The sequence below is a fragment of the Castanea sativa genome, chromosome 10 (genome assembly GCF_040712315.1).
Source record: "Castanea sativa cultivar Marrone di Chiusa Pesio chromosome 10, ASM4071231v1".
In the NCBI taxonomy this organism is placed as follows: Eukaryota; Viridiplantae; Streptophyta; class Magnoliopsida; order Fagales; family Fagaceae; genus Castanea; species Castanea sativa.
In genome coordinates, this window is record NC_134022.1 from 2,013,245 (window position 1) to 2,068,224 (window position 54,980).

Sequence of the window (54,980 nt, forward strand, 5' to 3'; positions counted from 1 at the left end):
AGTCACCTTTATCCTCAAACTTCTGGATCTAACCTTTAGATCTGAAGCACAAGTATACAACTATGGGATAGACACCTGATCTGTGAACTCCTTTCCGCCGAACTCTCCTCCAATAATGGGGACCACCCTAACACGCCTTCTCTCGGCTTCAACGGGCTGACCAAACCAAACCTAGGAAGATTTTCGGCCTCTTTATAGAACAGAGCACACCACAGACTTTGGTAACAAATCTCACAGGCATATAAATTTGCAACAAACTTTTAGGGCTAAACACAAAAATAGAAAGAATCGGGATAACAAAGGAGCAAAGGTTAATCTGAACAAATAATCACAGAATAACAAATAGAATGGTTAGAAGGAGGCTCAGCCTACCATTTGCAGATGTAATAGAAGATGATGAAATAATAGCAGACGAAGAAATAAATAAATGGAAATGGAAGAGTTATCATGAAATGATATATATATATATATATATATATATATATCCTCGGCCCGTCGCTGAAGCACAGGGCAACTCCCCCAATTAATAACAATGTGTTAGGGAAGAGACAAATTAAGCAGCAATAAAGTGCAACAATCTTGACAAAGACATCAGTAAAAATAAATCAAATAACACAATTTTTACCGGCAATCGTTCAAACAATTCAAACCAGAAGTCAATGTCCTAATTAAGGACGAAATCCTTACTTTTTATATTGCCAAAAAATGCACTCCCTCTGTCTTGTTGGCCTTGTATTCCATTTGGTAGGCCATAAAATATTTTTCATTTGAAAAGAAAATCAACACGATTTTAAAAAAATTTCCAGACCTAACCTTTAATTTATTTGAAAAGTCATTTACGTACCCTTTTTCATTTGCTTTATTTGAGTTTAAATTATGGGTGGTATTGAAATTCCTACCTTTTTATTAGAAAGACAATGCAAAGAATAAGAACTCATAAAAACTCGAATCATGTAAGCTAAACCAACATGGTCACAAAGCGAGTACATTACAGGTTATAAAAGACACATAACAGCTTACCAAAAGAAATACATCCTCCAGCCACTATATTAACATAAGCCTGGACAACTGCTTTTGTACCCATATAATCAATATCACTGGAATCATCCTGAGGCCTTTGACACTACTTTGGACCATGATTCACCATAACCGTTCAATAATCATAAATTTGCATATTAATAAGTCTAACAAAAACACACAAATTATTTCCTAACTTATATTAATGAAATAACAATTTAATGTTTTTCAAAAAACATCTCAAATCATTTTCTTTCATTTTCAAATCAACCATATAAAAACTTTCTAATTTTTCAGCCAAGAACAAAGGTATCAACAACCTAAAAATAACACCCATGTATTATAGATGCACTCTAACTTATTAAAAAAAGTATTATAGATGCACTTTCAAGTACTATTTACTCATCTTAATCATAGTTCATGAATTATAAATCGAAATTTATTTTCTCATACAATTGGGTGTAGATTCGAAATAGTATGCAACTTGTTAGTGATGTCGCGGAAGGCTGAAAAAAGCACACATGATGCTTTCTTTGATGAACAGAAACTAAGCTGTAAGCTTCGCATGTTTGGTAAATTGGAATCTACCAAAGAAAAGTTTGAGAAAAACTTTGCAATTTTATTAATAATAATCTGTTCTGTCTTTGACGGCTACAAAATATATAAATACTGAGAAAGTAAAACCTATGACAATTAAGAAACATTTGAAACCCTAATTCACGCTAATTACGTGATTAGGTGACAAAATACCAAAATTAACCAAAAATGGCAAAATTGTGTTTAATGAAAAATCATAAACTTCTGATTTTAAGAATCATCCTAAAACAAGAAGGACTTTATTATGACTTTTGAGTAAAAAGTTATTAAGGAAACAAAAATTACTATAAACGGCAAAATCGCAGTTTTCGGAGCCTAAATGGAGGAATTCACCAATTTCAAGGGTACTTTGTAGCAAAGCAACAACTATTACCTAGAAGGCTGTTTCGCTTCAACTTGCCAAATTTTATGCACTATAATTTCTAGCACATGTGAGAATCTCAAAAGAGCATGACGGTCTGTTCGACATCAAAGCTAGACCTCTTATTTTGTACAAAAACTTGACACAAAGGTGTAACATTTTCATGTGAAATGAGCCTGACTTCTTTTTGCACGAAAGTTATCCCAATAATGTGTTGGGACCAAAATTGCACCAAGCTCGTTTTGCACCAAAACTCCGACATCTTATTTTGCATAAAAAGCTTGACATGAAAGCTATCCCAAAGGTGTAGTATTTTCGTGCTAAATTAGCATGAATTGTTTTCACACAAAAGCTATCCCTAGGGTGTTTTCCAAAAGCCTTGCGCCAAGTTCATTTTCTCACCAAGACTCCAACCTCTTATTTCATGCGAAAAGTACGTTTGACCCGGAGGTGTGGTGTTTTCATATGAAATAAGCCCGACTTGCCTTCATATGAAAGCTATCCCAAGGCTGTTTTGGGCCCAAAAGCTTTGCACCAAGGCCATTTTCATTCCAAAACTCCAACCTTTTATTTCATGCAAAAATCTTTACTCGAAAGCGTGGTATTATCACACGAAAGCTATCCCCCAAGGTCTGTTGGGCCCAAAAGCTTTGAAACAAACACATTTTTGCACCAAAACTTCGACTACTCAGGGTATGTTTAGATATCACTTATTTTGCTAAAAACTAAAAATTTATTGCTGAAAATACTGTAACAAAATATTTTTTAAATAGCAAAATACTGTTCACACTGTGTTGTGAGTCTACGTTTTTCTTCATTTGTTTGCAACAGTTTCGTGAGTCCCACGCTTAAAACGCATGAACAGTGCCTAACGCAGCAAAACGCGTTACCCAAACCCACACTTAGTGTGCAATGGGGTTAGAATTTAAAATTAAAATTATTTCATTATTCAACTTATTTTTGCTACTATTCATGGGCCCACTGTATTTTTTTGGACTATTCATGAGCCCACTGTACTATTTCAATTAATTTTTACCTTTATTTTCAGTACTTTCAGTAATAATTTTTCAGTTTTAGTAAAATAAGTGGTATTCAAACACACCTTTATTTTGAACGAAAAGCTTGATCTTAATAATGTATGGTACTTTTGTGCAAAATAAGCCCACTTATTTTCGCACGAAAGCAACCCTTAGGCCATAAAATATTTTCATTAGTGAAGTTGAAATTAATCACCTGAAAAACCCATTTCCTAAAATCAAATTGCTAACTCCTATTTCACTATACATGAGTGTTAAAGTTCCTTTTTTTTGCCATGCACTATGTGTACATCCCTATACTCTTATTACATACGCTACCAAATTGGCTGTCCACAAATTGTGTCCACTGGATATGTGAATTCGGTGATTAATGATGGGTCCAAATACCAAATTATGGTATACAACAGTGAGGTGGCTTATTAAGGCCCAACATCATACTGTAAGTAGTTTAGCCTCTAAACGATTGAATCATCACACCCAATAAATCAGCTTTAATCATGGATTCAGAATACACATTTGATAAGTAACACCAAATTATGTCTACTTAACTGCCTCATGTACAGTACGAGGGAAGCTATCCAGCATATGCATATCCTTGAGGTGTACGGCTGGCTACTAGTACTGTATGCACGATCATCTATTCTGTAGGCTGAGTAATTTTTAAGTATTCTCAGAGCATAGAAAATGATACTCCCTCTTTTTACATTCATAGCGTCCGCTCCTGATGATAGTCTTTTATTATCAGACCAAGACACCAATGTAATCAGTTTTTTATGTAAGCGGAGATTGAACCCCAGATCTGTTATATAACCGTCAGAAACTTTACCAGTTGAGCTAACTGGAACCCATATAAATTGCCCCATCTAAGTGCCATATCTATAAAGGTCAAAAAGGAATTCAATCAAGAATTGAACAATGAATTTCACCATCTATATTGATTCGCAGTCTAACATGACTAAGAAAAAAATCTTAAAAGAGACTCTTTATGGATCTTAAGTAACGGCAAGTAGTGACCACGTCCTCCACTCTTTCTAAGATCTATATTCTTGGCCATTACTCAATTGCATTTGAAAATTTGAACCAATATTGTTAATTCTTTTTTCGTAACTATTTCCATTTATTTATTGAAACAAAATATTTCGGTATGAGTCTATTTTGACATTTTTTCTCAAAATTACTGCTATATATATACACCTAAAGTCTTCATCACATAGTATTGTGCCATATCAAGTTATTAATTCAAAATCAATTAATATACATTTTTAATTTTATAATCATTACATAATATGTAATATTCAAGATTATATGAGTAAATTGGAAAATAAAAGCATATTCTTAATAATTACAAAAACATGTCATATGTGAGTGAAGTAAACCAAAAAAAAAAAAAACAATCTTAATAAAAAATAATAAATACCGCATGTAAGTAAAGAAACAAAAAAAAAGGTTTAAAAACAACATAATGATTTATTTACATACCAGTCAAGATCATAATACTTGTAGAAAACCAATGGAGTGGACCAAAACGTGTGGAATGGATTGAAATTTAAGAGACGGAATAGAGGGATGATTCTAACCGGTTCACAAATTCAAATGGAATTTTTCAACCATTCCAGACAGAACAAAATGATATTGATAACATTAACTTAAACTAAATTTGAAAAGAAGGGGTTATTAGTTACTAATATTTCAACATAGTTGGTTGCTCTTGCTTTCTCTCTTCTCTCATTTATTCTCTTTTAACGTTGAGAAAACTCATTACTGCGCACCTTCAACGTGATGATTACTTCACAAGTACAAGTGCTTGTGAGGTAAAAAGTAAAAGACTATAATTCAAGTATTCAAGAATGAGGTCTAGACACATACATTTGAATTAGCTTAGAGTAGGATTCCTATTTAAGATATATAAAAATAAAATAAAATAAAAACGTTGAGAAAACCCCAATTCTCTCCTTTAGCTTTTATCATTGTCATTTCGCTTTTTTATTCGGCTGAATATTTTACTCCACTATAACACTTACTTCAGTAGCCCCTTAAATAATTCACAAGGCCCTTAACCTTAGAAGTTTTCTAAACAATAGAATGTCACCTAATTTTATTTTCGTAGTGACTAATATGGCAAAATTATTTAACCTTGCAAATAAATCACATTATCCCCTCATATATATATATATATATATATATATATATATATATATATATATATATATATATATAAAAAGCCAAAGTCAAGAGAAAATTGAATTAGATTTCAATTGAGCTCTAATTTATATAATGTGTATTAATTCAATTTCTTAATTTTGGTGAAGGTATTTACTATTCATTGCAATAATTAAGGAGCTTGTTAATTTTATATTATAAATAACACCACATTCCTACATTCAATGAGAATTATTTCTTAAATATTCTTACAAGGTTTTTTTTTAAGAGTTAACAAAATACAAGAATGATCATCAATAATATTTAACTTACGTAGAAAAGGATATGGATAACTTCAACGAGGCTAAGAGAGGTAGACCATAGGGCAAAGGTCAAACAAAAGACAAAAAGTTCACGTAACAATTAATGGAAAAAAATCATCATAGCCTGAGCAACTTTGTTAGCCTCCATTTCTTTACGGACTCAAAGTCCAGGTTCTCCAAATCAACCTCGGGCCATGCTTCATCAAGTACCTCCTCAGCAGTTTAAAGCCTTTGTAGTAATAGCTGAACAAAACAGTATTGTATTCTTCAATGAGCTAGAACGCTTGGACGGCTTTGGTAGCCAAGGTCTTGATCTTCTGATTGGTTGACTAGAGCCGCTCGTCCTTCTACACCGTCAACAACTTCTTGGTCAGAGCTTTAACTTTCTCCTTCCACAAAATGCAATCACTCAACGAACAACAACGGAAAACATTAAGTCTTCTCTATAGCCTCATTGTTAAAACAAAAAATGTCACAGCCAAGGTAAAAATTCTTCACACAAGAATATAAATCTTGGAAGAATAATATCAAAATTCTTTAAGCTACAAAAGAATTATCAAGGAATGCAAAGAGGACACTAAAACTTCACACATGTCGTCCAAAGAAACAGCTCACTTTCAAGCTACGATCCCTCGAACGTCCAAAAAGACCTTCAAAAAGCAGATACTAAGAGGTCGTCATAAAAATACTAACATTCCTGAAGAAGAAAATAGTTCAAAATAAAGAAGCTTGAATCTAAACAGGTCAAAAACATTCCCTAAGCTTAACCAGCATAAAGCAAAATCAGACAAAGAACGTTGCAATCAAGGTAACAATTAATCTAATTATGTAGAACAGCTATGATACCTATAAAAGGGATAATCTGTCTCACTAGCTAAGGTACATAAAAACTACTACAAAATACTATATATATGTATATATATATATATATGTATATATATATATACACGAAAAATATGGACTGATACTAACTTAAGCATCGGAGGCACTCTCACTGAACACAACCCGGTGGTCTCTTCGATTTATCTCTCTTTTATCTTGCAGGTTCTACAAGATCGTCTAATGTTCTGGATTGAATGAGTGACCAAACCGACGATTTTAGCATCATCATCCAGCATTAAGATTAAAACCCATGAAAGTAGGACCACGTAGAAGTAAAACGAAGACAATTGAGAAGCCCATGCTTGTTCATACAGGACGTCAACCTCAAGTGAGTGTAGAATCGATACAAAGAATTTCAGGAACACCACAACAATTTCTTAAGCCCTGCAAATACAAAGAATCAACATGAAAACACGTGGCTAGCAGAGAGTGAAGGCAGAGTGCTTAAGTACCATTACGTCACAACTTGGAGACCAAGGAGCAACGATAGTTGCAAGGCGAAGATGAATGCACGGACGAAGCTCACACGCCAAGGGTCGTTGCAAGATGATTTGAGATGTCTATGCCGACGAAAGCTTACATGCTAGTAGTTGCAAGACGAAAGCAGTGAGATGGGCTCAAGGACGAAGCTTCCCGTAGTTCAGAGAGTACCGCATGCTAAAATCGGTTGGACGCTAAAAAAGAAGAGCTGGACACCGTGACTTGTTTTGGAGCCTAGCGCTGAAGCGGAGATGTCACTGCGGTAGCACCAACAGCTGCGAGGTGGAGACGATGGATGTGGGAACAAAGCTACACACCTATGGTTGTGGAACGAGGGTAGTAAGTGCAATCCTTTGGATACTAAGATGAAGAGCAGTACACGATGACTTACTCTGGACTTAGCGCCTACCCAAGAAGGTTGTTTGAAGACGAAGCCGCCAATGATCGAATCCGTTGGACTCTAAGGCAAGAAGATCATAACACAAAGACTTGTTTTGGACATTGACGCAATGGAGGATTAAAGCGACGTTGATTATGCCACCACCATGAGAAGACCATCATGGTTCAAAGAAGATGCACGGGCCAGTGCCGGCTCAAGGCCTAGGCAACTTAGGCCTAGGCCTAAGGCCCCACAACCAAAAAAAAAATTCCCTACTAAAAAAGGCCCCATTTCCATTTGTAAATGCCCAAAATTTTATAAAAATATAACATTTTTTAAATAATTAGTACTTTTTTTAAAAGTGATGTTCAAGATACTACAAATTTTACTATAGGTTTAAGTTTAAATTTAACTAACATGTCACCAATCACATAAAAAATTAATTCAAACACAAATAAATTAAGTTGTTGAATTTTATCAATTACAGTCATTATCACATTATATTGTGAACATTTTTAAAACCAATTGTTCATTTCTAACAAGGCTTCCAAAATAGGAGACCAATAGAAATTAAAACCAATTGAAACCCTAAAATGTTTCAAAAAAAAATGCTGCAAATGTGATAGAACATCAATGATGACTAATCTCCTCTAATAGTTTGTGATCTTAATTTTTGTAAACTAATATCTTACAAAACCACGCACCAAATAATATTTATCTATCTCTTTCTCTTAAAAAGAATATATAAATTAAAATTTAGGTTACAACTGTACTTAACTATGCATAGTTATATATCCAAGTTATAGTAAGTTTCTTTTTTTTAAAAATAATATTTTTTCTAGTTCTCTTTGTTTAAATTTATGGTTTAACTATGATATTCAATCCTTTGTATGAAATTAACCTTAGTTTAATTATTATTATTCATCAATTTCTGTATTTACATCAAATTAGTCTTAATTTAATTTGTATTATATATATTTATTTAATTAATGTTTATATATAAAAAAGCCTCATATAAAATTTTCGCCTTAGGCCCCAAATTTTGTTGGGCCGGCCCTGGCACGGGCATTGTCTATGAGACTACGATAATAATCACAAGGAGTTTGGTGGGATCTCAAAGCACCGGTGGAGTAGATATGGCAACACCAAATGTCGCATGTCGCTGGGAGTGGATAGAATTCTCTAGATAGGATGAGACAACAGTGTAATGTCAATGATCTAGCCCACAAGAAGCTGAGATGAGAAGAGTACACCTACGAAGCTCTCGCACTAATGGCCGCAAGACGAAGGCAGTCAGAAGGATGCACCAACGAAGCTCTTGCATTGATGGAAGGATGCACCGACAAAGCTCTCGCACTGATAGCCGCAAGACAAAGGCAGTGAGAAGGATGCGCAGATGAGCGTTGATGGTTGCTAGACGAAGGCAGTGGCAAAGGTGGTGAGAAGGATGTGCGGTCGAAGCTATCGCACCAATGGCCACAAGACAAAGGCAGTGAGAAGAGTGTGCAGGCGGAGCTCTTGCGCTAATGGCTGCAAGACGAAGGCAGTGACAGGCGGTGAGAACGTTGCGCAGACGAAGCACTCACACCAATGGTCGTGAGACAAAGGGCAGTGGGATGGATACGCTGATGAAGCTTACAATCCTGGAGTCCAGAGAGGACAAAAGGACCGCCGTTGCTCTAATCCATTGGACGCCGGGACAAGAAGGACAGGATGCTAACTCGCATGAAATTGATGCTTGACCCACACCGTGCCAACTTCTATGTCCTGCACACCAAGCCAAAAAAAAAATGTAAATAAAGAATGCTCAGAAGAAAGGAAAAAAAATGATAAGCATAAACTTCTTGCTATAGTAAAGAAGGGTTGATTCCAAGAGAGGCACTCAAGGTTTACTCTCAATCGTTGAAGCATCAAGTCCTTTTATAGAGAAATGCTGGCAATAAACCTAGTCAATCCATGAAAGCTGCGGCAGAGAAAAAAAGTTTTTTGCGCCGCCTCTTGAATCCAAGCTTAAGAAGGGTTCTTCACTTCTTGCACAGTTGCACGCCAATCATGCCCTCAGTGATTATGCCAATTTTGTGGCCCACACAATTCATTTTTGGAGGGCTCTTAAAAGGCCCATAGAACATATTCATTGAGAACAGAAGCCCATTCTTCACATTGAGATGGGTGAAGGCCTTGTCTACCCATAGACCATGTCCAATAAAAAAAAAAACATCAAGCCTCGTCTTCCTTACATCAGAAAGACGCAAAGTTGAATCTTGAAGTAGGGGCATTTGTAGACATCAAAATTTTATGATGTATTTACAACCGTTCGATTATTCATGATAAAATATTTGTGATTAAATTAATCTTCAATTGATGAGGTGGACGATCAACAAATGAAATCAAGCCACGTGGAAACATCAAATAAGAAAGCCATATGACAATGTCAGAAGAAAAGACCTATATGAAAAGTTCTTATTAAATGGAAGACCAAATTAAATTCATTATTAACTCTCAATAAATGCTGAGAGAAAATTCCAAATTAGATACGATTGATTTGCCTATAAATAGAGGCTTCTCATATAAGAAAGAGGGGAGAAATAAAGAGAGAAAAGCCCTATTGACGCTCTGCCAAAATAGAGAGTCATCACTAAGTCCAAAAGAGCACCCTTGCTCCCTCAAAATCAAGCTCATTCCTACTTCTTCAAATCAAAGTAGCTAGGGATTTTCCTTTAATTTATTTCGAGATCTAGACAATGGCCCTCGACTCCAAATCAAATACATCCAATTGCACATCCAACTTGGAGACATCAAGGCACGATTCAAGATCAAGTTTCTTTAGATCGTAAAATTACTTGGAGTTCGAATCAGAGGAGTTTTATTGTATTCTTTCATTGTAAAGAGTCATATAAAGGATTGTACTCACATATATACAAATTAATACAATTGATAATTTGTTACACCACTTCGTGATTGTTTGATTCTTCTTTTATGAATTTTGTGTGTACAAATTTCAGAAATTTGAAATTTAATTAGATTTTCTCTCTGCTTTATCTATAATTATATATATAGATTATTAAAAAAAAAATCCCGTAGTTTGTTTTCTATTCTTCACTTAGAAATCTTAGGTTTAATTTATTTTTATTGCTCATTCTTTTTGTTCCTAGTATAGAAGTAGTTGCATGTTAAGATAGAGGAGATATAGAAATTAGAGTTACAAATGCATACACGTAGCCCTATTTGTGTATGCATCTTGAAGCATTGTGTACACAGCTCTAGTCTAGTCCCTACGTAAGCATATGCCTTCGAGAAACCCTAATTTCTGCTTTTTGTCATTGGTTTTCTTTCAATAAAAATGATTCACATGTGGTGCTAGTCTAAGGTATATCTTCCCTTCTTTTAATTCCAAATTGTCAATGTTTTACATGGTGTGATGTCTGAGCAACTTTGAAAATTTCCGATTAGGGTTCTATAAATGAAGCCCTAAAACTAGGACACCCACCTCCAAGTGATTGATCTTTGAGCCTGTGGTTTATCTATTTAATCCCATATATATATATATATATATATATATATGTGTGTGTGTGTGTGTGTGTGTGCATATATATATATATATATATATATGTGAATTTTGCATGCTTCGGAGGGAACCAACTTAGTGGGACCTTGTTAGAAAATGGCCAAGTAGTACAAGTGGAGGCTAATCTCACCTAGAACCTTGTTGCTAGCAAATGAAAGAGCTGATTTTCTTATCAATGCAGAACATGGACGCTGGAGAGCTGATTTGGTAAGGGAATTGTTTATTAATTTTGAAGCAAAAATTATCCTAGGCATCCCTCTAAGTATTAGTATGCCTCCAGAGATAAATTGGTTTGGGCAGCTCCACCAAATGGTAAGTTCATTGTCAAAAGTGGCTATTGGATAGCTATGGATATGAAAAATGTAGAGCAAGAAGGAACCAGTGGACAGCGGCAACTATGGAAGTCAGTTTGGGGTGCTGTTTTGCCAAATAAAATAAAAAAAATTTGTTTAGCAAGCTTGTCAGAACATCCTCCCTACAGAATTCAACCTTTATCGCAAACAAGTGATTAATTCTGAAGTTTTTGAGCTATGTGATAAGAGTTGTGAGTTGTGAGACAACAAGCCATGTTCTTCTTCACTAGGATTTTTCTTTATCGATTTGGGAGGCTTGTGGTCTGGTAATAGACAGGAAGTGTACTTTTGAAGATATGTTTTGGAAATTAAGTAATGGCTCAGGCCCATTAGTTATGGACCTTACTCATTTCATGGCAGTTTCGTGGAATATTTGGAATAGCATAAATGGAATTCGACATGGTGAAAAGCCTAAAACTGTGGCCACTCTAATCCTAGAAGCAACCAGATTGGTTGCTGATTACTAATCCATCCAAGACTACCCCATCCCATCAACAAACTCACTCCCTACTAGATGGACTCCCCCTACAACAGGTGTGTATAAAGCTAATGTTGATGGTGCTGTCTTCGGAGATTAGTCTACTGCTGGCATGGGTGTGCTTCTTCGAGATGATAAAGGACAGGTAGTTGGAGCCTTGAGTCAGCAGATTTATGCTCCCTTGGGCCCTTTTGAGGCTGAGGCAAAAGCTATGAAAGCTGTTATTATTTTTGCAAGGGACATTGGAATTCAAGATGTTATTTTTGAAGGGGACTCTCTACAAGTTTGCAATGCTATGAATCGTTGCTCGCTAGCTCCCCCTGCTGTTGCTAATGTTTTAGAGGGCATCTTTCTTTAGCTTCAATCTTTTCGTTCTTTTCTTTTTTCTCACATTAAAAGGGAAGACAATAAGACTACACATCTGTTAGCTCAACATGCTAAGTTTGTTCATGATTTTGAGGCATGAGTTGATGAAACCACCAGGTTTTTAGAAGCCGTTGTTGCCTTTGATGTTGTAGTTTGTAATTGACTTCTATTAATATTATGCAGTAGTATTTTCCTATTAAAAAAAAAAAGGTACAAGTGGAGGCTAGTCCTTTAAGTTAGGTGCGCATAGTTACCTAACACAGTCCCAAGATCATATGCTAACTTCAAAATACTTAAAAGTTTGGTGAATTAACCTCTACACCAGCGTCAAAAGAACAGTTCTTGGACCCAATTCAAGTAACGGCTCCCATCTTTGCCCTAACCATGATCTAGTGACATATTATCGGATTTATGTGTAGCCGTATTCACATCAAGTAGCACTCAAGAGAGTCATCCCATGGTAGACATTGTGGAATTCACAAAACATTTGAAATCATTCAAAAAAAAAATCCTTTACATTCTTTGTAATATGAAAATTGAAGCACTTCTAGAAACATAATACAATGTAACAAGGTTTTTTGGAGGAATGCAACCATTCAATGCTCACACAACACAAATAGTGAAATACTTTAACCGCTGTACATTATTCCTTCTGCTAACAGCTTCCCAATTAGATATTGGTTTAATCTAAAAATGTTTGTACTCCACACAATGCAGTGACATTAGATAAGGATGAGTGAACCTAGATCCTTATTTAGGACCAAAAATTGCTACACCAGAAATTAGCGCCAGATCACATACATGGGAGCCCACAACGTGACAACAACACCTTCCTTACGGATGGGTGCTACAAATCCTTGTGAGAGGCCTACTTCATTGAACTAGCATGTAGACCAAATGACACTTTCTCCTTGCAAAACTAACTTGTTTTTCATTGCTTTGTTTACTTAAAATATAGGTTGAACTTGAATAAAGTTTAAATTCTACCTATACAAGATAAATAAGTAAATATATATATATATATATATATATATATATATATATATATATATTGGGTTAAAAAATCTGTTCATTTTCTTTTAGGATGATATAAAGAAATTCTTTCAAGAAATTCAACCTGTTAGTGGTTCAGACCTAAAAAATTTGATAATAGAAAGCTCCTCTCAGGTAAGTTAACTTGTGATTGGTTCAGACCTAAATTTTTTCAGTTGATGTGAGTAGAATCAGCGTATTTATAAATCTTGTGTACTTGGTAAATGTTAGTCAAGCAGAAGTTGAGGCTGCATGGAGAGGGCCTGGCTTGATATCTCTACTCCGCATGTATGTCAAAAACTGTCCAGGTAGCTCTTCCAATAGAGACTGAACCACAGAAATCTGCCCACCTGTACAGACCACATTTAATTTGTTAGATGAAACACAATGAAGAAGCTCAGGCCAAATAAAGAATAAATACAAGAAGTTAAAAAATAAGGATAAAATCAATTCCAATTGATAAAATAGATAATAGACTCAAAACAGATGATAAAAAAATCAAGAGGGAAGATCACAGAAATGGTTTTAAGGTTTTAATGGAGCCAAGCAGTTTTAGAATTTGTAGGGCTTGGTCAAGCTTGGTCCGGTCAGGTTCAGCAAATCAGCTTACTGAGCACACATTCACACTAGATTAAAACCATGATTTCATTTTCTACCTATACCATGTCTAATGTGTACTGACAATCTAGCCAAAGACTGGATCAAAACAACAGTGGCAACAGCAATCCATGCAACGTTTTTCTTAAACACAGTTTAAAAGTTCACACACGCCCTTTTGTCCTTTCATCACTCCACCCATCAATAGTTATCTGACTGGCAGAACTAACCAAATGTTCATTCCATTTTTTCTAGAATGATTATCTAACCGGAATAGTTGTGTATGCAAGATTACACTTAGTGGATTCTTTTAGATGTAACCACAAAAATTTTGTACAGACAAGTGCCATTATGTACTCACTATGCACTTCTCGCATTGGAACAAACTGCACGATGTCACGTGTAGCCACACGACCCGTAGAGCTCTCTAACCGTCTTCCATTGTCAGCATCAAGAACCTGCCCAAAAATTAAGATGCATTATACAGTCATTCAAGAGAAAATTCTAAAAGCTAAAATTCCACCACTTTTACTGAATAATTAAAATAAAGTGTAAAATGGTATAAAAGACATCAAATTAGGAAAACATTATACCTCCATTTCTCTAAAATCCGCACCTCCCACTCCAACAATAAGGATAGATAGAGGCAAATCGGATGCCTTGACCAGAGCGTCTTTTGTTTCTTGCAGGTCTGTAATGACTCCGTCCTAGAAAGATGACAATTTTTATTGAATGATTAATTGAAGAATTGATTTACAGAGACATCAAATAAAGACAAAATTCTCTTTAGGAGAGCTTTGCGTATAAATCCTATGTACATAAAGTGTCATCTATTTCAATAAAAGTAGTAATATATCACAAACAAAATAAATTTAATTCGACATTCTCTTTACCGTAATAATGAGCAAGACAAAGTATTTGTTTCTGTTGTACGAGATGGACTGGCCAGCAATTTGTGCAGCTGTGTTAATCACTGGGCCAAATAAAGTGGGTCCTGCCAGGGCAACATTATGTAGAGCCCTTGCATAAGCAGCCATGATGCCTTCAACTCCTTCAACCTATTAAAAAATAATATAATTTGATTAATTCATCCATTAAAAAGAAAGAAACAAAGGAAGAAACTGGATGTTAAATAAGAGTATGAAATGCAGCGTTCATAAATATATGAACAACTTATACTCAATAACTATGAACTTACAAAGAATAATATGAATCCTATGGTACCATTTACTTGTAATCTTTTACAATAGACATATAATCTTATGACACAAAACATATAATGTTCCAAATTTTATTAGGTGAGATAACTCAATCTATTTAATTTGCACTGTTCTCATGGACTTCTTTTTAAGGGCATCTGAGACTTTCTCAAACCTTTTGATGATAAAATTAATGTATTTGAGGATTTTGAATATATTTTTGTTTGTTGTAAATAGGGTTTAGAACTCTTCGTGTTTGGTTGTAAATGTTTGTGATTTAGAGGTAATAGAAGAAGGTAAAACATCAATGGTGACAGAGCCAGGTTTCAAATTAAATACTATTCAATAGAATTATAAATAAATAAAATATTATATTCGAGAAAAAGAAAGGAAATATGAGATAATAACAGTAAGAATAAGAAGACATGAATAAGCATAGATTTCACTTTTGTAAAAATTAAGGGGTTTCCAATAAAAATTGCAAGAGGATTACAGAGAAAGAGAGAGAGTTGTGTGAAAACAACTAGGCAATATGCCAGCCAGGTCAGATTCTTCAAAGATTAAGCAAACAAAAAATTACAAAGTCAGCTCCTCTCACCTCAAAGGCACCTGTACTTCCATTCAAGTTAAAACAATGCGATGTGGTACCATCAATTGTTCTTCCTCCAAAGCCCCAAGCAGGAAAGCGCCTATCGGAATCATAAAACTGAATGACCTCCCCAACCTCCATTATAGCCTGCAAGTTTTCTTAATTAAGTATAAAATGACTTCATCAATCAATAAAGATTTATTTTAAGTATATGCAAATAGAAGAACCCTAACAAAAATTTCAAAACAAAGGAACTTTTTTTACACAATCCAAAATCTCAAACATGTTCTACATATGCGTTCTCTCTCTCTCTCTCTCTCTCTCTCTCTCTCTCTCTAACATGTTCTGTGTTTAATTGAGAGTAAAAGAACCTGCAACCTTGATATGAAAAACAAGCTGCTTGATCATATTGAGTCATGACAGACAAAACATAGCAATTTATAGACATTGCTATCGACAAATTCAATGTAAAAGTTATTTTCTCTCCCAGGTTGTTTTTGTGCACCTTTTTTTGGACCAATTCAATGTAAAAGCTATTTTTTCTTATTCTACAAGCAATTTCCAGGTTAGTTTGTGTCTTTTCTTCTTTTGGCGTGTGTTAGGAAAATACAACTAACGAACCCATACAGAATTAAAACTGTATTTTGGGGGGGGGGGGGGGGGGAGGGAGGGGAGGATGTTGTATCTAATGTTTAGAAAAAAAACACACACAAGTGCCAAAGAAATGCAACTACCCTATTGGGAGCACCAGAGGATGCACAGTCTTACCTGTTGATAAGAATTCAACTGGCCAGAAGGATCGATGTAGTGTAAGGAATCTGGATTCTGAGGATTTCCATTTGAGGCTAAAGAAAGAGATATTGAATATTCAAAGCATAAATCAGTCATCAGCCAAAACAGTTTGAACTAGGAAAAAGAGAACCCAAAAATAAAATTAAAAACTATATAACTCCCCTAGAATGTGATATATTTTACCTGTAAAGTCAACAGCAACCATAAAGTTAAGCTCAAATCCACTGGAAATGTAATCCAAAAAGCTGTATTGTTGCTTTTCACAAAATCGATCCACAAACAGCTGTCCCTTCAAAACCTATTGTGATAAATTAGTAAGCAATGTTAAAATTTAAACATAAAGATTAACATGAAGTATTTTTTAAAAATATAACTGCAAGTATGAATAAGTACCTTCTCATGACCATGATGAGGAGATGGTAAGGTGAGATTTGCACCACTTCTTTCTATATGAAGTTTTTCCATGTCTGCCACTGACTTCTGGAGCTTACTGATGAGGTAAATTTTAAAATAAATACCTTCTTTTAGTACCAGAGACTAAATTGTGAAAACTAAAAATTGAAAATAAACAAAAACTAAAACTAATCCGGACAACAATAAATTTTAGCTTACCCAATAAGCACATGATTGCCACTGCTATTGAAATCAAAGCACTCAATAATTAATGGGTTATCCTGTAGCAAGTGAAATTGCATATGCCATGTGAGTCTTCATTAATTATCAAAATTACAAAACATCCTATAACCATAATCTAATAGGAAACCAAGAATCAAAAATCGACAAGCATACCTTACTTCCAAACTGCTGTATGCTCAAGCATAGGGGTTTCCAAATTGGATTCAAATTGTCCTTCACCACTTCAGTTTTGCATATTGGAACAAAGCCTCCACTCTCAACAATTCTAGATATTCTTAAGAAAGGATCCTAAAATAAATGAAGAAGCTTAAGAAACAAACACAATCAAGAATATGTATGCTTAAGGAACATGAAATTTTAAGGTATTTAGCTTTGTGAATACATACACTTTTAGAGAATAGGTCCTTGTTATCCAAGTGGGAACAATGGACTACCATCTCAACACAACTCCTCGAAGAAACTGTTTCCTCTACATGGATAGTGAGTGCACCTAAGTTCCTCAAGCTCGTATGCCCATTTTTGTTATTGAGATTTAGGGTTAAACTCCGAGTTTGTTTAGTCACTATCTGCCATGAAAATAGAAAAAGAGAAAATAGAGGAAAAACAAATACCAAAGTTTAGTAAATGTTGACCAAATCATTCTAAAAGAATTTAAGCTACTAGTTACATTTGCAACATAATTTTTAACTGTATCAGTGGTAATCTAAACTATGATGCTCAAAATCTTAAAATAACATTATAGTGAAGTGGCTCTCACAATTGTCTTTCTACCCTTGAAATTTCTAAGAATAAAACACTCAAAATTAACACAAATTTTTAGTCAAATTGCACTAGCATGATATATATGCTTCATATAATTTCAATGAGCCCAACTGAACCCAAGGTGATATACCTCAGATAGAACACAAGTAGCCTCTCCAAGAAATTCTTGATCATTCAATTTTAGCGTCTGCAAGGCAACAGAAATAAAATTTTAAAATAAACTTCATCATCAACTAAAGTTGTTAGATTATTCTAGATGAAATGATAAAAGATCAAAAATATAATCCTTATAAGTTGCCTTCTTTGCTTTCATCTGAATATGGTTTAAATTGTCACAATCTTTCAAACGTATCAATTAATTCATAATTGATACGGATAACCTATCAATTTTGGTTTTTTGTCAAAAAAATTTGCATTCCATGCTTTGTACAATTACCAAAATTACAACCATGGAGTAAAAGATTATTAAGAAAATTATAAACATCACCAATATTACATGGAGGGCTTTAGAGTTTAAACTAAATTGCCCTTTACTTTCATTTCTTATTTGTTATATAACTTCTTTCCTGTATCATGGCCAAATTGACAAAAGCAACAAATCCAGTTTAATTATTTTTGAAAGAGCTAAATGCAGCACACTGAAAAAAAAAAAAAAGTTTCATAATAATTTACAGCAAGTTATTTCCCATACAATTACACCATGCACAATCACATGTATAGCTACTATCAAAATAATTTTTTCCTGAGATTATCTGAGACATATCACACAATTGGTATCAAACATTTGTTTATAATTGTTCACTAATTACTTTTGTTTCCACTTCAATGTTTTTGACAATGTATTAACAAATTTAGTGCTTAGCATACCTGCAATTTATAGCGTGATCTAGTCAATACACATTTCATATATTACAAATGTTGATAACAGTTTTATCTTGCGAAGTGCAATATTCAGAACTTAAAGATTGGCATAAATGCAACAAGAACACTGAGCATGTACACTTTTTTGTGTAATTTATTAACAGTGCAAATAATTGAACATGACCTACAAAACATGAATTAAAATAATAAATACTTAAAAGAGCTAAAATTGATATATACCTTCACAGGTACATTATAATATTTTGAATCCACATCATATACATGAAATCTGGTACAAAGAAAAATAAAGGCAAACACAAGCCATCCAGTCAAATTAGAAAATCACTTATAGTAAAACAGGATTAACTACACAAAGATAAGCATTTAAAGAAATTTGTAAAGCTTACACCAATGGCTGCACAATCTCGAATTGAAATGCAACTGTAACTTTTTCTATCCATGCAGGATTCAAACTATTCAATACAACCTCAGTGCGACCTAACTCCTCTAATTTTCCATCTCTTTTCTTTGCATACACCACAACCATTGGATCACTCTGAATGAAATAAAGTATCTTTTAGCAAAAAGCATAGTAAGATAAGCCTAATCACGACAAGCATGCACGTCATACAAGCACATAAATTAGCTATTGTGGATTGACAAATTCAAGACCCTCAAATAGATGAGAAACTTCATCAGAAACAGCCAACATAATAGTTCAGCTTGCTACATATCCAAGAGTATACAAAGAAGTGTTTGTCTAACATAAACACTACTTATCGCACATTTAATTTTGACATACCCCAAGTAGGAACAAAGGACTACAAGTCATACCCATAGCACAACTCACCCATTTCTATAGTGTTTGAGAGAGGTAATTGGTAAGCAGCCTTATCCCCATTGTTTTGGAGAGGTCGATTACCTGACTCAAACCCATGAATGGTAGTAAGTTTACATCTGTTATTTAGTGATAGGCAACTGTACCCAACATTATACTCCCACCCTAGCAATAGGCTGATGATTTGTTTTAAAGCATTTGGAATGTGGTATATTTACTAAGCTTGCATATCCTTACTTGCTTAGTTTGATTGGTAAACTAAAAATATGAAGGAGAAAATTTCTCATTTTAGTAGGTGAGTTGTTGTCTTTGACTATTGATGTAACAAGTTTAGCTTGAAACAAGTATGTAATGTGTCTTTCTTTTACTTTTAGGTAATAGGTTATTATTGCTTGTCTCGTTTTGTTTTAGAATGTAGTGTGTAATTTTAGTCTTTCATGTATGCTATATAAGGCTTGTCATTGATTGCAGGAGTATGAAAATGCAAGTGAAATAATAAGCAAGAGTAGAAGTGAAGAGTGATGCGGTGTGTGTAGCAAAGGATATGTAATGTTTTAGTTATCAATAAAACTCCTCTTTCATTGAGAACTCCATTGTGTATTTTTCTTGAGTGTGGTGAGACTTATTATGAAGTACTTGATAAGATACTTTCTTCCTAAGTGCAAAATTTATATTCTGACAAACTTCCCCAACAAGAAATCTCATATAGATAATAACTTCCCAAACCATATCACATATTAGAAATTTGAAGGGAAGATGAAAACAAAGAAACTCAAATTTCATACTAAAACAAAAGGAGGTTGGATAGTGTTTGGATGATATTTTCATTGGCATATTTTTGTTTATAAAATAAGCTAAAATTTTAAGCTAAAACAAACAGAGCCATAGTAAATTACCAAATATTAGCAGATTGGAAAATTATAGTATACCCTTAATAAACTCACTATCAAATGTGGTTATGTATAGAGAGGAATACCTTTGAAGTGATGTCACGGTCAAGCAAGTTAGATGCAGATAGAGATAACTGCAACATAAAATTGAAACACAAGAATGCATGAATACATAATGAGAATCCAAAAACGGGCAAAACACATAGAATAATATGAAAAGTCATGAAAAAACAGAAGAGCCATTAATGTAGATCGAATAACAAATCCAATGGCAAAGTACACAAGACTAATGTCCTATCTTGAGTTAAATTATATAAGACAGTATTACTGCTTCGGAGCTTTATAAAATGCCACCCATATATAGTGAAAGGGTGAACCAACAAACTCCACAATACCCATCCATTAGAGATGAAAAAAAGGTAGGACAACTCATCCTTTTCAAAAATAGAGGCACTTCAATTACTTAAACCTAAATTAAGATAAAATTTCTTTTGATTGATAAGTTACACATGCACCCAATAGGTCCTAAACTGACAACCTCATCCTCTATTCCATTCTTATGAAAGAAGGAAATGCAATTTGAGCCAAAACTCATTGGACTAAAATGAGATTAATATTTTTACTCTTGTACGTTAAAATGCAAAATAGTTGCTTCACAGTGCTTCTTCAGTGTCCAAGTTTACTAATATTTCATTAATATATAGCTTGATTACCAATTTTGCACCACAACATCAAATTTATGAGGTTAGTTACTGAAGTAGATAATTAAAGGGCCATCACAAATCGCTTTTAGGTTTCATGACTTGGCTAGCAATTTCGACATGATAATTATATATACAAGGAAAATTCCATACTGTTGACCCCAATAGGACTTGCAACAAAGTACACGTCAATAAGAAAATCAAATAAAAGCATCTAGTGGTCCTGAATATAAGCAAATCAATATAGATATGCATTTTTCTACACCACAATAAACAGAATTTTTGAATCAATGGTTTTGTCTGATGTTCCATTGTTTAATTGGAACCAACAAATGGGAATCTTGCTAATGTTCCCCTTGAAAGAGCATTTTGTAGTGCAACTTTTAGGAGGAGGTCAGGTGGGCTCATTGATGTGGACCTTGGTGGCAACAAAACTAATAACCATACAAAGCATGCAGACACCTACATTTTCGAAAAGCCTAACATGCATAGAGAAAAGGTTCGTTGCTGTGAAGCATTGGAACTTGGTGGAAGCCCTAACAACACGATCTATTCTCAAATTCTGAGAAATTGTTCATTGGCCAAACAGTGCAATACATATTGGTCAACATATTAAGAACAGAAAACGAAGTCAACATTGCCCTGCATGCCCTACATGGTCCACTTATTAAGATAAACTAAGAGCTTGAAAAGAACTAAGGGAAATGAAACTTTAACACCATTGAAATTGTACAAATCTCCTCCACTATGCAATGGTAATTAATTTATCAAATATGTCTTTGTACACAAAACAGTCAAATGAATAATAAAAAACTGTCATTTTGTTTTAAGTCCAACATCAAAGATTCCAAAAATCTTTTAAGCAGCAACTATAGCAACAAAAGTAGCATCACTAATGAACTTTTCCTGAACAATAAATATTTTACTTATAATAAAGATTAACCATATTTATCTTATTATTGTTCCCACTACTATTGTTTTCAAAGCAACATCGATTGTAATAATCAGGTAACATAACATATATATTTATATATATATATATATATATATATATATATATATATATATATAATTCTTGAAACAAATAATTCTTGTCATGAAATTAGAGACCAAGATCTAGAGCTAGAATCCACTGTAGTTGCTCCCAAAGAATTGTCACACTCCTTCAGTATGAGACTTTCATCCTAAGTAATCCCCAGGATGCATCTTTCACGACATGCCAAAACAACGTCTCATGCTCTGATTCACTGTGGAATCAACCATTATTCATGATACTTGTATCTAAAGTTCTACTTGTGTGCCTTGTTTTATTCATTGTATTACCTCACTTATTTTTCTTTGAAGTTATTTACTTATCAAAAAATAAAAAACATAATTGTATCAAAAGTATAGACTGTATAGTATATCAAAATTTCAGTCCACCTACAATTTGTAGGAAATTAAAAACAATCTCAAGCCCAGTAATTTTTTTTTCAGCATCCAAAGTCCCTCAGATAGATGAGAATCTTCATCAGAAACAGCCAACATAATAGTTCAGCTTGCTACATATCCAAGAGTATACAAAGAAGTGTTTGTCTGACATAAACACTACTTATGGCACATTTAATTTTGACATACCCCAAGTAGGAACCAAGGACTACAAGTCATACCCATAGCACAACTCACCCATTTTTATAGTGTTTGAGAGAGGTGATTGGTGGGCAGCATTCCCATTAAAAATAATTACAACATCATACTATAATAATTGGTCCCATTAATTTCTTTTTCTTCAAAAACAAGTACAATTGTTACCTTCACGCCCATAACTTTTTCTCAACAACCAAACCAAACAATAAGGAATCTTAAAAAATAATTATAATAAGCCATATATGTAAAATATGTACTTGAAAAGGAGGAATAGATAATGCCCAAATCGACAAAGCAATAGATTCATATATATAAAAGCAGTACCAGCAAGCACTAATACAGTAAACATTAAACTCGACAAAGTTACAAACATAAGGCACACTAAAATCTTTTAAAAAAAAATTCTGGGAGTTTGACCCCCAATGTGGGGAACAGAATATAAGAAAATACGAGTAATTCTTAGATACTCCAAAAGTACAGTGAATAATGATCTTTTCTCTCACAATCATAGTGGAGTCCGCTCATTAAATTTATAATAGAGTTCATCATAAATGTTAGAGGAGAAAGCATCACTTCACTATACTCTGAATTGCCTAAGTATTTTCTGGAAAACAACCCATGCACATACAGGCAGTACCACCATTAGCACTACAGTGAACATTAAAATTGACACAGTTTATATACAAAACAAAACAAAATGACCCAAAATTTTTGAATGACTATAGGAATTGACTGCATTGGACTGACTTTGACCCAGTGTGGGGTACAGAAAAAAGAGTAACACAACCCGTACACATACAAAATATGGATGTGTATTTATGTAATGAGATTTTCAGTTATACATATAAAAACATAAGGATCTATTAAATCGCTTTATTTTGTTGAAAATTGAAAATAATTTTAAAAAATTATTGTTCACGCGTGATACTGTGCCTAATATTACTGTTCATGAATAATAACACTACTAAAGGTGCTGTACAGAAACCAAAAAAAAAAAAAAAAAAAAGGCAAAACCCAAACGCCACCTTAATGTTGAAAAAGTTTCTGGCACTGTCTTTTTTGTACTTTTTATTTGACATATATTACCTCGATTTGCGTGAAGAGAGGTTGAATGCCACGAGACCTGAAGAAGAACTCAACGGCATCGTTGTGTCCGCCATTGTTGTTGTTGGCGGTGGCAATACTATTGGGCCTTTGTTGGGCCCCACCCACTGCTTGCTTGCCTCCCTCTACATCGGAAAAACAGTTCCCCATTCTCTCTTTCTCTCTGCAACTGATTGAAGGAAATCTTATTATGCGTTTGGATGTAACAGACGTAACAGATAATTTCTCTGACTCAGATTCTGAATTGTAGATTGTTATGTAATCTCGATATATATATATAGTATAGGGAAGACGAACTGTTTTGAAGAGAATTTAACGAAGAAGTTTCGTTGCAAAAGCCTAATTGGCTTGACACGGTTGTGAAACTTTGAAGTTTCTTTTATGTTGAATACAACTTGACTCGTTATCCCGAACTATGGTCACACCATGGAATCGAATTCCATAGAAAAGATTTTTTAAACAGGAAATAGGAGAACTTGTTAAGAACAATCCTGTTACAAACACGTTTTCTCACACACTTTATCCCTTTTTTTTTTTTTGCAGCGTTTAATCCTTGTTTTGAAAAACGCATTCTGTTTTAATCTCTACTTTCATCTCAGTAGCAAAAATGTTCTACGTGGCAAAAAGATTGCCGTGTTGGCACACTAAATGATAACGTGGACAATAATATAATGGAAAAATTAATTAAGATTTAAATAAATCTATGTCAGCATTTAAATATTAAAAAAGCCACATGATTTTTAAAATAAAATCAAAATCCAAAACCAAATAAAATATACATAACATAAATTACCCATTTGGTTAGTGAAAAAGTTGAGCTAAAAAAAAAAAAAAAAAAAGCAAAAGGCAAAAAAGTTCACATCTTCCAACATGTTTTAGTTTTTCTACATTTTCTGGGCAACCAAACGGCGTTCAAAGGATCGAACTTTGCAAAAATAAAATCATAAAAAAGAAAACCCAGTGCCCAGATAGTCAATGCGCATTTCCCAACATCTAAATCCAAATTTAATATTTTCAAAAACTAAAATAACCAAGCCGATCAAACACAATAAATAAATACCAAACTAAAAGCAAACTGATCACAATGAACCAAAAAGTACAAAAAGAAAAGAGAAGCGAAATGTACCGTCAGAAGGGTCAGTGGTGGCTAGAACAAAAGGAAGAGAAGCGAAGATCAAGGCAATGAACAGTGACTCAGTGAGTTGAGAACGAGTTAGAGAGTCCGAAAAGCAGCTTATTTGTTAGCCATTGTGAGCTGTGTGATAGAGTGAGAGTACTGAGTCCAGTGTTATGTTTTGCGGGCAGTTTCAGAAGTGGGGTTCAGGTGAGGTAGAGTGCATGCAAGAGCAACATGGACTCTCAGAAGAAGAAGAAGAAGGAGAAGAGAAGAAAGAGAGGTTGAGATCGCAGCAAGTGGTTCTAGACATGGTCTATTGTACTCGTCTACTGTACTCATTATACTCCCCGTTAATTTTTTTTTTTTTTTTTCTTGTTGATTTTTTGGTTTTTTTGTTTTTTGTATGATATTAATTTTTACATTATAATAATAAAAATATAAATTTAAATTTATATATGATGTTGTAAATTTTATACTATTTAATGGGTATAAATAAATTTATTTTTTACATATTATGTAACAATGGTATAATGGTCAATTTATATAAATTACATTTTCTATCCTTCTCTTTTTCTCTTCAATCAAATAAAAGAGTTGTTCACCTTTCCACTTTTCCACCTCTCCAACCAAACTAAATATTTTTCATCATTCTACATTTTTATCCTCCTACAATTTTTCATCCTCCCACTTTTCCACTTCTCTAACCAAACAGACCCTAAGAAAGGGGCAGAATGAGATGGAAATTCGAAGCTTGGAGTTATGAAGAAAGAGAAAAAAAACCATAACAAAGTATTCAAAGAAAAAAAAAGTGTATACATATGATTTTTAAATGTTGACATGGATTTATTTAAATCTTAATTAAAATTTAGTCACATCATCATTTAGTGTGCCAACACAACAATCCGTTTGCCATGCATGATATTTTTGTTACTGAGATGACGGTAGGGACAAAAACAAAACGTGTTTTTCAAAATATGGATTAAAAGCGTTAAATTGAGACCAAAGTGAAAATGTAAGAACGAAAATAGTATTTTCTCCTTTAATATTTTGATATGGTACAATATCATGTGATTCGGGCCTAGCTATATAAATTTCGTAATATATATATATATATATATATATATATATATATATATAATTATATAATACCATTTGATGATTCTCAAAAAAGAAATACAATACCATTTGATTTTGAAAGATCCGCTAAAACTGGCTAGTATCAAAACATTCTTATCACAAACTAAAAACTAAGGTGCCATATAAAAAATAAATAAAACTGGGAGGGGGCGTACGTGGCACGCTGATACAGTATCACACTCATTTCGTGTTCGATTTGTATTGGTAGTATTGTTCAACTCTACCCGTGAATGGAATAAAGTTTCAATATCCTTTCTTTAGTTTTATTTTTGTTTTGAGAAAATTTATTTATATATTGTTAACGTCCAATCTCTCATATTTATTGTTATTTCTTTATATGGTAATGTGTAGGATGACAATCGGACTAGATGCCATATGGGATCAGATAATGGATTTTCCATTATAACCTCGTGTTCTTTTTATGATGGGAAAAGTTTATGTGGGATGGGAGTAGATAGTTTGCAGGGTAGAAGTATTTTATTATATCCCTAATTAATTAGGTGATTTTTTATTTTTTTAAGTATGTGACACTTAATATAATATTTATAAAACTAAGTGAAATTTTATATATATATATATATATATATATATATATATATATATATATATATATAATGTTCTTAAAAATAAGAGTCCAAATTGGGTAAGGAGATGTGTAAAACCTATGGTTTATATCATTCAATTAGAGATTGTCACATTATCTTTTTACTTAAAAATTAATACATTTTACCACATCTAATAACATCTTAATAAACTTCTAATTTGGATGGATTTTCATATGAGTATTAGAATTGATTGGGTATGATTATATTTATTCTTTAATATGTAATAAATGATGTGGTATGTTGGGATTAGAGGGTGTAAAACTTAGGTTTTACACCACATCTTTATAAAATTTGATCATTAAAAATAAACCTAATACAAAGATCTCACATTCCTAAAAACCTTATGAAATTCCTAGCGATACTTATATTCTCGGCTATTCAGGTTCTTTATCACATTCCTAGTAATTTATTAGATAACATGGAAAAAAAGTATCTGATGCAAATTTTATTTGTTACACATCTATTTGATGATGGGAGTCCAATTAACGGTAAATTACATGTGAAACTGTTAAAGAAAAATGTTTATCGAGAGTATTTATAGTTAATACCACTAGTTCTATTGGAATTTGATGTTTACAACATATTAATTAAGCTCAAAAGCTATGAGAGTTACGTGTTATCTAACTGCAATTTTATTTGGTTTGGTTAATTTGGGTTGGTATGACATCAACCTCAAAGCTAACCACCTTACTTAGGGTGATTGGTTCTTGTTTCCTTTTACCTAATTAAACACCTAAAACAACTTATATAATACTAACTTTTAAGAGTTGAATTCCAACTCAATCTGTGTTGGTTTTGGCCAACGAATTGGTTTGTTTTTCAATTAATTTTCAAGGTTTTAGGATTTTTCTCATGCTAAATCTAAAGTGGATAACCTGAACCGACCCACTCTCGTTTTTCCGTTTATATATATATATATATATTGGAATGAGGAATTCCTCAAACAACTCAAATCGCTTTAAAATAGTTGAAAAATCAAGAAAAATGGTTCCAGAAACACAAGCACGCAGTAGATTTTTCAAGAAAAGAAAAAGGCTCACAAAAGGGATGAAAGTAAAAAATTCATGGAGATGCGGAAAATGAAGAAAATTACAAGGACTCCAATTTGGGCTTCTTGAAAGTGGAGAATTATCATCTTCGCTTTGCCTTAACTCTTAAGTTGTGAAGTTGTAGTACAAGTAAAAAATTGCGTAACAAGTCTTTGGTACAATAGTGAGTTTAGAACTGTGTGGAGATCGTGAATGATATTGGAGGCTTTTTGTCATCATTAATTCTCTTGTCAGCAAAGCTGTCTTCACTCTTTAGTTGGATTTATAGAAACAGAAATAAAGTGGGACTATCTATTCGCTAGGCAGTTGCTAACATTTTAAGGACGACTGCTTAATATATTAAAAAATTTAGAACTGACCCTAAAAAAAAAAAATTTAGAATTGGAATACAAGTAACAACAGCTAAGCCTTAGTTCTAAATATTTTACATGAATCTTCAACAAATTAATTTGCTAAAGTCGATCACATGTATTTTACTACGTACTTTGATTACATGTATATATATATTAATGAATGTAATTCACTAAGTAGTGATCACATGTATTTTACTACTTTGATTACATGCATATATATTAATGTATGTAATTCACTAAGTAGAGTGATTACCATCAGCTTATATATATATATATATATATATATATATATATATATATATATATATATATATATACTATTCTCATAATATTTTATAAAAATTTTAAGAAATTCCAGTCTCTCATTTGTTGATATTTGTATTTTTTTTTAATGAGTAAAATGCAAAAACATCGATCCTTGGAGTTTGGATCAGCTAGCTATAAACTAATCTCATGTACTATCAATTTTGTATTATTGATCATGAGGTATAATTATCCAAATTGACCATTCATCTTAATTTTGTTAACTATAATTAATTGATAAAATAATGTCATATAATATGCTCATATTATTTTTAAAATAATTTCTTTTACAATTAAGAGGTTACATGCACCTGAAAAAAAAAAAAAAAAAAAAAAAAAAAAAAAAAAAAAAAAGAGGTTACATGCACACTAGGTGACTATGTTTTGCATAGGGGTGTCAATTCGTGTTCGCGTGTCGGGTTCGTGTCGTGTCAAGTCATGAGTATTCGACTACATAGGTCAACACTAACCCGACATGTTTATTAAACGGGTCAAGATTCCTCAACCCTAACACGACCCATTTATTAAATGGGTCAGTTGTGTCGACCTGTTTATCAGATTTTATCAAAATAAAAAATAAAAATTAATGAAAAAACAAACAAATAAATATTTTTAATATAAAATTCAAAACTAACGAGTAACTGCATCACAAATAATCATTCAAAATTAAAGCATATCACAATATCACAAATAATCAATCACAATATGTCAAAGAATATAAATCACAACAACTAAAAAGTTCATATACCTAGAGTTTGAAAGATATATTGGTAAAATATCATTTAATTAAACGGGTCAGACGGGTCAAACGGGTTCTATGTGCTCAACACTAACCCAACCCATTTATTAAACGGGTTAGCCGTGTCAACCCGAATATGACACGAACCCGTTAAGTCTCAACCCATAAACTGCTAATTTCGAGTCGTGTCGTGTCGGGTTCGCGGGTCGTGTCAAATTTTGCCACCCCTAGTTTTGCACACCACGTGACCATTTTTTGTGAGTTATACATTTAACAGAAGTAAGGTAAAGGTCAATTTTGTTTGAGCTAATGACGGATAATTTCGGAGTTGCCTTTGTTTTCGGTTTTCTTTGAATTGAACTTATCCATTGAGCCAAATAATAATAATCAGCAAAAGTTAATGTCACCACAAGGACGTACAAACGAATACAAATTTTCTATAACACTTTTTGTATTTCACTTTATGTTCTACCAATTACAACTTATCATATGTTTTTTTTTTCTATTTTAAACTTTGTTTATTTTATAAAGAAAGTTAAACAAATACATTGCAAGTTGTGATTGGTAGAACATAAAAATTGGTATAGAAAATTTGTATTCCATATGAACACTGTCATATTTTACTAGGTATGAATAGTATTTTAGCGGTTTTATTAAAAACCCATCAAAAATATTAATATTGTGAGTTTTAATTAATTCAATCATTTTTTTTTTTTTTGACATCCAATGACTTAGATCTTCGCAACTACGTTAAAAAGAAAGCTTCATTGAGTTAGTACGATGATTATAAAAAGAGAACGCGTCAATATGGCTTGAAAGCTAAGATAGACGAGGACCACGTCTTGTATAGTTGTATGGCTTCAATGAAATTTTATAGGCAGCAGTTGTTGCCACAAAATTTCTGAGTATGAGGCCTTTACGTGCTTATTCAGGCAAAAAAAGCTCCATGCAGGCCACCAACACCAACCTAGCTAGCTTCACTCTCCAGAACCAGGGAGTTAACCAAACTTTCCAAACAATGAAAACTAATAGACTTTTAGAAAAGAATCACTTTTGGGAAATTGTGGGGGTTGAAACCAAAGTTTTCTTTTGGGCTTTGAGCCGTGAATAGTGAGTTGAACAAACCTACACACATTCATATAGCCCAAGCAAATTAAACAATGACTTTTTTTTTTCTCGCATTGACTTCCACCACTCATAAACCATAATCAATCGCATATAGTTGTAAAAATAGGTATGGACTTGGTTGTGGTCTTAAAATTTTTCAAGAGGTATAAGCCTTAGGCATCAGCAAAGTATGACGTATCAATTCAACCTACACAGCATGGTTAGACAATTTGGGATGCTTGCTTTTCATTTTCGTTACTTAAAAGCAAGCCATATAGACAGAACAGAACCAACTATATGTAATTAAGGTCTCCTTCTCCCTTAGGCATTGCTCTAATATTAGATTGTTTTAGAACATTACTACAATACCATCATAAATTTAGGATGGTATTGTAATACAATTATAAAATTTTTTGGGTTTACAAGTCTGGATAATGTGAGTTTTATGAGCTTTGATGCTAAATTTTAGCATAACCGGAGTTTTACAACTCCAGATACCAATGCTCTTAGTGGAGACAGAAATAAAGGGGAACTATCTTCTATCGAACAACTAGGTAATATTGCTAACTTTTCAAGGACGGCTGGTTAATATATTAAAAGTTTTTAGAATTGGAATACAACACAACAACCATTAACACAACAACCATTAAGCTTTAGCCACAAATTTTTTGCATCAATTATGAATCTTCAACAAATTAAATAAGGTCGACCATATATGTAAATATAATTTTTCTACCGTTCTACACAATATATTTTATTACTTCTACTAATATTCTACTAATATTGTCGATAAACTATATGCTTTACCAACTAGACAGCACAATAAAAGTGGCAAGCTGATTAATTAATTTTATATATATATATATATATATATATATATATATATATATATATATGTGTGTGTATGTATATATTATGGAATCGTGTATTAATGTATGTAATTCACTAATTAAGTAGCAATCAACGTACCATCAACTTATATAAAATATATATATATATCCTATTCTCATAATATTTTATAAAAATTTAAAAGAAATTTCAGTCTCTCATTTATAAAAATTTCTAGAGTAGAGGGTTGATATCTGTATATTAAAAAATTGAGTAAAAAGATCCCTACAGTTTGGATCAGCTAGTTGTAAACTAATCCCATATGTCGTACTATTAATTCCATATCGTTGACCATAAGGTAGAATTATCCAAATTAACTCATTCATTTTAATTTCATTAACTATAATTGGTAAAAAAAAAATCATATGCCATGCTTGTATTATTTTTAAAATAATTTTTTTTACTATAAAGTGGTTACATGCAGATCACTTGACCATTTTCTGTGAGTTATATATTTAACAGAACTAATAAGATGGAGAGCAGGAGAAGTCAATTTTGTCTGAGCTATTGACATATATTATTGTGTAATTTACGGATAATTTCTGGAGCTGCCTTTGTCTCTGGTTTTCTTTGAATTAAATTCTTATCTATTGAACCAAATGATAATAATCAGCAAAAGTTAATGTCACCACAAGGAAAAATGAACGCTGTCATTTTTTACTAAGTGTGAATGGTATTAGAGACTCAAGTTTATCATAGCAACCCACGGACCGTAGCATATCAAAACAAATGGTGGTGTGGTGGTGGTTTAGTGGCGGTAGTGCTGTGGTGATTGGATTTGGGTTTGTTTGGTTTTGATGGGGTTGGGTTTTATTTAATTAGCTGTTTTCTTTGAAAAAAAAAATGCATCAAAAATATTAATCGTGGGCTCCAACTAATAAAAAATTTTGACGTCCAATGATGATTTAGATCTTTGCAACTTCATTAAAAAGAAAGCTTCGTTGTGTTAGTATGATAATAAATAATTATAGTAAAACTGACATCATAAGTTCAAGTAATATGTTATCAATAAATTGTTATCAATAAAAGAGGACACACCATACTATGGCTAGAAATCTAAGATAAACAAGGACCACGTTTTGTATGACTTCAATGAAGTTTTATAGCCGCCATTTGTCATCGCAAAATTTCTGAGTATATATGAGGCCTTTATGTGCACGTTGATTTAACCAAACTTTCTTTTTTCTTAATAGGTGAGTAGGACCGCCAAAAAGAGAAAAAGCTACCATTGGGTCAATGTTGATAGAATGAACCGTCATAGAAGTCAGTTTAACAATAATGATGCCAACTAAGAACAAACTTAGGGTTGGGGGCAAAGGGCATTGATAATAGCCTTTTTCTTTTTAACTTAGTAAGGATATTAATCATTTTCCAATATTAGAAAAAAGGAAAAGCTAATGGAAAATCTGATAGTTCAATTTTTTATTTTTTATTTTTGTGAAAAAACCAGTAATAGAAGATTTTTTCTATAGAGTCTTGCCACTAAAATATTTTGATACAAATTTGTAAATTTCCATAGAATTAGACAATTCAAAAAAAATTATAGGGAGTCAAGATACTGGTCAGTCAACCTTTGGCTGTAATGGTAACAACTAGGAAGTAAGAACAGACATGGGGTTAGGGGCAAAGTGCATTAATATTATCTTCTTCTTCTTGTTCTTTTCTTTTTGTCTAGTAGAGACATTAATTAGTTTCAATAAAAATTAAAAAAAAGGAAAGGCTAATGAGAAAATTGAAAGTTCCAAATTTTTGGTGAAAAAATAGTAATGGGAGTTGTGGGGGATCCGAGGACTGAGGAGTCCCAGCCGAGAATTAATTCACCTAATCCAAGCCAAGACGGGTAAGCAAACTCTGAAGACTACACTTACTCAAGGAGAGCAACAGGATCAAGACAACTGATATCCCTTAAAGGCCCAAGAATAGGAGAAGAGATAGCAATTGGGGCAGGGGTGGGAGAAGTTTTCTGAAGGATAAACCTCTCACCTCCGCATTCAATACTCTACACCAACCTCATCAGCTGCATTAATGTGAAAATGGTCCTTAAACAGTAATTTCACAGCTAACAACTCCTTCTATCACCTTCAGAAGGGTCTTAATGGGACAAGTATCCTAAAAAATGCTCTGAGACGTACAGGTGGAGGGTTAGGATGTAAGGGAATGGACTATAAAAGGAAGGGAACCCCCAGAAAAAGGGGATGAACAATCTCTAAGTTAAAAGAAAGAGGATATAAGAACACAGGATCATCTTGGAAGAGGTGGGAACTCTACTTATTTATAAGAAATTGATCATCGGACGTGCCTGAAGACGGTGTTACCCCCAATTCTCATTCCAATTATCTCTAATTAAGTGTTACTTTGAAATCTATGGCCTTGGACTTGGACTTACTTTTGCATTGCACTTGATTTAGAGACCCACTCTCTTAAAAATTCTGTTGTTCGGGTTTAACTTAAAAGACAAGGCACCACTGTTCTTAGTGGGTTAGGGCTTTATTTTCTACGCCCTTATAGGAGTCATTCTATAGATTTTTAATACAGAAAAATTCTAATACCAAATTCATAAATTTCCTTCACAAATTAGATAATTCAAACCAAATTATAAGGACTGGTCAGTTAACTTTTGACCGTAACGGTGACAATTAAGAATAGACTTGGGTTTGGGGGAAAAGGTTGTTAATATTAGCCTTTTTTTTTTCTTTTGGCTAATTAAGTTGAGATATTAATCAATTAATTCTCAATATTAAAAACAAAAAAGAATAATGGGAACATTGCGATTTCCAATTTTTTGGTGAATAAAATGATAATAGAAGAACCACATGGATAGTACCTCCCCCTTCCACTAGCTAAAATTGGCCCATTAACCCACCTTTTAATATATATATATATATATATATGAGGAAGATTATAAGGAAGATTACATTTGTTTATTTGGAGGGTTATTAGTAAATTTTGAAATAAAGCTACCTGAAAAAAAAAGGGCACGAACTAATTAGTGTTTGTTTCAACACTTTTTATTAACCCTTTAAAAAAGTGGGTTGAAATAAGGAAAATCTTTTTTGTAGTGTTAGTCAACCTTTGACCATAATAGAGTCAGTTAAGTGTGTGTTTGGATTGCACTTAAAAATTAAAATTATTTCATTATTCAACTTATTTTTGCTACTATTCATAGGTCTCAATGCACTTTTTGACACTATTCATGGACCTCACTGTACTATTTCAAGTCATTTTTACTTTTATCTACAATACTTTCAGCAATAATTTTTCAATTTTAACAAAATAAGTGGTATCCAAACATACTGTTAGAGTATACTTTGGGTTGGGGCAAAGGGCATTGATAATTTAGTATTAGCCTTTTTCTTTTTAACTAAGTAGTAAGGATATTAATCATTTTTCAATATAGAAAAAAGGAAAAACCAAGTTGTGAGGAACATCTATATTGTACACAAAATTGACATGACTCTGTCAAATTAAAGAAAAAAAATGAACCAATTGATATCTAAATTAATTTTTTTTTTTTTAGAAATAAGGATAAAAATTGACTTTTTTCAATATCAAAAAAGTGAAAAAAATTAAATTAAATAAGTTAAAGAGGATGGAAAGAAACTCCGGCAAGCATGACTTCATAAAATTGACATATTCTAAGGCACACCTATGTTTTTACACAAATAATTTAAAACAAAATAAACCAATTTGCAAATTTAATTAGAAATTTAAAGGTATTAAGCACGGCTATATAATTTTTAGATATGTGAGAAGATATAGCACCATGTTGTCTTACTCTAAAAATGCTATATAATTTCCTTTCCATTTATTAGGAAGTTTCAGTAAAGACTTTCCAAAAGAATTTTGAAGGTCATTAGACCCAAAAAGTTTATCCCTTCAGTGATAAACATTTCTAGCAATTTGATCTTCAGTAGGGCTCACTTTAAAATTGAATTTGCAAGATTAGGGACCTTAAAAAGAAGTTTTGGACGAATATTAATCGTTAGTGGATTGGTCTTTCTTTTTTCGTTGTGATAAACGAGTACAATAGCTACTTGAATCTTCTAAATTTGAGTTCTCACAAACCAATTTGCACCTGAATTCTAGGTTTCTTCCTAGCAATATAGGCGTAATTTCATAGAAAATTCAATCAGTAACCCAAAAACGATTCGGTTCTTCTAGCAAAATGATTAACAAGCACAAACTAACATGAACCATGAACCTGAATTCTAGGTTTCTTCCTCGCAATTCAGATGTAGATTCAGAGTATAGAATTGCTAGCCCAAGAACAACTAGCTTCTAAGCAAATGCATCCCGCGACCATCTTATAAGTTACTTCAACAATTTAAAGACCAATTGACTTTTAGTCAAATAGTCGTCTACTACTTATAGATCAATTTTGTTAGTGAACAAAAATCAAGTTTAAAAAACGAAGACATAATAAAAAGTGCAGTATGAAATTAGGTTTTTTTTTTTTTTTTAAGCAAAGTATTTGGTAAAAACTATCAAAAAGTGCTTTTGAAAAATATTTATAAAAGTGGTAGTTTGATTTATAAATTACCAAAAATGACAAGATATATATATAAAGAAAATTCTTTGTTTTAATTATCTCTCTTAATGCAAGTTATGGACACAATATTTTCACAAAAATTTCACTATAAAGTCTATATGACAAGTTGTTAATGGTAGGAAAAAGGGTTCGAGTTGAATTGGTACCTCTCCATGTACAAAGTACTTGGGGGTCTAAGAGGGAAAGGGTTTGAGCTGTGGGGTTAGCAGCATGTTGTAATTATTTCTCAAAAAAAAAATGGTAGCACTAATTTTTTTTCTAAAGAAAAATAGTACTAATTTAAAAAGTTTAGAAATATAATAAAATGTCACAATATTTTCACAACAATCATTGTTTTTAGTTGTGGTCAATCCTAATCTAATATTTTATTAATTTTATTTTGACATATGAAAGATTTGATACCTCAACTGTTGTGAAAATTTGTTGTGTTTTAACACAATTGTAATTTTTATTTAGTAAATTTCCTTACAAGATATACACGTGTCCCACTCACTACCATCTTGTCTCTGCTTCAGGTCTTCTTCCTCACCCAAAATACAGTTCTTCTTCTTCACCCAAAAGAAAAGAAGAAAGAAATATATTACACACACACAAAAACAAAAAACAAAAAAATGAGAGAGAAGAAGAAGCTGCAACTGCAGAAGAATAATCACGCAATAGAAGAAGAAGCCTGCAGCAGTAGTGGGTTTATGTTGGAATTGAAGAAGAATCATGTCGTAGAAGAAGAAGCCTGCAACAATGGTATTTTTTTTTTTTTTTGTAGAGATCTTGGTAAAATTGGGATTTCAAAATAAAAATAAGGGTAGTTTAGGGATAATGCTAAAAATAACCAACGGTAACATTTCAAACTTATTTGCTTTTTTGGCAAAGCAGCTCCAAGGTCCGTTTTTAAAACGCGATAGTCCTTCGTATTTGGAAAATGATTTTTTTTAATAATGCGTGGTGGCAATAATTTACCAAACACGCATTTTAGATTTTGGGGTTGAAAATGCACGTTTTAGGCTCTAAAAGTGTAAACAAACGCACACTAAAACCTCCACTTTTTCAAAAAACACAGTTTAAAAAAGCTGAACCAAACTCATCCAAAAGCAATATTGTGATAAGAAGAAAAACCAAAAGAATTTCCTCAAAATCTTTTTTTTTCCCCTAACTCCCACCCCTCAAAAAAAAAATTTGAAAAAAATAGTATACCAAAATGATTTTCATACTTAACTGAGAGAATTACCATAGTATTTGTAAATTTATAAAGCAGTAATAGATATGATATTTGTAAATTTATGTAGCAACAATAGCTATATACCAACATAGAATTTTGATTAAGATAACATCATGTGGGCTTAAACTCAGCTTGCATCAGATCTTAAGCCCAAATCTATCATCCATACAAAATGCTAGTGAAAAATGTAACTATGCATGTCACCAGCCCACAAGCAGAAACCCAAGTGCCTATTTATTAGCTTAGAGTCCAGTGCCATCCTATGCAATATGAGTTTGCCTGCCATTTGCTACATTTGCAAGGCACTTGGTGACAACTAACAAAGATATAACATAACATACTGCCAATAAATTACGGAGCCTAAATACCATCATGGGGTAATCAACTAATTCTGATATCTGAATATCATTTATAACAAAAGGAAAGTGAGAGAAAAAATTAAAGAGGGTATCAGGCTTATGGTCTAGCACCAAGACCATAAGCCTGATACTCTTTCTCATTAATGTAAAGAGGGCATTCCTGTATAGATAGTCTGGCTGTCTTAGAATATTCTTTCTGGTACATTTCTAAAGCAGACGTAAATTTGGATGGGGGAGTTAAATTTTTTCTCTCCCTGAAGACCATAAGCTCGATACTCCCTTTCAGTTAGATATAAATCACGCGGAATTTCCCCTCTTGGTATGGAAGTCACATCTCTGTGTGCAATACGCTGATCCCTTTCATGAGACAGCAAGGGATAACTAATAAAATCACCAATGGAATAAGGATCCCTAGGGAGTGTTTCGTTGAGATAATAAGGCCACACTTCTCTTCATCTTTCGTGAATTTCCCGAGTTTGATCATATATACTAAAATACTATCAGAAACAATGACCCCAAACTACTGAAGAAACAAGTAAATCTTACTTGTCTGACAGTAAGTTCTGTTTTGAATTTGTTCTTTTCATTATATATTTCCTTAATTGCCTTCTTAAAAACAGCCTTGGATAGTGGGAAACAATCCTTCTCAACTGTGAACCGCACCTGAAAATTAAAAATTCATCAGCACACGTGTGGCTAGAAAGATGAAGAAAAACACACATTATCAAGAGAAGTCAGCCACAAGAAAATCTGACCCGAACAGGAAAAGCCCCACCAAAAGCTCTTGGCTCGAGTTTCAAGCCCCCAGAAGACGATGCCTTATAAATCCCATACAGAAGCTTCAGATCAAAATCAAAGAGAAATAGTTTAAGCCCGGGTTTGATACTCATCACAAGATCTTTTTTACTTGTTGAAACACCCATTACAGAATAGCGGAAACAATCTGGCTTTGTCTTTGAATTGCACATGAAGATCAAGCCACCAAGTTTTTCTTCTTTCTTCTCCTTATTTCGTTTCCTTTCCCTGCCATCATGCTTTTCTTTGTTCTTTTGACTCTTTATACTATTGTTGGACCCACCATTATTTCCTTTGTTTCTCTGTTTTTGTTTGCACTTTTCCAACTCAGAGATCTTCTCTTGGTTCTTTTGAGGCCGTTGCCTCTTATCAGTACGCTCTCCAATAACAATATTCTTCTCTTTGCTTTCTTCTCTAGACTTTAGCTTATTAACATCTTGTTCCTCATTGTTGCTACTTTCTTTGTTGCCCTTCCATATTTGCTGCTTCTTCCTCCTCTTTTGTCTTCTCCGAACATGTGCACCAACATTATCTTTTCCTGTGTTGAAGGAATTACTGGCAAGAGGCTTCTTTGAAATTTTGGATTTGGCCTTTAATGATCTTGGAGTTTTATTTCTTGATGTCTCTGCTTCGTTCTTGTTAGAATCTGGTGTACTAGATGCCTCTTCAGGTGCCTCCACTGCCTCTTTGTTTTCTTCTTGTTTGTTCATGTTAGACTCTGGTCATGTCTTCACAGGAGTCTCTGCTTCCTTGTTATTTTCTTGTTCCATACTCTTAAGAACCACCCAGGCTTCCCAACCAAGATGTACCCCTGCAAGCACATTGCAAATAAAAACAATTTTTCTTTGTTTGCAGATTACCAGGAAAAATAGGATTAAATAGCTACAATAAAATGAAACCGAAACAAAAACAGAGACAGAGACAGAATCGAAAATAGAAAGTCAGAAACTCGAAGTAAACTGCGTTGAGATGGGAAAATACTTTAACCGCTTACAGGAATCTTAATCAATAGTTCACCAAATGCGCATGCTAGGAAAAAAAGAGTGGCAGAGGGGGTTCATCCCCAGTTTATAAAACTGAAAAGCACAGAAGGAAAGAAAAAGGAAGGTTTGTCTTCAAAGCCCATTTTTATTAAAAATAAAATAGGTTAAGGCCAATCATTTATAGCTCCAAATAGGCATACATATCATCAACCTGCAAACAATATCTCATCATCGTCCAACTACAACACCCAGTCCAACTTTCAAGTTCTCTGAAACTCCTTCACAGTAATATCCACTAATCAAATTCTCAATTTCTTTTCTTACTCGTATCAAAGTACCACCACATCTATCCATGAATTATATACAATTATGCACTTCTTCCCTAGTTCTGCAAAAAGACTTCAATTATATAATAGCCCCATCACTACCACTAGAAAGAAAAATTCCTTTTATTTTTCATTGATGCTTGTTCTTAGAGTGACTACCAAACAAATTATTATCTTTTGACAGATGCACTGTCAATCAAACAAGATAGCTCATTCTTACAAAGTCACGATTATGGTTATTCTATAATGGATGATGTTTCTTGAATATTTTTGTTTTAAGTATTTAGGAATTCATGGCCAATGGATATCAAAACTTATGTTTATTCCTTCTGTACTCCATGTATTTGATAAAATGCCCAATGTAAAGACTTTGTCCATCTTTAAAAAATTTGGGTTTATACCTTTCATGAAATTTGTTTATTTCCATGAGAAAAGCTTAGTTCAATCATCAAGACTCATTCTTGGACATATCATTATGTGAACTCTTGAGTTTCATGAACAAGACATAAACATGTTACTTTGATTTGCAAGTCATTTTTAGTTTCTAGATTTGAGGTGCAACGCTATATGCACTAGATCAAGATTAGTGCTATTACCATGATCTAAGTTTTACTTTGCCTAGGCATGAGCAGTGGTGTTTAGTCATATCATCAATTGAGGACCAGTTTTGTAAACTAATAAGAAATATATTTCTTACTGACATGATTCCCAAGACTTGTGAAACTATTTCTTAATTCAGTTTTACTCTTTGCCCTGTTTGGTTACTAAGAAATTGAGGGAATATGAAAGAATCCAATCCCATGGAATGAATGTCAACAACAAAGCAAGGGAGAATCAAATTCCATGAAATGAAGTTAAGTGTGCATTATGGTTTGCCAACTTCAACAGTTATAGTGAAAATTTGGATAGGCAAAAATATTTTGAACTTCTTCTAGCTATTTTGATATTGGCTCTAATGCCTTGTTTGAAGTTTAAGTTATCCTTACCAAGAACAAAATCTTGTTTTCACAACTAAAGTTAATTATTGATAGGATAAATCATTCATGTTATGCCTTCTACATTGCCTGCTTTGCCATCAAGTTTCATAAAATAAGGATAGAAATTGTGAATCATTAGATTGACAAGCCTTTGTGTTACCAAACTAGTGTGCATTTTAATACACTTTTGAATACAATTAATGATGCAATGGTGAATACTAGATAGATATTACCTTGAAGTCGTTATAAGATAGATTTTCTTGATGAACAATAACATAATGATCCTTTGCAATGTTTTAGACAAACTTGGAGCAAATTGAGCCTTGGCTTGCCAAGGATGAGCAATAGGCCAAGGATGAGGATCAACAAGTTGAATGTGAAGGAGCTGTGATTATTGGCTTGGATGACAAGACGAGATGGATAAGTGATGAAGTTCCAAGATTGAAGTCTGGCTGGTCTCCTTAAACAATAGGATTCGTTAGTTAGAGATAGAAATTATTAATAACTTATTTCCTGGACTTTTGGAGGTGTAGAGGATAGGATTAGGTTGTTTGCTAGTTAGTTATTATCAAGTTTATGTTAATAGTTGGTGCTTATCATAAGTTGTATTGCACATATATATGTTGTGCATTGAGTGCTATTTAAAGGGAAACAAATTAACAAAGATGGAAGTAGAAAATTAACACTCAAATTCATGAGTGATTGAGGTCACGTATCTTGAAGTTATTGAAGTTCTAGATTTGATATATGCTAGGTGTTAACTTCTTCTTACTTTGAAACAAGTAATGTGGTAGAAAGAATTGAGTATTATGCTGTATTGTCCAATTTTGACACTTCAGCATCTTTGTTTATTTATACAAAACCATTACAAGTATGTATAGTATAAACCAAGAGAATGTAATAAAATGTAGTTATTCTTTTCATGATATTTCAATTTCTAAATTGATGGTTGTGACTTATCTTTTGAAATGTTATCAAGCCAATTATGGTAGTTTTGATTACGTAAAAAAAGATGGTAAGAGACTACGTACATTTTTTTTCCATCAAAATTAGTAGAAAACACATAATTGAATAATCAATTTAGTGACAAATGCTAATATCATTCTCAACTATTGGTCATGTATAATTTGATTACAAGGACAAAATAACAAAAGTTCTATTGACACATAGACTTATATTACAAGACTTATAATTTGATTACAAGGACAAAATAACAAAAGTGTGCTTCAAGATCAATTGCTTTGTCAATCTCAAATGGATAAATGCCACCCACCCGAGAATACTAAGCACTTGTACAGCCTTTCCTTGGTAAAAGTTTAAACTCAACACTGCAAAAAGGCTTTGTATCATCTTTGACATCTTGTAATAGATGACCAAAGCTGTTAGTATTGAATTTGGTTGAGTAGAATTGAATACACCAATAGCTAAGCACATTCAATATTAAAATCCTATAACTCAAGTTCATGACTAACTCAAGAGCACCTTCCAAGCCCTTGAATAGCTTCATTAGTTGGCTCATTCTATTGCTGCAAAAGCAAAGGAATGGAAATAAGCAAAATACAAAATAAAAAACTTGAGCAAGCCTAATATGCAAAAAAAATCAATCCTTAAAATTTGGTATCAGGGTTTTGCAATTGAACATCAATTTCATTGAACCAAAAATAGTAATTGAGCACCAATTTCAGAATGCCACTCCCCACCACGCAAATTTAGAGCTAAAGTCCAACAAACCAAGTAATGTGGCAAAAATTTCTTACAAATCCTGATACCAAATTAAGTAAAAATTATGATCAGCAGAACTATAGAAATGAAGTAAACACAAACATGATCAGTTCTCATCAAAGAAAGATTCAAAAGGTGAAAATGAGATACACCCAACTGATGAACAAATACTTGCTTCTTCTTTTTCCCTCTAATCATTGTTGCAATAGCAGAAACATAAGACTACACAGGTCTCATGTACATGAAATTTGGGTGTGGTATCAAAACAACCTATAAATCCCATATCTTTTGGAAATTATAATACCATAACATGAACTAGCCAAAAATATATTATTAGATTCTTGTATTGTTGCAAAGAACCTATTTAAAATTAAAGATTTTGAGTGACTGTTCCATAGTTATAATTAAGTTACATTTTCTCAAACAGCTTATATGCAAAATTATCAAACACATGAACATGTTTAAATAGGGAAAAACAGAGTAATGCTCTCACAAAGACCTCATTCAAGGCAAAGCTCGGATTCACATATTGGTAATAGAAATAAAAATTAAAAAACTCAACAGTTCAACCAGGCCAAAGACATAAATTTTTTAGAACAAAAACAAGAACCAAAATGAAAATTTGAAACAAAAAGAACAAGAAACTGCAATTGAAATCCAATGCATTGGTTTTCAGATCTAGAAGGTTTGGATTTCCCAAATTCATGCTCAAAGAAACAAGATGAATGAATGAGAGAGAAAAACATACTCTTCATCAAGACGAGGAAACGCGAAGGAGTCTTGCGGCAATGAGCGGGGCAGTGTTTAGATCGCCATCGCTACTGATTGGGAATTTGGAGACGGAAAGTTCAGGGTTGGGAGAAAATGACCCTAGGATTCGGTGGAATAATTTGTTTCCGCTGCCATGTATTATGCTTTTGGTTTCTTGGCAAGATGAATCCAAATAAATAAGAAATACATTTATTTTTCATATGTATATCTATTGACATGCACATATGGTATACATTTTTTTTCTTTGTTTTATAAGTGTGGGAGTTTTGTTCTCATATTTACCATCTAGTTGACATAAGTAAATTTCCATTTTATATACGAACTCATTTTTCTTTTATGGTGATGAAGTGCTCATTTCTCCTGTATATAATAGCAAAATGATAAGATTTTTTTACACAAGCATATCTCACTCATTTACATTGATATAGAAACACTAATTTAATCTTTTTTTTTTTTTTGGGTTTGACAAAAAAAAAAAAAAACTTCTTATCTTTGTTCTCGAGGAATTCGGTTAGAAAAGACTTGATGTTTGTTCTTGTGCTTGTTAGATCTTCTGACTTAGGTATCAATTGCATTTATTATTGTCTACAAGAATGAGATTGTTGATTAGATCATGATCTAGTGTTATGTTGTTTTGGGATTAACTTTCTCTTTCATCTCTTTATTTTTTTGGATTAGTTTTCATTTGGGGCATTAATTTGAACCTCTTTTATTGTAGACCAATGCAAGCACAAGTGAGTCCGGAGAGGAAAATGATGTTGATGACTTCAAGGATGACTCAATGTAAGATTCAGGTAAGGGGAGACAGGAAAACAATGGTGATAGCTTTGGAGGATGACTCACTAAGATTTAAGTGAAATTGGAGAGAAAAATACTTAAAATGACTTCGAGAATGACTCAAAGGAAGATTGATCTTTTAATTTATTAATGATTGATTTCTAGAATAGTATAACTTTTATTGTTGAACGAGTGAAGTAGTGCTTTTTGTTTTTGGTTGTGAAGTTAGAGTTGTAGACATTATTGGATGGATCAAAAAGTTTGCCTTAATGTATTGGTGTGTTACGGATAAGGATGAGACTCATAGTAGCTTTGTCATGGGGCTTTGGAGCTAAGACAAGGCTATTGTATAGTCCAAGAAATCATATGAATTTTTATTAGTGAAACTGTAGTCTCGTAGATAAATTGATGGATTGCTTTAATCAAGCAGTGAATTTTTTGCTCATCTCTAAGAGGTGGAAACCATATAGCAGGATCCCTAGCTCATATATAAGGAGTGAAAAACAAATATTCAGCAAAAAAAAAAAAAGTGAAAAACAAATACTAGCCTACCGTTTAGTTTGGGTTGGTGAGGTTCTAAGTTATCTTACATTTGCTTTGCTAATGATCTTGCTTAGTATGTTTATATTTATTTATTTTAGATGAAGTTACTAGGGATCATACCTTAGACATTGAGACACAACAAAGGTTGATCGAGGTGCTGTTAAGCCAAAAAAACAAGTGTGAGAATTGAGATTAAGCTATTAGGATGTGAATTTAATCCTTTGTCTCAGTGAAACCCATGTTAAAAAATGGCTTAGTAGTACCAATAGTGGTTGGCCCTTTCAATTAAGTGGGTTTAGATGCCCAACACTATCCCAAGTTTGTACCCTATCTTCTTATTACTTAAATCATTGGTCTTTACACTCTTAATCAATATGAAAATTGCAAAATTTCTAAGAACATAATGTTTTAAATGACATAGAAGAGTGCCAAATATGAATACAATGTAACAAGGCTTTTAGTAGGCATATTCGCATATCGCTACTCAATACTGATACAACACAAATAATGAAACACTTACCTGCAACTCAATTTTCCTTTTACTAACAACCTAGTTATATATTAAATATATGTTTAACATTTGTACTTACACAATGCAATGACACCTTGTAAAAAAAATAGGCAAACCCAAATCCCTATTTATAGGGCCCCTTAGCTCCGAAATTTGTCTCTTATTGGAGTGGTCCTCTCACAAACATGTGGGCTCATGGATGGAGTTATATATGGACTGGTGGGGGTAATGGCCCCCCTAAACCCTTTTTTTTTTTTTTTTAGTATTAGTATATTAGTAAATACTAATTTTTTTGTTCAATAAAATTACGCTTTGTCCTCCCTTAATAATGTAATCAATTTTTTTAAGAGTAATGTTATAGTCGCAAACTTTTATACAACATTTTTACAAACTATTGAGGTAGCAAATTTTTATTGGTTTGTATACTTGCATCACTTTTTACTTACCAATAATCACTCACCATATTACCAATTTGAAAATTTTTGTAGTTTTATCATTTTTCACCTTTTAAAGCCATAAAAAAATTAATATATTAAATCTAAAACAAAATATACAAGCCCAAAAAAATTAACCCAATAGAATCAAAGGCTGGAGGCGTTGCCAATAGTGAGTAGCAGAGCCGCTCCCTAACTTCAAGTTCTAATTCTGTCATGAAAACGACACTATCCTTAAGAATGAGTGCACCGAAATCCCTATTTAGCCCATTCCTTAAACCATTAGTTCTTCATTGTTTTTATGTTCTGATTCATTGATATGGTATTTGTTCTTATAATATTTTTTGAAACTAATTTGTGAATATGTAGATGCTATTGCAACCATATTGCCTTGAATTAATTAATAAAACCCTGAAACTTATTGTACACTTTTTCCTGTAAATACAATTTCAAGTGATAAGAGTATATAAGTTGGCAACTTGGCAGTGGAAGACTGGAAGCTAAAAATGAAGCAAAGGCGCGTGCTAGCGGTAGCCCTCAAAAGCAAGTACTAATGGGGTAATTTCACCTTGAAGTAGAGATCACTGGCAGCTTCATGTTCTTCCAAAAATAGTGACCATAAATTGGTCAGTCAAATTGAATGAAAGTTAAGAGGCAGAATCAATAAAGATTTTAGGATTTTAGTTTAAAGGGTTATCTTGAACTTGTCTTGTGTCATGAAATTGAGAGGAGCAATATCATTCGAATTTGGGTTTAAGGTTCAATGGTAGTGATGTTGAAGGGCACTCATTACTGATTTGGGTTTGAAATGGGGAAGAGGATCCATATCATTTGGGTTGGGTAGTGCACACATTGGGTTGAGCCCAAGATTGCCAATGCCTACTTTATTATTAAAAACTAAGTTGCCACATCATTAAAAAAAAAAATTAATTACCTAATTGCTTTAATAGACACATAGAGACGTTCATCCAAAAAAAAAAAAAAAAAAAGACACATAGAGCCAAGAAAACAAAAGAGACTAGACAAAGGAACCAATTATACTCATTTTGAAAATTTAATAGCTAAAAGCGCTCATTAAAAATATTAGAAACTATAAAAGCACTCATTATGTAAACATTATGGAGCAAAAGTGTTTTTTTTTTAATTTATATAATATAGTTTTAGACAATAAGAAAATTGAGTTAATTTTTAAGAAATTTTAAAGTCTAAGGTCTTGCATATATTTTATTATATAATATAATTTGATCTTAATTAATAAACATCAGAACAAAAACATCTGCCTCCATGCTTTGTGGTTTAAGATGTAAATTTTGAAAATTGTAGGGGCTGAAAAATATTTGCCAATGTGGTGTGATTAGGGTATGACTTCTCTTTTTTTTTTTTTTCTTTTTTTGTGCTGAATGTGATTGGGGTGTGACTTTGATAGATCATATTGTTTTGTAGCTCATGCTTTGTCTTCACTTCCACTGTTTGCATAGTCCTTTGTCATAAATATAGATATATTGTTTGATTTCTTAATTTTCATTTGTCTTTTTTTTTTTTTTTCTTTTCTTTTGAATGTTTGGTATTCAAAGAGTTAGGGTATGCTGGGTTGAGAAGATGAAGAGTGAGAAGATAGAAAATAGTTAGAATGATAGAAAAGTAGAGGGATTAAAAACTTTTTTGTTTGGTTGAGTAGAAAAGTAAAAATAAAAAAATAAAAAAAATAGTTTATATAAATTACTCTTATACTCCTGCTATTTGTTTTACTTTTCTTTATTATTACATTACATTATATTATATATGACAATTATAAAGAAGCCATCCATCATTTGGTTACAAAATAAAAGCCACCGTTGATTCAAAAAAGTTTAAAGAAAAAAACAAAAGAGCCCCATTGTTAAACACAAACACAACCGTTGAGACTTGATTTTTTTTAAAAAGCCACAGTTTGATAAAAGAAAGAAAGAAAAAAATCCTACTGTTTGATAAAAGAAAGAAAATAGAAAGATCAATGATTTTTTTTTAAAAAGTCACTGTTTGAGAAACGAAAGAAAGCACGTAAAAGAAAAAAAAAAAAAAAAAAAACTTGAACCTTTAACACAACACAAACACAGTGAAGGGAAGGACACATTTAGTAATTTGTCATCTACCCCTCTCCTTTACAATTTTTTCTCCTCTAATCACTCTAATTTGGAGAGATTTCTTTCTGGTGGCCCCAAAGAGAAAATGTATAGGTCCCACAAAAATCTCTTATATTTTCCACCATTACTAAACAACCCCACAAATTATTTTTTCTCATTTATTTTTCATTCTCCCACTTTTCACCCCAACCCAACAGACCCTTAGTGTTAGTTTTGTTATTAGCAATGAGCGTGGAGAATTTATGGGGCAATGTGTTCATTGGAAGCAATTGGATTAGATGCAAAGGATATGGAAGCACTAGCGGCTCTAGGCTTTTGAATTTTTATAAAGTGCTAATCCCCAGTTTGGATGGAGAAGGAGGGAAGGGGAGTAGGGGGGAGTTGGCCGAAAATTAGCCTAACTTTTGGCCAACTCCCCCACTACTCCCCTTCCCTACTTCTCCACCCAAACTGGGCATAATATCCAAAAAAATTGATATGGCTAACAGTGGACATTTGTACAAGTTAACAGCAAGAAGTATGACTAATCTTTTGCGTGTTGTGTCCTCACACAGAGAAATTATTAGGTCTATTGGGAGAACTCCTGAAGTGGTCTTCCTAATTAACGAGATGATTTCACTTATGCAATGTGAGTCAGTTTCCTAATTAGCACAAGAAATAAAATAAAAAAATCTCAAATCACCAGGTGATGTTATATTTGCATAAGTGATAATGTTTTATTGGTTGGAACTTAAAAGTTAAAAGAACCCTGGAAAACCACTTCTACAGTTCTTGATGGACCAAGTTATTTTTCACACTGGTAAGTAAAAAAAGGGCCCGCTCAGTATTTAGCTATTTATTCTAGACTAGTAGATAGCTAAGTATTCTAAACTAGTAGATGGCCAACAAGATTGGCTAGAAGTTGTGTTAAACATGGTTGTCAAAATCGCGATCTGGATCATAGGATCGCACGATTTTACGATCCCACCTCACCAAAACGTTTAGAATCGCACTAGGATTGTAAAAATGGTAGAATCGTACGTAGGATCGTATAGGATCATAGGATCGTATGGGATCCTATCAATCCTACCAAACACATAAATTTTTGGTTTTTTTTATTTTTTTTTTGGGATAAATTTTTTGTTTTGATGAAGTTTTAAGGTTTTTTTTTTTTTTTTTTTTCCATGTTGTGATGGTATGACTTTTTATTTTATTTTTATAAAATTATGTTAACCAAAGTAAATGTTTTCTAGTTTCTAGTTCACTTGTTTTCAAAATGAAGAAATGCTACATCATTTCTAAATGAAGAATTTGATGTTGGCTTTGCTATTTTTTAAGCTATAATATTGTTAAATTTGTTTGATTAATATACTAATTTGTGTTCTAATATTATTAAAATATTTTTTATATATAATTTTATCAGTTATGCTTGTATTTGTATATTAATTGATTGATTGACTTTTTTTTAGCATGCTCTTTAATTGTTGTTGAGTGGTATAACTTGAATAGTTAAGTGTGAAATTATATCTTAATGTCTTTTGCAACTATAGTGTACAAATATATAATGTCTACATGGATGATGAAATGGATAATGATGATTAGGAATTTAGGACGGTGGCTATAAGAACCTTAGAATGGGAATAATTAAATGTCCACTTCACCTTAATATTCATCTTACTTTGGGATTTCATATTGTAGTTAGCTAGTTTTCATTTGCTAACTTATTTTGAATTTCAAACTTGGAACCTAAAACTTGAAAAATATTTTCCATATGTTTTGATAAATATATTGGTATTTGGTTGCTAATTAAACATTTATTGAACTTTTTAGATACATTGGATCAAAACTTAAATATATTTGTTTCGATAGTATAAACTTAGCAATGTATGACATGCAAATTACATCATATGATGCAAATCTTAGTTTTTTTTTTTAATGGATGAATTTATGATTTACGTGATTATTCAATATACAAAGTCATTATCAACGAGTTTTTTGCTTTAAATTTGAAAATATATAGGATCTTACTATTCACCATCCAATTCTACGATTTACGATTTCACCTACCTTTAACTATCTTATATAGGATCCTGATTTTGACAACCTTGGTGCAAAGTATTCTAGACTAGTAGATGGCCGACAAGTTTGGCTAGAAGATGTTCCATCACTCCTATTTAGCTTTCTAAATTTGGATATACATGTTGATTAACTTAATGGCTTTTATATTTGTTCTAAGAAAAAAAGATTGAAGTTATTTTTGTTTTGCTATTTACATTTTTTTAAATTTCATTTTAGGTTATCATGTCTGGTTTCGTTTTTATATTGACCATGATGATTATATTTGTTAGTAATTTGACCATTAAGTGCTAAATAAATAGTCTATTAAGACATGTCACTTATGTAAGCCAACTTATGTTGGTAATCTGACTGTTAAGTGTTGAATAAATGTTGTCTATTAAGACATGTTACCTATATAAGTCCATTTTTGTTAATAATATGATTGTTAAGTATCACATAAGTACCGTCTATTAAGAGGTACAACTCACCCATACAATACTAGGTGCCACAAGATTATTAAGGAAAATAGACAACATGAGTAATATGAAATGGAATCAGATAAGTATGGCCAAAATAAAAAATTTAAAACATAAATGATAAAATAAAAGAGTTTTACAAACATATATCCTAAGGGCATACATACATTAGTAAATCAGGAAATATTTTATGGAAACTGAAAAATTAATTAATGTTTTAACAACTTTTTCAATTCTCCATAAAAACTTTCCTAAAATAGATAATTAATGTATGCTTGAATTCAAAATAAAAATAACTTAAAATTTTAAGGAAAAAATAATATTTTAATATATATATATCACAATTTAAAAATCAATTTACAGTAATCTTGTCAATTGCAAATATACATTATATAATTACAATATACATTATATAATTACAATTAAGGATGAATTCCTTATGAGTGTCTCTAATATGTTGCTTAAAATATTTAAATTTAGGACTTCATGAATCTCAAGAGGTTTGGAAAATTACTGTGCCAATCCTTTAAGATATACCAGCTTAAATTGGAAGTATGGTTGAATCTCACATATATATAGCTGTATTTTTAATCTTTTTAAGTTATATGCGATTATGCACCCCATACATACTTTTTGGCAAGATATACATGTAAAATTTAACTAATGTATTAATTTGTCAAATATAGTATTAGGTGAAAATAACCTTGGAGATGTTCAATGCCGATGAGAAAAAGTTATTATCACAAGTAATGAGTTATGACATCAATAATATCAATCTAGCAACACTGATTTGTAAATTTTATAACTTTTTTAAACACTACATAGGGTTTATGTTTTTTAAACTAAGGTGGGAGTGATGTGAACACCAACACTACTCTTTGTATATAGCGAATTAATATTGGCTCAAATTAATGACATTTAAATAGGATTTTAGATTCAATAGACATTTTATGCATATATGCTCATAATGGTATAGACTTGATCCAGCTTACTTGCATCACGTTTTTCAATATTTTTTCGTTTTACATAAAATGTTTGTCCCTGAAGCATTATCTTTATGGAAGATAACTCAGAAAAAGATTGGATTGTCAATTCAAAATGCTAAACCGTAGATTTCTTGGGAAGTAGCATGAGCTCAATCGAAAGAAACTTAGGATCTAACAAAACGCATACCCTTTTGAGTCTTGAATGCGAAAAATTATTTTATAAGATTGTTTTATGTAATGTACTAATGTTTCCTCTCATAAGATGTGAGTCTAATAGATGTGTGAAATTCATCCAATGTAAGAGAAACATTCCATGAGACAATTTTACGAGATAATTCTCCTCAAATGGAAAGCATAATTGCAGCTTCAGTCCAAGTTTTAACTGCTGTCCATGGCAATGCGCCACACTCTTATTAAATTTGTTTCCTTGACAATACCTATGTATATATTAAAAACCAGTGAAGCCACCCAGTGTGTGAATTGATTGATAAAAAGTCACAAGTCTTACCTCTTAGTAAGGAAAATTCTTGCAGGTCCTCTTGCTAAGTTGGAGTTCAAACTTAAGATGGTGGACAATCTCTCTGTTCGGGAAAGTGGGATTTTTATTGTAGTATGAATTTCCATTGAAATTCCTAACTATTACCAACAATTAATCCAACGATGCAAGTCACTATCTTCTAAATATATATATATATATACACACACACACACTCATTTGTCACAAATCCACATTCTCATGATAAAAAATTTTGGCCCTCTAACTCAGGCACTTTTTCAGTCTAGGCTGCATTTTGATTTGTTAAATAAAATAACCACAATTATAAGTGTTACCAAATTACAAATGGAAATAGCCGAGATGGCCAATATGAAACAAAATCAAATATAAAGAATAAAAATTTTGAATTATAAAAGACCAAACTAAAAATAATAAAAAATTTAAGTGTAAAAGTTGTATTTTAATATATTATATCATAATTTAAAAATCTATTTACATTATTCTTGTCGAAAGATTCGTTTCACAATGTGCATAGTTGCAGCCCATGTCTAAGTTTTAACTCCAGTCCATGGCAAGGTGGTTCACTCTTATTAAATATTTTTTCTTAAGAAAGCTCATGTATATTAGTATAAAGCACCCCTCTATCTAGTCTAGTGTGTGAACGGATTGATCAAAAGTCACAGGTCTTACCTCTAGGGGGACTCTAATTGCCAAAGACATGCTCACTTTACTTTCTTGGAAAGTAGTCACTAAAGAAAATTTTGTTTTGGTTTGACAATTGGCTTCCTTGTGGATTTTTAAGGAAAATTTTGTGGGTCTTTCTAAGTTAGAGTTCAATCTTAAGGTGGTGGACAATCTCTCCACTAGGAGAAGTGGGATTTCAATTGTAGAAGGAATTTCCTTTAGATATTACAAACAAGTAATCCAGTTCACCAATTTGTCACAAATCCACCTTCCCAAGATTAAAAATTTGGCACTTTTTAAATCTAGGCTGCCTTTTGATTCCCTAAATAAAATAGCTGCAAAATGTTTGCAGATTTTTTTTTTAGAATACGAATTATTTTTAACACACACAAAAAAAGAGGGAAGAAGGTTTAAAAAAAAACTGCAGATTATAAATATACAGCATGAACGATATAAAACAAAATCAAATATGAAAACTAACAATTTTGAATTATAAAAGACTAAAATAAAAATAATAGAAAATTTATGTACAAAAGTTGTCTTTTAATATATTAAATCATAATTTAAAAATCTATTTACAGTAATCTTATCAAAAGCAAACGTAGGCTTTGATCGATTTCCAGATGCTCCAACCAAGAAAAATAGTGTACTTTTGAATGAACTCAATAATTCTGCCTCTCACTATCCAATATGGTGAAGAAAATCAATGGAAAAGAAGGGAAAGAGACAAGTAAAAAAAATAATTTACTTTAATCAATCTGCACCCACTATCCAATATGGTGAAGAAAAGCAATGGGAAAGAAGGGGAAAAGACAAGGAAAAAAAAAAAGTTACAAGCTCCTTATTTTTTATAGCTGCTGTCCCACTCTCATAATCCCATGATTCATTGGCATTTTCCCAGTAAGAATTCAAAAGATTCGTTCCACATTGTGGATCCAGATTTTTCAAAAAGCAAAACAATGATAATCGTAAAGTGAACGAATTATTTAGCATTGATTGGTCACCCATATTATGAATAAAAAAGGTAACGGACAAAGACTTCCATAGTTCCATGTTTATTTATTTTTTTGTTCATGTATGTGTTTAGAATTCTTTGGACACTTAACTACTCGTCCATGTGCATGTAATTTTTAATTTAAAATACATTAGGTAATTACAAAGATGAATTTCTTTTTGAGTGATCCGAATATATTTCTTAAAATATTTAAATTTAGGACTTCATGGATCTTAAGATGTCTGGAAAACTATTGCACCAATCCTTTGAGATTTTCCAACTTAATTTGGAACCATAGTATATTTCTCTATCTCTCTCTTTCTCACACACACACATATATATAGTTGTATACTCAATTCTTTGTGTTAGAACCCCTTTTTCCTTTTCCTTGTGTTTGTGTGTGTTTGTTTCTAAAAAAAAAAAAAATTTGAGTTACATGCAATTATGTGCCACATACATCGTGGATTAAATTGCTATTCAACTGGTAAAATCTTTGATGGTTGAATAAGAGATCTGAGGTTCAATCTCCGCCTACTCTAAAAACTGATTGGTGTCTTGGTCTAATGATAAAAAGCTATTATTAGAAACGGACGCCATAAGTTGAAACTTTATCTAAAAAAAATGTGCCCCATACATACTTTTTGGCAAAATATACATGTAAAATTTAACTTTTTGAGAAAGTGTAAAATTTAACTTGAATGTATTAATTTGTCAATATAGTATTAGGTGAAAATAACCTTAAAGATGTTCAATGCCAATGAGAAAAATGTTAGTATTACGAATTATGACATCAATAATATTTAATATTAATCTAGTCACATTGATCCTTAAATTTCACAACTTTTGTAAAGATCTTATGGTGATTTTGTTTTTAAAATGAATGTGAGAATGGTGTGAACACCAACGCTATGCTTTGTAGCCAATTAATTTTGACTCGTCTTCTCAAAAAAAAAAAAAAACTGGGATTAAAATGACATTTAAATAGGATTGTGGATTCTAATTCAAATAGCCATTTTATGCATATGTATTTTTTTTTGAGAAGGTTATGCATATGTACTTTATCAAATAAAAAGGCAATAAGAAAAACCTAACTTTGTCTTTTCTCTTTCTATTGAAATCTCAAATTTTCATTATTAGTTACATGTTACATAAATACTATGATTTTTTATTTTGATAGGAAATACCATGATTTTTACCTTTCTTTCGTTTCCTAAAATCTTATAATTTATTTGACCTAATTCATAGGTACCCAATTTTTTGGTTCAAAATTTGTAATGCTAAAGACAAAAATGTTCACAATTTTTTTCATTAAAGAATATGGGCTTATGATATGGCCCAGAGGTTAAATTATATTTGTAAAGCCTAATTAGACTTATTTGAGCCTCTTCGAATATAATCATAAACCTAGTTTACCAAAAAGAATATAATCATAAACCCATATATTTTTAACATTTTTTACAACATATTAAAGCGATTACTTTTGATTAGAAGACCTCATAATGAGACAATGGCTCTAATACATGCGTGTAGGCTAAAAACTGACAAGTACATAACGTGAAACCAACCAATAAAATATGGGATTTTTTTTTTTGAAAACCAATGAAATTTGGGATTAAAGTAAATACAAACTCTATAATTTAGAATGTATAACAAAATAATTCATAGGATAAAATTTTAAGAGTAATAAATTAAATCTTGAGCTTTGAAAATTTAACAAAATATACCCCGATCCAAATTAAACCCCAAAGATAACATTTTTCTAGTTAAATTGGCTGAGATTTAATTTAAGATGTAATTTTTACTTTCATTTTTATATAATTAATTATATAATATAATATTTACATATAATATTTATATATATATATATATATTCCAAAAATATTATCCATAAATTTTGTAACCAATGGATTGAATTTTATTTCATTATTAGTAATTTGAATAGATATTAAAACAATGGTAATTAAGGTTTGTTTATGTATTAACAGTCTAGTAGTTTATAAAAAAAATTAAAAAAAACAACCTAGTAAAATTTAATTCACTTCAATATAGATAGATAGGATTTTATAAATTTTAAGTTAGAGTCATGCTAAAAACCTTAAAGGAATATTTTAATTAAGTCCTAGCAAATCTCTTAAAAAAAAAAGAAAAAAAAGATCTATGCTTTTGAAGATTTTGATAATTGGGCTTAGTTGACTCTGAACTTTGGGAAGCAACAAGAGCCAAATAAAAGAAACTTGGGATCAAATAAAACACATACCCTCTCAGGTCTCAAATGTGAATAATTCTTTTATAAGCTTGGCTCATGTAGTGCTCTTTCTC

The 54,980-nt window shown here is 32.2% G+C and overlaps 2 protein-coding genes and 1 long non-coding RNA gene across 4 annotated transcripts; all 3 read right to left on the reverse strand.

Moving 5' to 3' along the window:
- Positions 1 to 12,492: 12,492 nt before the first annotated feature.
- On the reverse strand, positions 12,493 to 24,912 carry LOC142611859 (protein BONZAI 3-like). Of its 2 annotated transcripts, XM_075783999.1 has the most exons (17): positions 24,731 to 24,912; positions 23,587 to 23,773; positions 20,260 to 20,307; positions 18,853 to 19,001; positions 18,686 to 18,734; positions 17,715 to 17,771; positions 17,209 to 17,388; positions 16,976 to 17,110; positions 16,799 to 16,860; positions 16,580 to 16,676; positions 16,370 to 16,484; positions 16,163 to 16,239; positions 15,404 to 15,541; positions 14,500 to 14,664; positions 14,200 to 14,313; positions 13,968 to 14,064; positions 12,493 to 13,359 (listed from the first exon to the last, which is right to left on the reverse strand). In XM_075783999.1, the coding sequence occupies exons 2-17, from the start codon at positions 23,752 to 23,754 to the stop codon at positions 13,241 to 13,243; spliced, it is 1,770 nt and encodes a 589-aa protein (XP_075640114.1). In that variant the 5' UTR covers positions 23,755 to 23,773; positions 24,731 to 24,912; the 3' UTR covers positions 12,493 to 13,240. The 2 variants fall into 2 exon arrangements, with proteins under 2 accessions (XP_075640114.1, XP_075640115.1); XM_075784000.1 differs by lacking the exon at positions 24,731 to 24,912 and having other exon boundaries at positions 23,587 to 23,874.
- Positions 24,913 to 37,219: 12,307 nt separating this feature from the next.
- LOC142611860 (uncharacterized) lies at positions 37,220 to 38,634 on the reverse strand. Its single transcript, XM_075784001.1, has 2 exons — positions 37,782 to 38,634; positions 37,220 to 37,689 (listed from the first exon to the last, which is right to left on the reverse strand). The coding sequence occupies exons 1-2, from the start codon at positions 38,529 to 38,531 to the stop codon at positions 37,516 to 37,518; spliced, it is 924 nt and encodes a 307-aa protein (XP_075640116.1). The 5' UTR covers positions 38,532 to 38,634; the 3' UTR covers positions 37,220 to 37,515.
- A 2,540-nt stretch (positions 38,635 to 41,174) lies between these two features.
- On the reverse strand, positions 41,175 to 42,923 carry LOC142614024 (uncharacterized). Its single transcript, XR_012840346.1, has 2 exons — positions 42,578 to 42,923; positions 41,175 to 41,633 (listed from the first exon to the last, which is right to left on the reverse strand). It is a non-coding gene; the product is annotated as an uncharacterized LOC142614024 (long non-coding RNA).
- Between the last annotated feature and the right edge of the window lie 12,057 nt (positions 42,924 to 54,980).

Bases quoted from the DNA above. Each gene is read 5' to 3' on its own strand.
- LOC142611860 (XM_075784001.1), bottom strand. From the start codon at position 38,531: ATGAACAAACAAGAAGAAAACAAAGAGGCAGTGGAGGCACCTGAAGAG. The intron at 37,690-37,781 runs GTCAGATTTTCT...TTTAATTTTCAG, and splicing joins GTGGGGCTTTTCCTGTTCGG to GTGCGGTTCACAGTTGAGAA.
- LOC142611859 (XM_075783999.1), bottom strand. From the start codon at position 23,754: ATGGGGAACTGTTTTTCCGATGTAGAGGGAGGCAAGCAAGCAGTGGGT. The intron at 18,735-18,852 runs GTAAGCTTTACA...TCTTTGTACCAG, and splicing joins GAGATTGTGCAGCCATTGGT to ATTTCATGTATATGATGTGG. The intron at 17,389-17,714 runs GTATATCACCTT...TTTTCATGGCAG, and splicing joins CTACTTGTGTTCTATCTGAG to ATAGTGACTAAACAAACTCG.